At 38.1% G+C, this 72,089-nt stretch overlaps 2 protein-coding genes across 4 annotated transcripts in view; one reads left to right on the top strand and one right to left on the bottom strand.

Annotated features, from left to right (window-relative positions):
• Nucleotides 1-17,849: 17,849 nt before the first annotated feature.
• plpp3 (phospholipid phosphatase 3) lies at nucleotides 17,850-60,531 on the bottom strand. 2 transcript variants are annotated; one of them, XM_067384818.1, is made up of 6 exons: nucleotides 59,994-60,531; nucleotides 40,337-40,491; nucleotides 36,371-36,651; nucleotides 35,518-35,575; nucleotides 27,262-27,438; nucleotides 17,850-19,856 (listed from the first exon to the last, which is right to left on the bottom strand). In XM_067384818.1, exons 1-6 carry the CDS (start codon nucleotides 60,127-60,129, stop codon nucleotides 19,728-19,730), a joined length of 936 nt encoding a protein of 311 aa, XP_067240919.1. In that variant the 5' UTR covers nucleotides 60,130-60,531; the 3' UTR covers nucleotides 17,850-19,727. The 2 variants fall into 2 exon arrangements, with proteins under 2 accessions (XP_067240919.1, XP_067240918.1); XM_067384817.1 differs by lacking the exon at nucleotides 40,337-40,491 and adding an exon at nucleotides 39,779-39,936 and having other exon boundaries at nucleotides 59,994-60,529.
• Nucleotides 60,532-69,335: 8,804 nt separating this feature from the next.
• prkaa2 (protein kinase, AMP-activated, alpha 2 catalytic subunit) overlaps nucleotides 69,336-72,089 on the top strand; it is a 24,671-nt gene continuing 21,917 nt past the window's right edge. For both annotated transcript variants that reach the window (XM_067384814.1, XM_067384816.1), the window contains exon 1: nucleotides 69,336-69,526. In XM_067384814.1, coding sequence (XP_067240915.1) covers nucleotides 69,433-69,526 — 94 coding nt within the window. In that variant the 5' untranslated portion in view covers nucleotides 69,336-69,432. The remainder of the gene's footprint in view (nucleotides 69,527-72,089) is intronic.

The raw sequence follows: 72,089 nt of genomic DNA, 5'->3' as shown, positions 1-72,089 counted from the left end.
CTGTTATTAATTACTCACACTTGTGCCGTTCCACACCTGTAAGACCTTCGTTAATCTTCAGAACACAAATTAAGATATTTTTGTTGAAATCCGATTGCTCAGTGAGGCCTGCATAGGGAGCAATGACATTTCCTCTCTCAAGATCCATAAAAGTACTAAAAACATATTTAAATCTGTTCATGTGAGTACAGTGGTTCAATATTGAATCAGTGTATCGAATCTGTAGTTTGGAGTGCCAAAGTAACATGATTTGTGTTCCAAAGATTCATGAAGGTTTTACGGGTGTGACATGGCATGAGGGTAAGTAATAAATGACAGAATGTTCATTTTTGGGTGAACTAACCCTTTAACATCAACTTTTTTGCTCACTGGTCACAATTTTGACATTGATACCATGAGGAAAAACTGCCATATAGATATTTTTAATATTATCTCATAATTCAGCAGCAGGTACTGTATATTAGGCTGCTGTCACTTTAAGACCTGATGCACGGATCCATTATACTGTTACACATGCGTTTTCTTTCTCAACCATTTATGTTCACTTAAAACATAACTGACTGTGTTTACGTGAATACTCGCCAAGACCAGCATTTTGACATTATATTGTGTGTATTTGAGCACAATTAGCAGAGAAAAAGAACTGAAAGAACAATTTAGTACTTAGTAACTAGTAAAAATTACTTAGTATTTAGTAAAAAAATTATACACAATGCGCGCAATCCCATGGTGAAATTCAAGCCCTGTAACACCAACAATATTCATCCAGAGCAAATGAAATGAAAGGAGTGAGTGAGGTGAGGAGGGTTTGTGTGTCGACTCACTGTTGGAGAGCTGAGAGAGAGAGAGAAAGAGCAACTGGTATCGTGTATCTATTCTGAGGAAAATGAGTATTGGAAGCATTTTAGATATTTCAGTATCCTTATATACTGGAGAAAAAAAAAAATCTATCTTTGACAACACTAAATTGCACTTAGTTTATCATTTCAGATGCCTTTTTTAAAAGACTACAATTGAAAAATGTATTATATTGTTGATGGGGAAGTACAAGACAGACCCCTTTAATGACATACTGAATGTTAGCATTTAGCTAAGCTAACTGTCAAACATTTAGACATAAAAACTGTTCTGATTTGCACTTAATGCCATTTTGGAAAGTAAAGTGTCACAATCTTCATCCTCAGTAGTGCAAAGGCTTGAGAGTAATATCTCAAATGCATACACAAATATAAAATGCCTCTATTAATTGTGATGCACAATTTCTAAGATGTACCAATCTTACACAGTATTTAGGATGGATAAATATTGAATTGGGATTCGACTTGCACATTTGTGCACATCTGGTAACTGGCTGACATACCTCAGTGTTGAATATTGAACAACGCCAGATGACTCAGCAATTTTCATGACTTTGTGGCCATAGAAAATAGCATTTGCAGCACTCTGTAATGGACCTGCACTACAAATGAACACACACGCAAGCTTTTAAATAATCATCGGGAATGGTGGGATGGTTTTGGTCAAGTGGGACTACAGTTCCTGGAAATGGATCTGCCGTAACTGATCAGTTTCATCCAGTGTCTTATTTAAATTAAATTAACACCAGAATCAAAACTATTGTATCCAGCAAATCTTCCTTGCTGAAAATGTTTCAACAGAATATTTAGCTGTTCTACAGCTCTTTTCATTTAAAATGGCATGTGTTTGATTTATTTGTGTCTGAATCCATCCAGAACAATGAGATCAACTTTGGCCAGCTTGAGAGAGAGAAACAGAGAATAAACATCAGTAAAACTTCAGATTGATGGCTTCTCACTAAACCATTACATCAGCTGGATAATGTTGTAAAGCAACTGAGATACACATGAAACAAAACATGCACCGGTTCTGACAGTGTCATAACTAGACATCACAAGATAAAGTGATGAATGGATGGTTAAAGCTCTCAAATCATTTTTCCCTTAACTAGCCACAACCACAATGAGTGACAGAACAATCCTAACATGCTACAATCCTGATATCTTAAATATTTCCTTGTTCATTTTCTGAAGGAAAGGGGGGTCAGATGCAGTGAGAAACAAAACCTGATGCCAATGTGGGAGAATAAGCTTGTTTAATAGTAAATCATGGTTTTAGCTACATCTAAGAAACTAACTACAGATAAAAAGTGCACAGCACATTACGGATTCAGAGTTTAAACAATCATAAATCTGTGTGGCAACATCCATAGAGAAACATAAACATTGGGTTTAATGAATATGGTCTATATGCGGAAAGGCTCTACTGAATGTATGACACACCATACATTACCGGCACTCAAGGGCCTGGTTCCACAGACAGGCTTTAGATTAAACCAGGATTAGGCCTTAGTTCAATTAAGGCATTTAAGTAGCTTTTATAAAGGTATAAAAAAAATAAATACTGGTGTGCATCTTAAGAGGCACTGACATATTTTAAGATATTACAGTGCAAGTTGCTTTTTAGTTAAAACAGTTCAAACATGCATTTTAGTCTGGGACTAGGCTCGTTCCAAACCTGTAAGAGTTTTATTCATCTTCGGAACACAAATGAAGAAATTTTTAATGAAACTGAGCAATTTCTGTCCCTCCATTGACAACTTTGACGCTTATATTAAAAATGCATAGAGATCGTAAAAAGAACCTAAATGAATTAAGCAGTTTAATCCAAATTTTCTGAAGAGTGTTGATCACTTCATATGATGAACAGATTTAATTTAGGGTTTTATTCACATTAAAGCATTGATCAGCGAACATAAACAGAAGCTCATTCAAACCTGCGTGACGCGTGAGAACAAATCTCATTGGTTCTTGCAGAAGCTCAAACGTGCTGCGTAACACGAGAATGAACCTCATTGTAGGGCTGCACGATTAATCGCATGCTATTCTCACGCGCATTTCGTCAGTAAAGCCGGTTCCCTGATTGCCGCTAAATCGCCATCACCTGCTTTCAAATGAAGTGGCATTTAATAGACAGAGCCGTAGATCACTGAAAAGCCACACAATATCGCGTTCATATCGCAGATGAATCGCCTGCGATAATGAACGCGATATTGCGTGGCTTGTCTGTGAACTACGGCTCTGTCTAATAAAAGGCGCTCCGTTTAAAAACAGGTGATGGCGATTTAGCGGTAATCAGGGAACCAGCTTTACTGATGAAATGCGCGTGAGAATAGCATGTGATTAATCGTGCAGCCCTACCTCATTGGTTCCTGCGGAAGCTCAAACGTGCTGCGTAACACGAGAATGAACCTTATTGGTTCCTGCAGAAGCTCAAACGTGCTGCGTAACACGAGAATGAACCTCATTGGTTCCTGCAGAAGCTCAAACGTGCTGCGTAACACGAGAATGAACCTCATTGGTTCCTGCAGAAGCTCAAACGTGCTGCGTAACACGAGAATGAACCTCATTGGTTCCTGCAGAATCTCAAACGTGCTGCGTAACATGAGAATGAACCTCATTGGTTCCTGCAGAAGCTCAAACGTGCTGCGTAACACGAGAATGAACCTCATTGGTTCCTGCAGAAGCTCAAACGTGCTGCGTAACACGAGAATGAACCTCATTGGTTCCTGTGGAAGAACAAAAGTGTTGCGTAACATGAGAATGAACCTCATTGGTTCCTGCAGAAGCTCAAACGTGCTGCGTAACATGAGAATGAACCTCATTGGTTCCTGCAGAAGCTCAAACGTGCTGCGTAACACGAGAATGAACCTCATTGGTTCCTGCAGAAGCTCAAACGTGCTGCGTAACACGAGAATGAACCTCATTGGTTCCTGCGGAAGATCAAACGTGCTGCGTAACATGAGAATGAACCTCATTGGTTCCTGTGGAAGAACAAAAGTGTTGCGTAACACGAGAATGAACCTCATTGGTTCCTGCAGAAGCTCAAACATGCTGCGAAACACGAGAATGAACCTCATTGGTTCCTGCGGAAGCTCAAACGTGCTGCGTAACATGAGAATGAACCTCATTGGTTCCTGCGGAAGATCAAACGTGCTGCGTAACACGAGAATGAACCTCATTGGTTCCTGCAGAAGCTCAAACGTGCTGCGTAACACGAGAATGAACCTCATTGGTTCCTGCAGAAGCTCAAACGTGCTGCGAAACACGAGAATGAACCTCATTGGTTCCTGCGGAAGATCAAACGTGCTGCATAACATGAGAATGAACCTCATTGGTTCTTGCTGAAGCTCAAACATGCTGCTTAACACGAGAATGAACCTCATTGGTTCCTGCGGAAGCTCAAACATGATGCGTAACACGAGAATGAACCTCATTGGTTCTTGCAGAAGCTCAAACGTGCTGCGTAACACGAGAATGAACCTCATTGGTTCCTGCGTAAGAACAAAAGTGTTGCGTAACACAAAAATGAACCTCATTGGTTCCTGCGGAAGCAGTGTGTGCTGGGAATTATTATTGGCTGAACAAAGTAGTTTGATATTTATTAATGAACAATGAAATTTAAATTGGCTAAACAAAGTGCTAACTCAAATCTCAATTCTGCCTTGATTTGTTTTTCATTTTTTACAGGGAAAGACAGCATGATGATGAAAAAGGTGACTGACATATAAATCAGGGGAGTGAGTTTACAAGAGATAATGTGCAAGAGAGGCCAGAAGAGCAATGCTGCAGGTCTCAGAGCAAATGGGGAGTGACAGAGAATAACAGCAGATGAGGAAGGAGGGAAGAGCGTGAATGTGAGTGGCAGTATGGAGGAGTCCAGCTCCCCTGATGCCATCTGACCTTGTAATACCATCAACGTGTTCATATCACTTACTAACTCTGCTGTGTAGAAAATCTCTGCGTTAGCATAGACAGTTTCCATCGAAAGACAGTTACTCACCAATGTAATCACAAGTATATGTACTCATATGTCTCTTTCTAACATGCTCATACTGTGGAGTCCAAAAGCCCTCAATAAAAATCTGAGATTAATAATATATTAACTAAAATATTTTTAAAAGTACATTTAAATGACATGTAATTTAAACAAAGTGGCGGATGGATGGATGGATGGATGGATGGATGGATGGATGGATGGATGGATGGATGGATGGATGGATGGATGGATGGATGGATGGATGGATGGATGGATGGATGGATGGATGGATGGATGGATGGATGGATGGATGGATGGATGGATCCCAATAAAGTAATAAATTCATAAATAAATAAATGATCCAAGAGAAAGTGATAAATAAACAAATACATGATCTAATAGGGAAACTGTATTTAAAAATGTATTTATAAATGTATTTATTAGTTTACTAATTAGTTCATTTAAATGGTAGAAGGAAATATCAATAAGAATACAAATCAATAAAAAAGTTTTATAAAGACATGTAGTAAAATAAATGTATGACTAAATAACTATATTTTATATGGAAATGTAAAACATTTACCCCATTGGATTATTTATGCATTTATTTCTTTTATGAAGCACACCTAATTATTTATTTTATCAATCATTCACATTTACTAATTTATTTATTATTTTTGCAGATTTGCTCCTATACAAGGTACAAATTGGTTCATGCAAAACGTTAATCTGTAATAAAAAAATTAAAAAAAATTGTTAAATTAGAAAAATGCCAAATAGAGGTCTTAGATGTTTGCACCCCACATAACAAGAACATAAGAATTTATAGTTTAGATATCTGGCACACAATATGTATGACTTCACCTTGATGTAATTTTACTAGTGACAGCTAGATATGGCAGACCATTTGTCTCGGATGACAATAAAATATGTTGTTTTGGGGAAAACGCAAAAGACCGAGAAGGGAAGAGAAAACCTCCCTAATCGTCTGCCGTTGATGTGTTCCAGATCATTTCTGTCCAATTCTGACTACATGAGACAGGAGACAGGACACAGGTGTCCACCAGTGAGTAGTATGTTAGGTTGTGCACATTAAGCAAAGACTCATCCTTACACCATCATTACTCACAGATTCCAAACATGCTTCATCTCATTACTGGAAAGTGGGACATGTTCTGTCCCTGAGAGTAACAGACAGTACAGAGACGGATTTGGACCTCCACACAATTATCACTAATGCAGCATGAATGAGGACTCTGACCAGCTGGATAAAGGCCATTTCATTCCTCACAAGGAAGCAACATCTCCTGACTGACATTTTGCAACAAACAAAGCAGCTGAAGCTGAATATTTAAGAAATGATTTTTTTTAAAGCTGGCTAAAACAAACCATATGTGTTTGACTTCGTTTATACTAATGGCTTTCAAGGTTCAAAGTAGTTTACAGCTATAATAAACTGTCCAGTAATGAGACATTAGCTTATTTCAAGTTGGCAATGAGTATCATTACATCTTACATTTGCCGAGGAGGCCTCCATGTATGGATTTACTGACTGTTAGCATTAGCAACATCCAGAATTGTTGTTGTTTAGTTGAGCTTAGAATATTTCATAATATGAAATCCTGATGCTTACCTTGATTTTGCCATGTAGCATTTGCTCCTGGACTAATATCCTTGCTAAAGACATTCCCATCATCCACCCAGACTTTAGGCTTAGTTTGGGACTAGAGTTAGGCCTAAAGGAAAATGTTAGTGCTAACAGGTTGCTCTTTCAGAGCTTAGAAGATTTAAAGGGATAGTTCACCTCCCAAAAAAGTTTTTATTTCATTTATTTATTAAGTTACAGTATGTTTATTGTGAAATAAACATTAAAACTGTCGCATTGTATGATAAGAACCACACTGTGACATATAAAGTTACATTGTATAGCATAAAACCACAACTCAATCATGATAAAGTTGCAACTGGGAGGTATATAGTGACAATTATGGAAAATAAACATGTAGTTATGACCAAAAAAAAAAAAACAAATGCAATTTTGAGACATTACAAGGTCACAATTATAAAAAATAATGTCACCATATTTTACATATACAGACAATTGTGAGCTACAATAATTAAATTATGAAAAATAAAGTTACAATTATGAAAATTTCACAATTATGAGAAAAGGTAGCAAGTATGAAACAGTCACAGTTTTGAAAAAAAAAATAACACGATGAGAAATAAAATCTAAATTGTGAAAAATAAAGTAGCAATTTTCAGATATAAATTCATAATTAAGAGAAAAAAAGTAGAAATGAAGCAATTATGAAATACAAAGTTGCAATTGTGAAAAATGTATTTATGAGCTATAATACTGAAATTACGAATAAAGAATAAAGTTGCTACTATGACCAATAAAGTCACAATTATTAAAAAAATAAAGTTGCAATTTGGAGATATAAAGTCACAGTTATGGATATAAAGTCAGCCTGCTTCAACATACTTGCCTATAATTTTCAACGAACCTTAAACAACTTGGCTGCATCCAAAAGTTTAAAAATGCTGCCTCCGCAGGCAGGATATGGAGGTTGGAAGGCAACATAACACCAAATGCAATGCTCGTGACACATCTTGTCTACTGAGATACCTTCATTTAATCAGTTTTTAAAGGCAACTTAGGTGCTTCTCAATCTGAAGACAGCGTCCTAGTAAGGCTGCATATCACGGCCGCTGCATCATCAAGCTCCGTCAAAGGAAGTCTCAATTTAAATGCACCGTTGACACCGTTGTCAAGACGATCCCCATTCACACTGATCGTCAAAAAACGACTAAAAATGCTGTATTCTGCTGCCAGGCCAGTAGATGGCGATGCCACTTTGTAAAGAAACACTATAGACTGAACACATAATACGCATGTTCATGATGCCACTCTTTTCACAAATTCGTGGGTGTTTTTTTGTTTTGTTTAGTTTTTTTCTAAACGTGCATTTTGAAACTCGTTTTCAAAGGTTTGCATTTTCAGGCCGCCAAAATGCTGTTGTTGTGTAAATGAACGGCCAAAACGCATAAAAAGTTTGACATTTTTTTGTTGAAAACGGTGTTGTAAATGGCCCCTAAAGGCAGGAACACACCAAGCCGACGGTTGGCCGTCTGGCAGTTTTTGTTCATCGACTACATTTTCTCACTGTAACGAGGTCAGTAGATGTGGGAAGAAGGAGGCGGGAACCGGCGAACATTCAACGTAACTTTTAATTCAAAATAAACAAACAACAAAACGGAAGTAATGCCGGCAGACCCTCGCGGACGTCCTGGTCATCACATACCCCCATCGCCCCTCGCAGGCCGAAGGTTACTCCCGAGACTGCGCTCTACTCCCCCCCGGGGCCTGTCTCGGCGGCCGCAGCACCTGGGGGTAAGGACAGACGAGACAAGAGAAAGGAGACGGAAGCAAGGGGAGCGACAGAACGAGAGAGGGGAGAGAGGAAAAAAGAGGGGGAAAAAAAATTCTTGGTCCGGTTCCCAGACATACTGCCGCTCGGTCCTCAGCCTGCCAAGAGGCTCTTCCTCGCGGTGCCACATGCGATGGCACTGGATGCTTGGTGGACGGCCCGATCCTCGACCGCCTCCTGGCGGCCGGCGATGGCTCCTCCAGCTGAGGGCAGCCGGCAGCGAGTCCCCCGTCCCCTGCTCCTCCCCTTCATGGCGGACGGCAGCAGGCTCCGGCCCACGGCGAACGGCGGTGACTCCTCCGCTCCCTCCTGGACGGCAGCCACCCCACCTCATCCCAGGAGCACGGCATCCGGGTCTCTGTCCCACCTTTCACTAGGCTCCAATACCACCTCCTCGGGCAGCCTCTCGCGGTCTTCACTTCCGCGCTGCCCGAACTCTGCAGCATTGCGATCCCCCTCAGCAGCGAGGGCTCTCCGACAGCATGTCCCTCCTTCCTCCCGGGTTTCGGCACCAATGTAACGAGGTCAGTAGATGTGGGAAGAAAGAGGCGGGAACCGGCGAACATTCAATGTAACTTTTAATTCAAAATAAACAAACAACAAAACGGTAGTAGTGCCGGCAGACCCTCGCGGACGTCTGCCGGCCACACAAACATAATAAAACATAAAATAAAGTCCAGGCCTGGTCCTCTCTCGTCCTTCACTGTAGTCGCTCCTCCTTTTATGCTCCCGGAGCTCCTCCGTGAGGGACTCAAGGCTCATTAACACTCGCGCCACCGGCCTCGCGCCGTTCCCTCGCGGTTCTCGCCCGCCCTGCTCGTCACACTCACTGTGTTCCGCACCATCGGATGAAGTTGGTCCTCGTCTCCTTTTTTCGGCATCGGAGCTCGTCAGTCCGTCGGGCCATCTGATCATTCTGATTGGCTGTTCAGATACTGCCACCTGCTGGTTCAGATTGGTATTTCATCTCGCGCAGGCGCAGAACTGACGTGCTACTTGGCCGTCGGCTGTCTAGCGTCGGTTTGTTGTGTCAGGCCAACACACTGCTGACGTGAGCCAACCCCGCAGTCTGCTTTTGTCGCCACCAGTTCGTCGGTGTCGGCTTGGTGTGTTCCGGCCTTCAGTTATAACCTAAGCCTCAGAAGTCCCAGAGGTACCTTTGTGCGTAAATGCTGCCTGCAGCGAGGCAAGAAGTTAGCTGCCTAAGATTTCAGACACAGCCCTTGATTAACTGGTTCAAGTGTGTTCGATTCGGGTTGGAGCTCTGCAGAATGGTCGATCTTCAGGAGCAGGGTTTGCTACCCCGTTTCTAAGGTATAAAGTAGCAAATAATTTTTTGAAGACTTTTCTGATCACTATATTTGTGACAACCTATTTGTGTCTGGCTTTTCTCAGCACTGGCAGGATGGATGACTCCGCCCCCAAATGGGTGAAAGTGAATGAGAACTGTCAAAGCTTCAAAAAGAACATGGAGTGGTCCATACAATTCATGCACTATATTCCGAGTTCTCTGAAGGCAAATAACCTTTGTGTGACAAACAGACTGACATTTAAAACATTCTCTTCCATTTTGATCTATAATTTCTGCCTGCTTCCACTTTTCTGGCTTTAATCAAACACAGAAGGACTTCAGCAGAGAGGTTTCTACAGTTTCAGTCCTCAGGTATTTGTGACCGTCTTTCAGCGTGCTGTGTCCATCTGATGATCAGATAAACCCCAGACCCTAACAGATCAGACAGAGCAGGAAAACCCGCTTTTTCAGAGAAGCTTCAAAGCCTGCACTCCTCATGGAGCATGAGCCTCCAGTGCAGAACCATGGGAGACATGAACACACAACAACTGCAACTAATTGAACACAGTTTACATTTATTGGAGGAGAACTAACGTCATTGTTATGCCATTGGCAGTAATATCCAGAGAGTTATAGTCAATCTTGTCATCTCTAATGGTGTGCCGTAAACAGCGAGACCACTAAAAGCCAGTCGATCGATGACTGTCACCGAACTGAAGTCGTACCGTAAACCAGAGTTATACTTTGCTTATTCTATCATGTTGATTCAGCAATGACAATGTTTAAAAAACAGCTATTTAATGTGTTTTCCTGATCAATGTACCAATTATGTACCAACGTACCAAAAACATGCTTTCTATTCATTAAAATATCCTGAAAAAAAGATGTTTTCAACAAAAAATATTAAAGGGTTAGTTCACCCAAAAATGAAAATTCTGTCATTAATTACTCCCCCTCATGTCGTTCCACACCCGTAAGACCTTTGTTGATCTTCAGAACACAAATTAAGATATTTTTGATGAAATCCGATGGCTCAGTGAGGCCTGCATTGACAGCAAGATCATTAACACTTTCAAATGCCCAGAAAGCTACTAAAGACATGTTTAAAACAGTTCATGTGACTACACTGGTTCAACCTTAATGTTATGAAGCAATGAGAATACTTTTTGTGCGCAAAAAAAAAAACGACTTTATTCAACAATATCTAGTGATGGGCTATTTCAAAACACTGCTTCATGAAGCTTCGAAGCTTTTGTTTCGAATCAGTGATTCAGAGTGTCAATCAAACTGCCAAAGTCACACGAACCATTGAAATTTCATGTTTCAATCATGTGACTTTCATGCTCCAAACCACTGATTCGAAACAAAAAAAAGCTTCAAAGTTTCATGAAGCAGTGTTTTGAAATTGCCCATCACTGGATATTGTTGAATAAAGTAAAATATTTGGCTTTGCAATGGAGGCCTCACTGAGCCACTGGATTTTATCAAAAATATCTTAATTTGTGTTCTGAAGATGAAGGTATTACGGGTGTGGAACGACATGAGGGTGAGTAATTAATGACACAATTTTCCTTTTTGGCTGAACTAACCCTTTATATACAACTGTTTTTTTGTTTTTTTGTTTGTTTGTTTTTTTAACATTGATAATAATAAGAAATGTTTCTTGAGCAGTAAACCAGCACTAATGATTTCTCAAGGATCATGTGACACTGAAGACTGGAGTAATGATGCTGAAAATTCAGATTTGATCACAGGAATAATTACATTTTAAAATGTATTCAAATAGAAAATTGTTATTCTGAATTCTCTAATATTGCACAATATTTTGTTTTCTTTCATAAACTTCACTTCTTTCATGAGTGCTGAATTAATTTAATCTTTGTATCTTTCTCAGTTATAAATTGAATTAACCTGGGTGTTGATAGCTAATGTCGAATTTCAAAACTTTCTCACTAAACTTTGTCTGAATAAATGACCAAAAAACAAAGAAAAAAATGCTCCAATTATCCCAGCTCTTTTTATTTAGACTCCATTAAGACCTCCAGTATCTGCTTTTGCACAACGATCACCCTTCATTGTAGATGTTGTATGGCAAGTTTGAGTAATGTTTGGGAAATCGGCTCCACAAATCAAAACAAGGTTTTTCTTACGGACTGCATGATAACAGGATGTTTTCAAATACAGCAATTGAGTTGCACAGAACCATGCTGTTGCATGATGCACTTGAGTAGTGAAACACAAAGTTAACTGAACTCATTGATGACCCTGTCAGATTCAAAACATTTGGATTCAACTGGATTTAAACATATTCTACATTTAATTAGGCCTATATAAAAAATTACTAATACATATGCAAAGATTTCAGCAACTTGAGCATCTCATTAAAAAACATAAAAAAAGCAGAAGTGTGAATGACCTCTGCAACGACAAGTGCAAAATGCAACCAAACCCAGAACACCTTTACATTTGTCATATTCCCCTAGTTTCTCCTTGCCTAGTTCAAACAGGCTATGTTTACACTAGTCAGAAAAGAAAAGAAAAGCATCATGGGTGTTTTCAGGTCTAATGATAAACTGTATAAACCAAATTGAATGAAATCAAAACAAAACATGCTAACTTTAATTACAAAATAACTCTCGTCACATACAGTAAATGAGCAACATGATCCTCATTATCTGCAGATGTTTATTTTAAAAGTAAATCTGATAGAGATGCAGAAATTTCCCAGCAAAATTCCTAATATGACTAAATCTCTGTATGACAAAAATGAGAGCAGCCTAAAGTGGGCCAATCCTGTCTTTGACAATTAAGAGGATGTTCTTTGGATTGCTTTCTTATTATGTTTAAAGCCAACCGGAAATTCTGTGATATTGTTTTAATACTGTAAATCTGACAAAATTCAATTGAGCTGCAGGATAATCCCTTAGAAATCAGAGTTTGATTAATTCCTGTGAGACCCACCTACACATGTGCCTTCAAAAGAAGAGGGGGGGGGGGGGGGGTAAACATAAATGCTTCTGTGTGTGGATTAGTGTCTGGAAATGTTGCTACTATTCATAATGGATTTACCATGAAAATTGTGTTCTGAGTCAAACACCAATAACTCATTTCTTTCACCATAAATAACCCTTTCATCTTTTTTTGGAAGACTGGGACTTGTTGTCACACATTTTACTCCAGTGAATGTTTTTCAGGTTATATGTTTATTTTGAAAGTTTGCTAGCAGAGACACAAATCTTACAATCATGACTAGAAAAAATTAATTAATAAATAGAACTTTTTTTTGTAAGTGTTACTTACAACCATTATGTATAATGCATTATAAAAGTATTTTTATTGCCTTGTAATGTAAGTTACAATGCATTGTATGATCTGATGAATAATTGTAACCACATTTATAATACATTAAAATTAACACACTTTTAGAATGCATAATGCATTAAAACACATGACAATCAACCAATTTCAGATTCTGCAAATATTATAATCCATTTGAACTGGTTACAATTATTTATGACAAGATATAATGTCTAGTAAGGCTTGACACAACTGTTTCATTTGATGTGTTATTGAAATGTGTAAATGACATGGATGAGTCGACAAATACTTTTTTTTTTTTGCAGTTAAACGAGGATTAAACAGGGCCTTTTTCTGTAAATTTCATCATTAATATGTACACCCCCAATATTTGCATATGCCAGCTCAAGTTCAAGGCATTACACAAGGGCAGAACGTCTGGATGTGCACAGCTGAATCATCAGACTAGGTAAGCAAGCAAGGACAATAGAGAAAAATGGCAGATGGAGCAATAATAACTGACATGATCCATGATATCATGATATTTTTAGTGATATTTGTAAACTGTCTTTCTAAATGTTTTGTTAGCATGTTGCTAATGTACTGTTAAATGTGGTTAAAGTTACCATCGTTTATTACTGTATTCACGGAGACAAGAGCCGTTGCTATTCATTTTTAAACACTTGCAGTCTGTATAATTCATAAACACAACTTCATTCTTTATAAATCTCTCCAACAGTGTGTAATGTTAGCTTTAGCCACGGAGCACTATCAAACTCATCCAGAATCAAATGTAAACATCCAAATAAATACCATACTTATGCGATTAGATATGCTGGATAACAAACACTTTGTAAAGATCCATTCTGAGGGTTATATTAGCTGTGTGAACTTTGTTTATGCTGGTTAAGGCAGTTGAGAGCTCAGGGGCGGGGAGCGTGAGAATTTAAAGGGGCCGCAGCCTGAATCGGCTCATATTTAATTATGCCCCAAAATAGGCAGTTAAAAAAATTAATAATAATAAAAAAAATCTATGGGGTATTTTGAGCTGAAACTTCACAGACACATTCGGGGGACACCTTAAACTTATATTACATCTTTTGAAAACACGTTCTACGGCACCTTTAATTTTCTGCAGCTAAATGAGAATAAAACAGGTTTTGATTCTTAGTTGTCCTGTAAATTCCTCCTCTGCTCTGGAAGCCCAGTTAGGATATCTCTCAACCAGTGTATGCAAACAAATCAAAAACCTTGGAGTGATCTTTGACTCTTCACTATTTATTATTATTATTATTATTTTTTTTTTTTTGATAAACAAATCAGTGCTGTTATTAGAGGAAGCTTTTTTTATTTGAGATATAATGCAAAGTTGAAGCATCTTATTTCAAGTAAAGATTTAGAAGTTATTCCCGAATGGATTATTGTAACTCTTTATTCTGGTGTCCCTCAGTCTTCATTATCACGATTGCAAGTTGTTCAAAATGCAGCCATGAGACTTTCGACTGGGTCTAAAAAGAGAAACCATATCTCCTCTATTTTAGCATCCCTTCACTGACTTCCTGTTAAATTCAGAGTTGATTTTAAAATCAGGCATTTTCTGGCCATGCACCAAGGTATATTAGTGATCTTCTTGTGCCATGCTGTTCTGCAATTCCAGGTTTCAGTTTAAACGCCCATCTTGTCTGAATGTGTAGTTACTGTATACCATCACCTTTGACTTTTGCATTCAGCTTTGATTGACTCCCACCTCCCTTTCTCTCTCTTTCCTCTTTGTGATTATTCCTGTGCATTTCTAGGTTGGATTCAGGAATGTGCTCCATTTCCCTAAAGGAAGTGGAGAGCTGAGCCCAGCCCTGTTGCCCCTCCTCACGGTGGGCCGTAGAGTGAAAAGACCCTCAGAGCCTCTAGACGTCCTTCCTGCTGGGCCTGCCCTCAATACGGCCTGATTCTCATCCTTACCACAGCAGCTTCTGGCTGGACAGCTCCTCCACTGGTTACAGTGCTCTTCTTGTACCTGGAGTAATGTATAATGAGGCCGTACTGTATGTTGAGGGTCTCATAAACCTCCCTGCACAAACCAATAAAGTCATTAAACTCAAGCAGCGACAGCAGATGTAATTCGGGAGTTTATCTGCCCAGCATTGAGGCTGGTTTTATTACATAAGCATAGGTGTTTTTCTAAGCATGAATGTTGAGGGTGTTTTATTTCAGGTTGAAAATAACAGACTGATGTCAAGGTCAAAGGTGGTCATACACTAAGTGTACAGTTTGAAAATCCCCATTCACTTGGTGCAGGACAGTAGAGAAGGTAGCATGGGACAAATATAACATTGGAAAAATACAAACCTTCTTTTTATTTAGATAATACCGTAACATTCCATTAATACTCATAGATATTACTGAATATCACCTTTATATGGTATTAGGGTGAATACAGACAAAATGGGACTATGTCTGATTATTTGTCACTGGAGTTGATTTAAAATATGATTCCAAATGACTTAACCAGTCACACAATACCAGTTTACATAGCTAAAGGTCTACACTACACAATACAGAGGAAATAGAAAATATAAATACATACAGAAACTACAAAAAAGTATCTCATATTTCCTGCATTCACTCTTATTCATTTATCTGTCAGAAATCATGTTTAAATGAGCTCTTCATTCAATTTACTGGTTTAAGTTATTATGGCGGTTGATGCAGTCAGCATCTGCCTTATATTGAGGTTAATCTAGGTGAAAAGTTGCAACCTGATAGCCCATTTAAGAGGCAGGACTAGTTTTGGTGGCTTACTGTAGATGTCAGTGCAAAACCAGTGAAATAGCCCAGCCTTTTGCGACTTAGAAAAAAGAGCCTGTGCTGAGGCTCACGGCGGTAGGAGTAAAACAACTTTGCTCGTGTTCTTCAGTACTGGCATCAGTCCTGCCTACAGGCCTCCCCGGCTTCCTTCCCTCAGCCAAACATGACCACAGAACCAGGACTGCTCTCAATGCCATCGCCTCAATCCATCAGCGAAGACCTCAAAAGCCTGGCCCGAACCCAACCCACTGATGTAACGTGCCCACTGTTCAACGCACCAGCCTTTGGCGGCATTCATTTTCCCTTATTAAACTGTTCAATTTGATCGGTTAGTTGCATATTAGAGTAATTTGTAGAGATGTTTCAGCAATACGGTGATGTTTCAACTCTTAACATACTGCATAATGCCACCGTCAGGGAGCCTAACATTATGATCATGGCACCTCAACATACAGCCAAATATGAAGTCATAGTCTTAGTCCTAGGAAAACAAGAACGCCCAGCCCTGATTGAAACATGCTGAGGGCACTAAAATCTTATTATTTAATTCCAAGACAATTCATTTAGCTTCTTTTTCAAAACTTTTTATGGTGGGTACTTAAGTAACACACATAATATGCCACATAAAAATGTTCTCTTTTAAAGTAATGCGGTTTACTCATCGAACACTAGGACAATTTCACATTGGCGGTAACACACTGTACCCGAAATAATACCAAACACCCGTTAAGACCTCAGTAAGGCTTATTTATTCAGCAATGATGCATAAATTGATCAAAAATGACTTTACATTGCTCCAAAAATTTTCTTTTGAACTTTATATCCTGAAAAAAGTATCAAATAGTAGCAAAACTGTGCATTGATTATAAGAAATCTCTTCTTTCTTTAGCATTAAATCAGCATATTACAATGTCTGAAGGATCATGTGACACTGATGACTGGAGTAATGATTCTGAAAATTCAGCTTTTTAAAACATTAAAATAGAAATTACTTAAGTAACATAATGCCACATAAAAATGTTCTGTTTGAAATTAATGTGGTTTCTGCCACTGAATAAAAAGTAAAAAAGGTAATTGTGACTTTTCCCGTAATTGCAAGTTCTCGATTCTCACTTTTTTCTCAGAATTGCATGATGTAAACTTGCAATTGCAAGTTATAAAGTCAGAATTTGCGAGATATAAACTCGCAACTGTGAGACAAGTCAGAATTGTGAGATAAAAGTCAGAACTGTGAGAACTGAGTTTATATCTATTAAATATATTCTCACAATTGCAAGTTTATCACATTCTTACTCTTATATATGCTCTTCTTATACCTGGAGTAATGTATAATGAGGCCGTACTGTATGTTGAGGGTCTCATAAACCTCCCTGCACAAACCAATAAAGTCATTAAACTCAAGCAGCGACAGCAGATGTAATTCGGGAGTTTATCTGCCCAGCATTGAGGCTGGTTTTATTACATACGCATAGGTGTTTTTCTAAGCATGAATGTTGAGGGTGTTTTATTTCAGGTTGAAAATAACAGACTGATGTCAAGGTCAAAGGTGGTCATACACTAAGTGTACAGTTTGAAAATCCCCATTCACTTGGTGCAGGACAGTAGAGAAGGTAGCATGGGACTTTTTTTTTCTCACTTTTTTCTCAGAATTGCATGATGTAAACTTGCAATTGCAAGTTATAAAGTCAGAATTTGCGAGATATAAACTCGCAACTGTGAGACAAGTCAGAATTGTGAGATAAAAAGTCAGAATTGTGAGATAAAAAGTCAGAATTGAGAAATAAATTCGCAATTGTGAGAAAAAAGTCAGAACTGTGAGAATTGAGTTTATATCTCACAATTCTGACTTTTTTTCTCACAATTGCAAGTTTATCACATTCTTACTTTTTTCTCGCAATTCTGACTTTTCTCACAATTGCGAATTTATATCTTGCAATTCTGACTTTTTCTCTCACAATTCTTTTTTCCTCACAATTGCAAGTTTATTTCTCACAATTCTTACTTTTTTCTCACAATTGTGATAAAAAAATCTCACAATTCTGAGAAAAAAAATTGTGAAATAAAAAGTCGCAATTATCATTTAAATTGTTTTATTCCATGGCGGAAACAAACTTTTAAACTTAACTCATCGAGCATTAGGACAATTTCAATTTCACGCAATAAGAAACCAAACACTTTTTTTATTGTTTATAACGAGCTTTTATTTAAAAGCACATGTATTAGAGCTAAGTACATTTAGCAGAAAAAAAAAACAAAAAACATTTTGCTATTATTTCTTTTGTACAAAATGAGACAATACAAAAATACTAATAGTGAATTTGATACAATTGTATGTGTTTTATTCAACGCTTATTAAAAACGTACTATCACAAATCTACAATATTTTAGTTCCTAAATACAAAAATCTGTCAATCAATGCTCATAAAAGCAGCACTTTGTAAATAACACAGGTCATGACACATTGCTTTTTAAATTCATAGTGGATATATCTAAACACGTTCAGAAATAATATCTTACATAGTTAATTTTAGTGATCTATACATTATTTATATATTTCTGAGAAAGAAATAAAACGGTTTGTTGAAATGATAGGACGGACTATACAATGGGAGGGATGTGCAACACATTTGGAGCTTGAGTTGTGTTGTATGGATGTGTTCTCTGTAAAAGTCAGGCAGTACTGTACAGCTGTTAGTGGGGACAGTAGACATCTTCACGATAGGATCAAAGGCTAAGAAAAGGCATTTAGAAAAGAAAAAAAAGTCCACAGTTTTCTTAAGTTTCTTCACATGGCAACGGCCAACTGCACCAGGACTGGCTGCGGAAACATATGCGACACATATAAACACGCGCAAACGTGAGACGGAGCGTCCTGCTGAGGGACCCCACATCCCCTTAACCCCGTCGGGGTTTGGGGCAGTTTGACTCTTGCCAGGACAGGCAGAGGGCACAGGTGGCATTATGGGTAAAAACACACAACTAGAGTTGAGTGATTATGCAGTTGGAAGGGAAAGAGATCAAACCAGCCAGCGGAAGAGGCTCGTTCCCAGTTCCAAAAATAATAATAAAAAAAATGTGCCAGTGCAGTCGGTGGGAATCAATCCCAAAGACCGTGGTGGCGAGACACACCTCTACGCCATCCTCCCCAACGTCTAACCCCGCCCCCTGCGTTAGCTCTGACCAATCAGAAGACAGCGAGGCGGCACGGCTCAGCCACGCCCCCAGAGTTCGGGCATCGTGAAATCATTTACTAAAATAAAAATCTATTTGAAATCAGTCTTTATCTAAAAAAAACAAAACAAAACAAAAAAAATTCCCGTACCCACCCACCCACCCACCATTTAAAACCCGTTAAAATGCAGTTAGGCCACTGTTCGGGTAGCGAAGATCAGCATTGATGGGTGTTGATCTCGTGTACGGACCTTCATCAAGCTTCTCAAAGCTACACTTCTCAGATAGCGAGTGGTGACATTTAACAACGAACTTGGATATAGTGCTATAAGTTATTCTTCTTTATATTGTTAATATATCTGTGCTAATTACATCGCAGGTAAAACTAATCATTCCTATTAATAAGGAATTTGTTGTCCTATGCGGTTACTGAAAGGCCACAGAGACAATAGAAAGAGACGGTCGGAAAGAGAGAAGCGCTGGTCACGTGACCAGCCTCACATTCACTCTCTCCTTCCTTTCGTTGTCATTCATTTACGCATTCATAATATTTCTGTGTATTACTTTCGTCAATGGGCCGGTCTGCCCGAGCTGAATTCTTTCTCCGCAGCAAATCGCGCAATATTTTGAGGGAGAAATCACTTTTTTGTTAGCTTCGTGTCTGTTTTGCCTTTCGGATTGGGCTCTAGGATAGTGAGGTCTTTATAAATTCATAATAAGAGTCAATAGGATTGTCTCTGTCCTGTCCCTACATTCTACTGTCAGATGAGAGAGAGGAGGTGTCAGCTAGGCCGTAGCTCCTCTGTCACAGGTGGCTGTTCTGGTTTCTTCATGGGATGGGGGAGGGGGTGAGGGATGGGGAGACTTCAGACGGATCCTCCCGTTCCCCCCTCCTACACCATGTTGTGATGGTTGTTCCTCTCTATGATGTCAGAAGAAGGGAGGAGCTCTTTCTTGATTGGCGAGGGAGGTGGAGTGGCAGCCTTGGCTTTGGGTTTGAAGAGGTCCGATACATAAAAGGCCTAGAAGAAGAGAAAGAAAAAGAGAGTCAGACCATTTATTTGAGAAACAACCTATTTCCAGAAAACTAAGAATGCAAATCAAGTCACGTTATCCACAGAATATGATTGTAATACACCAAAAAGGGTATTATTGGATAATTGCCTCCTTTTAAAGGGGACCTATTATGCAAATTTCACTTTTATAAGGTTTTTGAACAGAGATGTGTGTCCGCAGTGTGTGAGAACAACCAGCCTATAATGGTAAAAATATCGTACACTCACATTTTCTTTTCGTAATTCCTATAAATCAACAGCAGCCTCTTCAAACTAGCTGATTCAGATAAATTTCATTTTCGAAGGAAATGTTCCGAAGTAAATCGGTAAAGTTTGTGCCAATCATTTTGCGCCGGACTGCTTCACAAACAAGGGTCTTTTCAACACTGGATTTTCACAAAGGTTGATTTTGAAATATAGAAGGTTGAACACCGCTACTGACAGTTTCTGACATTTTCAGTGCGTGAGATTGACCTGTTTTGTTGTTGCTGGTATGCCAGAGCATGCGCTCTTGAAGCTCCACCCTCTTTTTGAAAGCCGAGAGCACCAGCTCATTTGCATTTAAAGGGACACACACAAAAACGACACATTTTGCTCACCTCCAAAAAGTAGCAATTTTAACATGCTATAAAACATGATCTGTGGGGTATTTTGAGCTGAAACTTCACATACACAGAGAATTATTTTACATCTTGTAAAAAGGGGCATAATAGGTCCCTTTAAATTCACGAGTGTGAATTTGAGAAAACTGGGGAGTTTTCTTCCACTCTTGTCTATAAAACAGCATTTACCAAGTTTGATTAAGAAATAATATTTATATTACTATGGTTCACAAATTTTTTTCAAATACTGTTATGCTCATCAAGGCTGTGTTTGTTGCATTTATTTGATCGAAATAGAGTAAAAACAGTAATATTGTGAAATATTAGAATTTAAAAATAACTTTTCTACGTATATTTAAATAAATGTATTAAACACATTAAGAACATTTAAAGACATTTAAACTTTTTAAACATTTTTACACTTTAAAACAAGGCTTTTTTTTAATTACACACTCCTTTGAAATTTCATTTTTTTTTTTTTGCTTTATTTAAATCAATTTCTAATTGCAATTGTAGACCCCTTGTTACGAAACTCTATTAAAGTTCAAGAATTTAATTGGAATAAAAAAAAAAATATATATATATAATTTTAGTTCTGAAGGGCACACAATGTGTGTGTGTGTGTGTGTGTGTGTGTGTGTTTGGCTGGTTTAATTAGAAAATGGAAATCGATGATATCTGTAGCAATCGCCTTAAAATAGGGCATGAGTAATTGCAATATAGCGGCATTAAACTTCACAGTTACCCCTATTCAGGCACATATTTTGGAAGCATTGTTGCATGTTCCACTGGCCACAAATGAGCAATTTGGCTTTTGAAATGTCAGATGATATAAAGGCTGGCAATTCATCGCCTGTGACATACGGATATGTATGAAGTCACACACTGATAAGAGCGGTCAACGCCTTGAGTCAGTAGTAAAGATAAAGAAGAAACCCCTCAGTTCTTTTGTTTCAGTCTTCGACTGTGAGGGAGTGGGAAGTGAAGTCAGTATTAATGGTCTCACTTGGCGTGGGAAGAACTTTGTTGTCAAGGAGAGATGCCGACAACCTTCTCTTTACTTCCTAATGACATCACTGGCAAAACAGGAAACCGGGGAGGGGAAGAACGGAAGTGTGCCCTTGGCATTAGACAAGGCTTGCACCCAATGGATTTACAAAGAGCTGAAAATATACAAGTCTGAGTCACAGGCCTTTCAAGCCAAAGATGGGATGCTTTCACGGTAATGTAGGCATAGGAGAGGCCTACGGGATATTTAGCCGTCTACACACCATGAATGTTACTGAAGCATGCAGAACAGCTGAGCTGGACGGCAGCAGCATGGAATCACCGATTCCAGAAAGCCTGCCAATGCGTAAACACGCGCTATTTATGAGTGTGTGAAGAGTATGGGGCCAGTGTGTGACAGGAAAAGAGGTCAGTGTTTGGGGTAGCTAACAGCTAAATTGTCCTGACACGTTTCAGGAGCTGCCGTCAGCCGCAGAGGCGCACTGCCCTTGGGCGATGCCAAGGGGTAAAAAAAAGCACACATAGATTTGCACACAGAGTTAAAAAAAAAAAAAAAAAAAAGGATTTCCTATTTGGTTATGTGAGTGACAGGCCTGAGAAATATGCTGTGACTATCAACAGGTTAAGTGTGTGTGTGGAAAGAGATAGAAGTGAACAGCAAGCCTTAGAGAGGCCATCAGAGTTCTGGAATCATCTTTCCAGCAGCTGTTTCTTGCATATCCTCTCAGTGAAAGACACTATGCTCACATACAAAGAGAGCTTTATCCAAAGGTTACGGCGGATGAGTTCATCCTATAGGGCCTCCTGTGAGCGTCTTAGGACCATATGAATGAAAGCATGCCAGAAAGATCATGACATTTCCAGAGTGACCTTTACACTGCACTGGAATGACATCAGGAAACTGGATCTAGAACCTCTGCTTTTTTGCAATTATGAAGGATTTCAATATAAGAGGAAGTATGGCTGATATGGGCTTTTCAATGGCAAGTGCATATTTGTATATATAATGCAAAATGTATGCACTAAAATTTAATTTACAGAAAAAATATTCATGATTTATCACAATTTTTTTTTGTCAAAAACTTAATTTGGTAATAATTAATTTGGTTTGGATAACAATATTTTGAGTTTCTAATTAAACCACTTCATTGTATTAACTCAAAATTTTAATTTCAATGAACTCAAAATGTTATGGCAACCAGGTATCAATATATAACCAGGTATAATATATTCAATTTATAGTGTACAAATTTATGGTTTTGTAAGTAAATACTATGAACAATAAAAGAACATTCCCTGCGTGACATCACATATGATCAAATTTTATATAAATACTTTTTGTTTTTCTTTTTGTTTTAAAAATTGTAGCAATTAGAATGTGTGTGTGTTTTTTTTTTTAATATTGATATATTTCTCGAAATTCTCTAAAAATATTTAAAAACAATTTATGTGTTACACAAGACTGACACAAGGCTTCTGCCGATAGTCTCCAAATTAGATTGTATGTAATTATGTTATCACATTTGCCATCAGCATGGCATTCAGCGGTACTGTCCAACATGACTCAAGAGTCGTCTCTCACAATAGTCTGCTTTATGCACTGCAAGCTCTGACCTGTAATCACAGGCAGCCAATGAATCTGTGTCACGGGGTGAGTGCTTCCTGTGTCACAGCCCTCTGTCTGAAAGTGTTCTTCCACAGCAAACTTGCTCCATTGTGTTCAAATGCTCAGTCAGCACCAGGAAGCTGTTTTGCATGTTTATCTAAGCCTGTGTATGTGTGTTGACTTTATTGTGGTACCAATAACTGCATATAAAGGAAGAATTAAGATGCATCTAAAGGGTCTGTTACTGCAGCATATTATACACTTCTGTGCACATTCTTCTTACTATTACATTAGTCTAAATGTACATGCAATGGATTCTATTTTTTTCTTGATCCATAAACCATTAATTTACAATAATAAAACTCAGTAGTGATATAAGCAAGTAGTGCTGTCAAATCGATATGCAAGACTTAAAAAAGTGATTGTGTTTTTGTTTGTATGCCTTTAAGACATCTACTATATATGTAATGACTCTTGTTATGATTGGCAATATGTTAAAGAGCTCATGGCTGTGATGGCACACCCATTTTTGGACTGGGAAGAGTGCTTTGTCTTTTTTGACAAAAATCCAACAAGATTAAAATCTTGTTTTCTATGACACATTCTCTTTAAATTTTAACATGTGTGAAAACACTAGGGCGTCAAGTAGCCTAATGTACTATTTTAGTCCCCATCTCTGTATTATATTGTATTAAAGTGGTTTGACATCATCTACATGGCAAACTAACTGCTCCACCCCGGCACTCTAACAGACATTCTCCTAATCAGACAGGAAATGACACCAAACAATTTGTCACCATCCAACAATTGCCACAGAGTGAAGATCAACATAATGTAAACAATTATTTTGGATCCAGAGCTGTGAGGACTCACCAACTCTACCCAAACTAGTTTCAAACGAACCTCACTGAACGTCTGCTGCTTTTCACTGATGGCTTTATGGAATTAAACAGGTTCATAGATGTCTTGGGTGTGTACACATGTGTGTGGTCTTCCATTGGTTTGGGTGTGCCTTATCCCAAAAGTGCCAAACACACATGATTATGTGTGAGAGTGTGTTGCTTATGTTATGCATGTGTCTTAAATTGTAGTTTCAGGCACTGAGCCACATCTGCATAATAATTGAGGAGACCAAGTTGTGTTTTGGCTGCTCGCTCTCCGGCATAACATTAGTAAAGTTTAATAACACTGTTAAAATTTCCTTTCTTTCTACACACAACCACACTATTTTCGATTTGAGACGGCCTCCATTACCATGGCTACGAGAGTGCTGTGGTGGCCAATGGGAAAAAAGAGAAGTAGTAGTCAAGCTCAGGCCTGACATATGGGAGAGAGTGATAGGATATCGGGACAACCATCATGCCACTCAAGCCAAACCAGAAGCACTTAGCTATGGACTGTTATCGCAGGAGGACTTGGGAGTCCGGAATATTGAAGATGACCCTCTGTGCTCCTGAGGAACGGTGGGATACTGTTGGCCATGAACTATTGTGATGTGAGAACTCGAAGGGTGCTGTGGATATAGAGAAAGAGTGGGAAGAGGAAAAGGCTGTTTGAGCGCTGGCCTCCAGCTGTTTCCACCCTTGTCTAGTCCTGCAGGAAACACCTCTGCAACGGAGCCTCTGCAAGCAGCCAAACTCTCACACTCTCTCCATCCATGTCAGCAGCTTAGAAAGTTTGCAGTGTTTGATGACATGAACAAACAGCTCACGCCACTCTCCAACAGGAAGAACTGGAGGATGTGGCCACAGTCAAGAGTCCAAAAGACAAAGAAGGAAAAAGTGGTTTCTGAAGTCTGAATCTCAAGGGTTCTTTTAGTTAAGTATCAGACTTTTAAACATATGCCAGGCTGCCTGACTTCTGCAATTGTAATGGTAGTTAATCTTGCCAAAATTTCTGATACAAACCAGGCCTGAGTATAAGGAACTGGGATTTATAGGAGATTGAACGAAACTGATGGCCTAGCTAGCATTGTGCTGATTGAAGTTTCGGGTTTCCCTTGCATGATACATCGACAGACTGACATTAATTACTGTTCTGTGATCAGTTCACTGTGGGCATTACAGTCTAACAGCACCATGTGACTTGATCCTCTTTAATATGGACCATGCGGTAAGTCTGTAATCAGCTTTTGCAATATGGCCAAAACTAACCAAGACCTGTAACTTTCCACGGTTTCTTTGAAGCCAGCCAGTTGGACACCAACCCAGAGCACTTACAACTTTTAAACATCTTTAAACACAACCTCCTTGAGCAGTAATCAGCACCTACAGCCAAGCTTAGAAGAAATGTTTCACCTCCCAACCATGGACTTTCAGAGACTACTAGGTGAGAAGTTTGTAGCCTACGTAGCCTACGGTGCAAAACCAATGCGTGATGTATGGGGACATAACTTTGGCATGTTACCATGTGTCAGTTTCTTCTAAAGACATGTACCTTACTTTACCTCTATAGGCTGCATCTGAGCTTTGGTTATTAGAGATACTCTAATTGGGTTTCTAAAGTGTTCACAGATGGGGAGCAGAACAGATTCCAAATGTAGGCTCATTAAAAACCAAGTACATGGGCGCCTTGATCTGTATTGGAAGGGATCTCATTTCTGCTCTCTTTTATTTGTACTTATCTGCTATTCACATTGGGAAGAAACTTCTCTAAGTTTCAAAGATTATATCCTACACCTTGAACCTGAAGGGCTCAAAGACAATCAAGACCATCAGAAGCTGATGGTTTATTCAAGCAAAACAAGACTGTTTAACTATAAAGGTTCTTCTTAATGAAGTTATTAAAGTCCTGGCGAATGCCTAAAACTACTCTTGCCAATAAATAAAGACAAGAGCCAACTGAAAAGTGAACCACACAGGTTCAGAAAATTCAAAGACTGATGATTAAATGTGTTGGAGGTTCGTGATACCATTAGAATGATGTTTGGCCAACATCTGTGTACCATAAAAACTGTGCTCTGTCACAGCCAATTAAACTGAAGAAAGACACTCCTAGTGCATTCTGGGAATTGTATTGTGATGTATGAGAAACACAACTCAATATTTCAATTCCAACACTAACAATTTAGATATTTTTCTTTCAGTTGTAGTAATAATTAAGATGGGGTTGATATCTGGGGCAAGAGGTCTTGGTCTCTTGCCCAACCAACCCCCACCCCATCTTATGGGTCTCAAATATTTTCTCTGTCCCCTTTATGATAAAGATAACATCCTGTTTCTCAGAATAATTAATCAACATGGTTATTTCTCTTATAGAGAAAAGGTTTCCTCTCTATGAATGTTCAGTTCCCCAGGCTCAATTTTCCAAAACACAATCCAGTAAATCCAGCAAAGTAAAGCTTTGCTTACTGCAGGGAAAGTTTGGCACCAAACAAAAGTGACATGTGCCACAATTATGAAGTGTAAAATTCCTTTTTCCACAACCCTCCCCATCTCCTTTCATTTGAACGTTGGTAATGGTGCAATTGAGGCAATATGCTCTGCATTAGTAAGAAAAAGATTATGCTTTACTGTGATGGATGAGTAATTTTGTGGATGGGGGCGAAAAACAGAGAGGGTGGAGTCTGGAGAATGTTGTGGTCTAGTTCAAGATATTCCAGATCCCCTTCCGACCTCAAACTCTGGATGGTGTTCTGTCTTCACTTCACTCAAAAGACACCAGATGAAGCGTGTTCTTTATGGTTCTTTTGACAAAGTTATGTGATAAATCCGTCTCTAGTTGAGTTACAAACATACTAAAGAACTATCAAACTATATCGACATAAAATAAAAACATTTTCATGTTTCAAAGTGAAGTATGTAAACAGGAAAACATGCTATGATGTTAAACTTGTCGGGTTGATAATTGCCAGCACATTTACGAAAGTAAAGTTTAATTATTTCTGGTGTTAACGCTGTGTAAAATGTGCTTGTTTACCAATTTTAGAAAAAAGAATTCCAGATGTTTTGATGAAAACTAGATCAAGGCCAATGGTTATCAAATGTAATAAAAGTAGGAAATTCCCAGATACTTTCCCACCAATATTTATACTTTCCAACCAATAAAGACAAATTCTAGATTGACTCCACAACTGCCTCTTGTCTCCTTAAAGATACTAAACCTTATTTGGAAACCTGAAGTGGATCTAATGAATGAAATATAAAGATTTACTCACTATGCAGTAGGCCACCAGGGCTCCTTGGACAAAGCCAGCTAAGACATCAGTGGGGTGGTGCTTGTGATCAGAGACGCGTGATAAGCCGGTGTAGAAGGCCATCATCAGCAAGGTGAACTGGAGGAGGGGCCTCAGGAGACGGGCTCCTCGCCACGTGAAGCGAGACTGCAGGTAGAACTAAAGAAAAAGAGATGGAAAGCAATTTAAACAATGGCAACATTTGTAGAACTTGTGTTTAGATAACATAACAGCTAAAAAGGTAGAGAAATGAGAGAAAACCAAAGAAGGTGAAGAAAATGTATGCGAGGGGTGGAGCTGAGAATGGGAAAAGTTTAACTCCACTGAAAACAAAAAAGCAAAAAACAAAAAACAAAACAAACTAGGGATGTGGTCTCTCTTTTTCTAGTCACCTAAATCCAAGGACCCCTTATAGAGTTTGCTTTCTGAGAACAGGAAGACACATTAGGGTAAGAAAACAAATGAAGTGAGGGTTACAAAGACAAGGGGAGGATGGGGGTCAGGAGGACAAACTGTTGACGACGCTCCGGCAGCCCATCAGTCCTGAAACCCTTCAAACTGGGTCAGTCAAGGACCCTGTACTCATCACCCTCCCTAATCATCCATCATCACACGAGAAGGAAAACTTCCATTACGATCGAAACCACAGCAGACAACAGAAATCTCAAAACACAGCCTTACTCACAGACATTAACAGATACATGTAAACACACTTGCACACACTAGACGAGGACCCAAAACGATCTGTTAGACAAAACAAACAATAGCCATCTTGAGTTTTGAGCTTCCAAACGAAAGTGTGTACAAGGTCATGTCTGCTTTCCTGAACAGCTTTCTCCTCACTTCGAAGGCATTGTGTGCATACAAAGGAAGGAATCCCTCCCTGAGGATGTTTGGGAGTTGGAGTTTCCTTACTGAATGAAGTTCTCAGATGATGCTAGGATGGGTGTGCCTGAACAAGCAGACTAAACAGCTCATCTTCGCGAATTCACTTTTGATAAATGATTTGAGTTATTCACAGACACCAAAGGTGATGTTGTTTGGATGTCTGGTGTATTTAACTAGGCCGAAGATTACAAGCTCCAAATATGTAGGCAGTAAGACTGGAGATAAATAGAGGCATCTTCAATCATTTCAATTGATCTTATCTCGTAAAAACATCCCCTCGAACGGAAGGATGGTAGAACGATAAGCATCTGCGGGTGTTTATATATGGCTGTGCGTTTGTGCCTCAAATCGACTGGACAACATATGGCCTGCTGTCTCATTATTTCAATTTACATTGTGGCCCAAGGCAGGAAGTACTTAGAAATATGCTGAGAGAAAACTTTCAGTCATTTTGCTTGATTCAGCAATCATTTCTTTCTCTCACACTACTGTATATGAGCTGTTGGGTTAAATAGAAGAGCTAGATGTCGCAGATGAAATGGAGATATGTGCTTGATTATATGGCTAAAGTTCATCTGAGGCCAAAGACAAACAAATAAATTTATACTCATGTTAATTTTGGTCTGGTTTGGCCTCAATGTTGGCAGCAATGAGTGAATTTCTAACCAAGGAGCAATTTTAACCACAGACATTCATACACTTGGCATTCCTATCCCTAAAAAAGTTCCTGCAGAGAACTTACAAACAAGCATGTCAATAATGTCTTTGATCAGGCCATTTAAATGCAATGGAATGTTCTTCAACCGCAGATCTGTGGCTAACGGAGACAGAGGTCTGTCTGCCTATGTCTGTCAGAGACTAACTGACATGAAGTACAAAAAGTGAATCAATAAATTAGGATTGTTCAAATGAAGAACATCCATCTGCCTGAGTAATTCAAAATGAGAATTTTTATCAAAATGAGAATTACCCCATGATTTCCGCACCCTCAAGCCATCCTAGGTGTATAAGACTTTCTTCTTTCTGAGGAACACAATCGGAGTTATATTAATAAATATCCTGATGTGTCCAAGCTTTATAATGGCAGTGAACGGGGGCAACGAGTTTGAAACTCAAGAAAGTGCCTCCATCCATCATCAATGTACTCCAAACGGCTCATGGGGGGTTGAATCGATGTGTTTGTGTAGGAAAAATATCCATATTTAACAAGATATATATTAAAATATCCATCTTCTGCCAGACCGCCTTCCGTATTCAACTTAGGAAGAAAGTGTAATTCCTCTCGCAGCTCAAAACGCTTATGCTACGTCCTACGCCTTCCCAATTCAACTTATGAAAAAAGCATAACTAAGGCCTTTATTAACCCCCAGAGCCATGTGGAGTGCGTTTATGACTAATAATAGACTTAATAGACTTAAATAACTAATCCTTTAAGGTGTTTCTCACACATCAAAAATGACAAATTGAGAACATCATTTTCTGTTTATTGTTCGATTTATTTCTGAAGGCTACCAGGTTTTTTCATCATCTTCCAGGGTGTTTCATCTAAATGAACTTAACAAATGAAAGCTATAAATAGATAAAATAGCAGTTTGGTTCTCCAAAATTAAAGAATTGAGTGCCTTAGAGACAACATTGACATTATCATGCTCTCTTTCGCTCCAACAGCAAATGTTGCACAATGCAGCACAAAGTGTGGAATGTTATTGTCGTTTCACTTGAAAAAGTGGCCACAACACAAACAAGGCAACCAGGGCCTCTGGATGACATCCGCCACATGCTCATTTACACACACGAGGGGTGGAAAAGAATTCACGGTTACATATTTGTGTTCAACGGTTACATATCGTTCAAAAGTTTGGGGTCAATGAGAATGTTCAATATTTTTGAAAGAAGTGTCTCTTGTGATCACCAAGGTGATCAAAAATGCAGTATATTTTCACAAATATTGTGATCATAATTTTAAATAACTGTTTTCTATTTTAATGCATTGATAATGTAATTTATTCCTGTGATAGCAAAGCTGAATTTATACCAGCCATTACCTCAGTGTCACACGATCCTTCATAAATCATTCTAATATGCTGATTTGGTGCTCATTTCTTATTATCCAGCTCCTTTGTAAAGGAGCATATTAATACAAATATTACCAAATTATGCATTCAACTTTCCTCAATTTTTTTCCCAAATAATCATTCAACATAAAAAAACTAAATTAAATAATTAAAAAAAGCTTTACAGAGCATGTAAGTGCTTGAAAGCATCTGCGACTGTTATGTTTTCTTTGTATCAGCACTTGCGACATCCCTAATATAAATCTTTTCTACACTAAAACAGCAAAGAGAGAGTTCTGGTATATGTTGGACTGTGAGAGGTCATGGAGGGGTGACGTTTGACACACAGGGAGTCCTGCTGATGCTCATCTCTAAAGCTGTAAGCCAGCATGTCTGAGTTTGGAGATGTAGAGATGAGCTCTGTGACTTCTCCAAACTCTTAAAGTGTCTCTGTCCCTCAGGGCGAGAGCGGGGTCCTCTCCACACGTAGGCATCCAAGAGCTGATAAGAGCAGCAAAGCCTGAGGACCATCAGGGCTCAGATACAGTCCATCAAATCTGCTTCTTAGTGTCTTGCTATCAGAGCTCAGATAAGCCAAACGTGCCACAGACATTGCGATTAGAGACGATGGTGTGTATATGGCTCTCTCATCTCTGTGCTTTGTGAGGTGGTGGCAGCAGGAGTGGCAGACGGTGTGATCTTAGATTCCTCAGCGACATCCAAACCCAAAACACAAACACATACACACGCCCTGTGCCCACATGAGAAGTAACACAGCCTTGCGCTGATAACATGATCCGTCCTACTACAATCTCCATTCAGTCCCTTCCCTGCAGGCGATCTGGGTCTTACCATCAGATCTGATACAGAGATATCAAATGGGACAATAGAAAAGATCCTGGTGGGCTACTAAAGGATTAGTTCCCAAAAAATCTATACACATTCATGTTGTTCAAAAAAGGAGAGGAAGGAGTGCTTAAATTTGTTCATCATAAAGCGATCATCTTCAACACACTTGGATTTCAGTTTGTTGTAATTGCATGGAAAAGAGTGTGTTCACCTATTGACTTCTTCAGGTCAAGCAGCCACAAAACGGCATGTTCAGTCCGACTTGGGATGGGAAACATAAAAAGCTAGATGTGGTACAATAAATCATGCTAGCTTAACAAAAAAGGTGATTGTGAAAAAAAACTACACTTACTTTGAAATATTTTGATAAGAAAAGGCAGGTCTTTTTCATGCCACTGTGCATGGTTTTCTGGGTCATTCTAAAGTATATTTGCACAGTTCTGGTAGAAAACAGTCAAACTTCCCCACTGAAACCTTCTCTATCCTGACCTCAGGTCCAAAAATATTACAGCGAAGCCAACGCAGCTAATGACCACAACTTACTGAGAAACAAGCCTGAAACAGCAGGTACTGCATGTCAAACATCCTCTGTGTGGATTTGTGCTTGTTTCTACTCTTCCTGTCATCTTGCATCATTCATCGCCTGTTCAATGCTTGGTCACTATGGCAAACTTGAGATTCACGTGTCACCATGCGGTCTGAGAAGTGCAGTGACGCCACAGCCAAACCAGGACTCATGGACTTTGAGTGTGAAGGTCATAGAGAGGCTAGGAAATAACCAGCTTGCTGCCCACAAAATACCCACATGCATTTGCTCTCCAGAACAAACTGATATGCTGATCCAACTCAGTGAGCACATGAGGTTGACCAGCCACTCTGGTATTGAGCTGCATGGATATTGTGGTGCACTAATGGTGCTTTTCCACTGCATGGTACGGCTCGGTACGGCTCGCTTTGGTGTTTTTCCTCTGCATGGTACGGCTCACTTTTTTGCCGCTTTTTCACTGCACGGTACGGCTCGGTAAGGCTAGCTTAAATAGTACCACCTTGGTTGAGGTTCCAAGTCAGCCGTACCGATATTAAAATGTGACGTGAAAACACAGCAGATCACTGATTGGTCAGAGAGAACTGTCAATACCAGCTGGCAGTAGAGGCGTCACAACTATAACGATCAGTGTTTAATCCCACCCACTTTGAAGCAGTACTGCAGTGGAAAAGCAAACGGAGCCAAATCGAGCCGAGCTGTGCCGAGCAGAGTCGTACAATAACGTGCAATAAAACCCCATTCAACTGCATAACCATGTAGTACTAGCAGACACCTAAGAGGCAAAGCTCCACTCATTCAGTTTTAATCTCACTCACTGGCTTCTCTGCAGGATGATGCAGACTGCAGACAAAATTCTATAAGAAAGAAAAGTCTGTGCAATGTGTCCTGCACTACCTTGATCCCCCAGTAGTTGGCGTTAAAAACAGTTGCACTGCTTAATAAGTTTTATGCTAACTGTGATACAATGTTTTTTTAGGATTATTTGATGAATATAAAGTTTAAAAGAACAGAATTAACCTGAAATATAAATGTTTTGCAACATTATAAAATTACTTTACGGTCACTTATGATCAATTTAATGCATCCTTCCTAAACAAAAGTATATATTTAAAAACAAAGCAACAGACTTTTGAACATTAGTGCAAAATAATAATTTAACTAACTTAAACATCTCTGATTGGCTATTGTGTTTATGTGCTCAACAGATATGTCTGTGATTGGCTACAATGATCATGTTGTAAATAGACATCTCTGATGCTCTTCACAGAGTGCTTACACAGATACACATGGGAGCGTTTGAAAGTAGGCATCTATCAGCGGATCCAATCACAGACATATCTGTTGAGCATGTGAACACAATGGCCAATCACCGGTGTTTAAGGTAGTCAGAATCCACTCAACAGCACTCAAAATGCTACGGGTAAATGCTGGTATTGTCACATTTTTAAAATTTCAGTAACATCTTGGTACCGAACTTTTGACAACACTACTTAAAACTATGGGGAAAAAAATATGCAGACATAATGCAAATCTTGGTTACTATGTAATGATTATGGTACATAAGAAACATCAAAAAAAGTGAGATAAAGTTATTAAAATGAGTCACTGACGAAACAGGTGTGGGTTCTGCCTTGAGGTACTGTGCCATAATGATTCATTCGCCAATTTGGGGAGAACAAAGCTATGACCTGGGTTACGTTTGTGCAAATAAAAGGGGATCACAAGACTGGTGTGAGCTCTCATTATGACTTCAGCGTCTGACCCATGAAGCATGACAGCTAGACTGAGATAATTACAGAGAGCGAGGCCAGGAACGCTCCAGTCAATAAGACGGTATCGCTCGATTTGTCTAGTCAGAGAAAACCTTTTTTTTTTTTCACTCGTTTCTCTCGTTCTTCAGTTTTATTCAGCTCTGTAATTCTGCTTATCATGCTTTGTTCTTTGATATCTCAGAGCATTCTTGTCTTGTTTCTAACTCTGAAGGCCAAGAGCACAAGAGCAGATGGTAAAATAATCTTAGAGATTCACCCTGTAACATAATAGAGTGCAACAGTGCCTGCCCTTTTTTTCAGCGGCGCTGGTTCTGGATGGTTTTTTTTTGTTTGTTTGTTTTTTTTCACTTTTCCCATAGGGATTTTAAAATAGTCTTAGTTAAAGAATTATAAGCCATGAACCAAGCCAATCAACTATGAGGTGAATCACAACACTACAAACTTTGATTTGAAGCAAAAAAGTTATTGCAAATCGGACAAAAAGACAAAGGTACAAGACTGTGCACTGTGTGAAGAAATATAAAACTAATTATAGTTTACAAATATTGATTTTATTATTTATATATATTTATATAATATATATTTATTTATTTGTTGTAAATAGACAAAAAAAAAAAAAATATATATATATATATATATATATTTTAGTGGGCAGAGCTAACTAATGAGCTATTTTAGAGTATTGTGTTTTTCGACTCTGATTTTTCTGTATAGCATCATGGGTAATGTAGATTTTCACCAGGAATTCTGCTGTTAAACACAATTATTTTCAAAATAAGCTGAATTACTGCTGGCTGACAGCTTCAGCAGAAGCAAATACCATTGATTAATAACCTCACAGCTCACAGTAGGTCTGTCTTTAAAGGTTTATAAGTTATTGTTCAAAATCAATTTCCTTATGGAGGAAATAAGTTTTTACTTCTGGAACCCAAATGTTGCACTCTATAGTCTATTCACATATTCACAGTTTGACTAAACTTTGGCTGTGAGAAATCTGGCAAAGGTTTCTAATAACAACAATTTGCCCCTCAGAGACAAATCCAGGGTTTAAAATCAAGATGATAATTCAGACCTAAAATTGCCAAGTGACTACAAGACATGCTGAAAGTTTTCAGGAAGAAGGTTTTATGGAAGAACTCTGGAAATTCAGATATTTAGGATCCTGTTTTTTCTGGATACTTGCTTTTCGCCATGAATAATGATGTGGAACACTGCCTGACATCTCTCCTACCTTCTGGCTAATCGTGATAGTTTAAAATGCATCGGGTTTATGTGTAAAAACTGATTGCTTTAGTCACAAAACACTCAACAGTACCTGTCTGGGGTCTGGTTCTTAAGGTACTGTTTCCTCTTGTATAGGAAGCGTTCAGGTCAGTGTTTCGGGCTTCAGGCCCAGCTGTCAAAATCACACATTAATTTAATGGCTGTTTTGAGAGAATTAGAACGAACCCTGCATGAGTTTTAACAGACTTTAGGCCTCAACACACATATTCTCTATCACCCTCCTAATTCCATTTTTGCCTATTCTCAAATAATCTCTCAAAACACTGAGAATGAACATCTGGCCACCTCCATTAGCAGAGCGGCTCCACCTCCCACCATCTGAAAGAGTGAAAGGTGGAGGGGCCCATGGAGATGCTGATGATTAAGATGCAGGAAGAAAGGAGGAGATAATAGTGTGGGGCCTTGCGTGTGAAAGGGAGAAAGTTTGATGCCTTTGAAAGAGGCTTTACATACAGTGAGAGACTCTGGGAGGCTGAGTGAAATCTGGCTTTGTGTGTATGTAAAGCTATATTGGGGATTCTGCATAATTAGGACCAAAAAAGTGTGTGACCCATTCAAAAAGAGAATAAAAATAAAGCATAAGGAATGAGAGAGAAATAAAGGAAAACTTCAGAGAGAAAGGAAGTCTATACAGCTGCACAAATAAAAACAGGTGGAGTGTGTCCATCCGGGGGATGAACAAGGAAAATAAGAGTGACCCACATTTCAAAGTCACACAGAGGAGGGTGAGGGGCGATAGAGGGTCCCTGTTTCATACTAGACATAACAGTCATGAATGAACGGCTTTTTAGTAAATCAACAGAACTATGACAGAGTAAGAGCACCACACAGAGCATGTACTTACAGACAGGTACAGCATGGTATACATTGAAAATGAAGCATGTCCAGAAAAGAAGGATTTCCTATAAAGGGAGGGGGGAAAAAAAGAGCATTTAATCAAAATGCTCATTTTAATTTTAAAATAAATACATAAATGCATCACATTTATTTATTTGGTAAGTTTCCATCCATGAGTATATATTGCAAATAAAATTCTCTTATGCTTAGCAAGGCTGAATTTATTTGATCAAAAATACAGTAAATTAGTATTTTAAAACCATTTTCTATTTTAATATATTTTAAAACACAATTTATTCCTGTGAAGTAGGCTGTCAAATCGATTAATCACGATTAACCAGATCTAATATAAAAGTCTGTGTTTATGTGTATATATATATATATATATATATATATATATATATATATATATATATATATATATATATATATATATATATATATACATAAACACAAACTTTTATATTAGATCTGGTTAATCGCGATTAATCGATTTGATTAATCGATTTGACAGCACTACTGTGATGGCAAAGCCAAATTTTCAGCAGCCATTACTCCAGTCATCAGTGTCATAGAAATCATTGTAATATGCTGATTTGCTGCTTAAGAAACATTTAATATTATCAACGTTGAAAACAGCTTAATATTTTTTAGGAAACTGAGATCTTTTTTTTTTTTTTTTTTTTTTTTTTTTTTAAGGATTTATTCAAAAGAGCATTTTTTTTTAAAATAGAAATGTACAATATATGACATTTCTTGCTTTAGCAGAATTTTTCATCAAAAGCAAGGGAACAGTAATATTAAAAGTGCTATATAGTTGTAAGCCCATGTGCATCATGTGAGTGCTGAATATATCTCACCTGGCCTCTTGTACTTTGCTGGCATCTCCACGGCATACGTATTGAGTAATATATCCCAGAGAGCAGTTGATGCTAGAGTAGTCAGGCTGACAAACGTCTAGAAAGTGCGGCCTCATCCGGCCAACAGAGACCTTGGCGATGTCTGTGAATGATTGGCTGACGGCACAGCCGAAGATGAACACACCCACTTGTCTGTAAAGTGTGGAGACATATGGGTTTCCCACGAAAGATTTGGAGCCCTGGTTCAGGTAATGGATCCTGTAGCATTCGCCAATCACAATCTAGAGAACGGTTCATTTACAATGAAAAAAGAATTACTGACAGCTGAGATTAACACTACACATGGTTTCTGTTCCAAAACCTAGTGAAGAGACCATCACATGTATCCTTCATGAAAAGCCAATCCAATAATGGATTGTGTAAAGATCAGTGGAAAAAAATTACTCCAAGATGGTAGATGAGCAGAGATATCGATTATAAATATATTTTTATCAATACTCAAATCTATCAATAAAATTATTCAGTATAATTTAAAAAAACAACATTTGTGTGTTTATGTATTTTTATGCTTATTAGAGCATCAAAACTTTTAGCTTAGCAACATGCTAATGACAAACTCTATTAAAATCAACTGACAATGATTCGGGACAATTTTGTGATGCTCAGAGTTGCTGCCTATGTATAGTGTTGCAAATCGCTCACTTATCAGGTTCCATGATGGTTAGGATACCTATATAGGCACTAGAAAGTGAGGCGGTTCACTAGGTTTTGGAACAGAGCTATTAACATTATAAAATGATGGTGAATTTGTGAAGTCACACCGCAAACTAGTGTTGTCAAATGTACAGACTTTGGTACCAAGTCATTACTGTCATTTGAAAAATGTGACGATAGCAGCATTTTCCCCCTAGCATTTTGAGCGCTGTTGGAGCGTTTGAAAGCAGGCGTCTATCAGTGGATCAGTCTATCAGCAGATATATTAGATCCGCTGATAGACACCTGCTTTCAATTGTTCCCGTGTATCTGTATAAGCGCTCGGTGAAGTCAAATATGTCTATTTACAACGTTTTTGAAGCGTTGATCACTGTAGCCAATCACAGGCATATCTGTTGAGTGCATGAACACAATGGCCAATCAGAGGTGTTCCAGAATCCACTCAAAATGCTAGAGGGAAATGCTGGTATCCTCACATTTTTTTACATTTCAGTACCAACTTGGTACCAAAGTCGGTACTTTTGACAACACTACCACAAACATGTCACTGTATAATATCACAAGATTTCAGTGGTCAGGTCATGGGCATGCAGGGTGAGGTTAGAGGAACATGCAAGTGAGCTATCAGTTAGGAAAGCACATTTATCCCAAAAAGCAAGAAGAAATGAGTAAAAGAAAGGAGGGAACGACAAAACGAGTAACATGATTTATGACTGAGCATGGCCTGCCCATTGCTGGTGATATTTTAATGATATGGAACATATTATGTTTCTAAAGGTTATGGCTTTCATATGAGCAGTTAGAGCATGGGATTTTAAAACGGAGGTCTGCACCATTTGAAACCAGTAGGACATAAATTAGAGCAGAGAGGCGTGGGCTATGAAGTACATAAACCATGCCTTAATGAGATATTTACTATCTCTCTCTCTTGTTCCCTCTATTCTCTCTTCAAACCGTTGTGGAACGCTGTTGTGTTGGTAATGAAGAGTGGGGCTGCCTTCCCTGAGGCCTAACCAAACTAGGACTAGACACTGCTAATTAACTACAGCTGTGTGAAGGGTGCCAACAATATATATATATATATATATATATATAAATATATATAATGTGTGTGTGTGTGTGTGTCTGTGTGCACACAGTCCTTGTTTTAATCAGGAGAATTGCTGAGCATGGGAACATGTCTACTCCAGACAGCGAGGCACGCATGTCTCCATATGGGATCTCCATGGAGTCATGGTTTGGTTTTATGCCAGTGTTCAGGGGCTCGTACTTCAAGACCACTTTCCTCATCTCCACCACTTTATTCCACATGGGGCTTGTCTGGCATGTTGAATTTTAGTTTTGAGACAGTGTTTTGAAATTTCACAAGAGCTAAAAATAATTGTGTTATCTGGTTTGACATTGTATTCTTTCTTGTTCTTCGTCTAACATGTGTCCTGCAGGTGATTAGGTTCGTTTGTTAGAGGTTAACCCGTCGCCAGCTGTCACAAAAGCTGTGGATGTCTACTAATTCAACACCTCAGCAGCTGTAGGGTAGTTTATTCTCTTATCCAGATGGATCTACACTGAATTTTGTGAGGCTTTTAAGCAAGTTTTTCATTTTATTGAGCTTTATTTTACTCATTTTGTGGAGTTCAAATTAAATTCACTAAAGGATAGGGCCAAGAACATATCCTGCTCATTTTTCCAAGAAAAAATCTATAAATATGACAAAATAAGATAAATATAAATATTCTTTATTTATTTTTGCATTTTGATATTATTTTCATAACAATTTAGCATATTTCCAACCAAATCCTCATTACAATAGTAAACTTCAAGGTAAAATGTCTGGACGGGTTTACAGCAATAAAAATTTTCCTTTTCCATTATGCCAGTGACACTTTAGGAAAATGTATTTAAAAAACAAAAGTCATTTTTCAAAAATTTTAATTTATCAAAATTGTTATTGTCAGTCAAAATGTGAAAAAAATCATTTTTTCTAGACAATTTTATTAGGCAAAATATGTTTTTTAATATTTAAAAATATATTTAAAATGACTCAATTGTTTTGTAATTAAAATGGTAAATTTCTTATATAAATTGATGAACTTTTTAAACTCTTCCCTTGTGAAAAAGAAGTGCACTTAATTGTATTGAACAAAACAACATGTAGTGTACTTCAAATCTTAAAAGTATATTTTAAAAAAAAACAAACAAAAAACTAAATTTTTCCATAATAAGCACTTTTTTTTTTTTAAGGTATGCTAAAGTGTATTTCTTTTTCATAAGGGATGTATTATTGCTTTTAAACATTGTTAACAGTATTTTCGCATTGCTGTTTTTGAGAATTACTTTTCTAAGAAAAAAGTCAAACACAAAAAGAGCAATGCATCACAAAACATGCAGACAAAAGAAGACGGAACAGAAAAAAAAAAAAAAAAAGAGAGAACGAGACAGAAAGAGAGATAGAGATAGCCCTGACCATGATGAATCCCTTGATGTTGAGTTATTCAAATATTTTAAATGAGTAGATGGGATGGGGTGGACTGGTTAATGGATTTAAAGAGGATTATGGGTAGGATTATTTGGTATAAAGTCACCGTTTATTTCTACAGTTATTCTACTTATCTAGTAGGGGATGAGGGATGTAGATGGGAAGTTTATATGAATCAGTGGTAGATTTATATGAATATATATAAGAGAATAACTTACAGAGAGGATGGCAATTAGTATGCCAGCGGCACAGAGCACGGCATCGCTTATGGTGTCCCCGTTTTTATACGGGTACTGGATGGACTGGTCACTGCAGTAAAACCCGCGATGGTACGGCTTGATTGTGCTAGTTTCAATTATCAGGAAAGGCAGGCCAGCTACAGCGAAACACACACATACACACACACACACACACACACACACACACATAGAGAGAGAGAGAGACAGAAGGGGGGAGAGAGAGAAAGAGAGAGAGGTTTAAGGTCAGTCACAGAAAGACACACGCAGGTAGCGGCACAGCACAGCACAGCACACGGCAACCAAGGATTATGGGAAATACCAGGCAGGGGAGGGGGGTCTGACATGGTAGCTCAGTTTCTGAGAGAGTGAACGGCTACATATAGTTAATGCCTATGATTGGTACAATGCACTAGCAGTTTCTGCTACATAACAGCTATAAACTATAATGATTCTCTCAAAAGACTTGATTTCCCATGCAGTCGCCCCACTCGCCTGGCCCCATGTCCCCTGTCTGAGGCCCCTCTGTGGGGCACTTACGCTGGCAATGGGCAGAAGGAGGCCCACGGCTGTCAGCACAGAAGACGGCACAGTGCTGCTTTTATAGGCGTAGCGGATACTGTCGTCCGCGCAGTAGAACCCACGTTGGTACGGCTGCACTGTCGATTTATGCAACACCATCGAGGGCAGCATGACTACGCAAAAAACACACACAGACCCCATAGGGCGTGTCATGATACACACTTACCTGAGAGGGCAGGGATGTTTCACATTACTCATGAAGCGTAATATATAGTAAAAAATACACTGCAAAATCAGTATTATTATTATTTTTTTAATGTGGTCGTTTTGTTTTTTTTGTAAATTGGCGATTTTCTTTTCTTATTTTAAAGCATATTAAAATATAAAAGAATGATTCAAAAAATGCCAGTGGAGTTGGACAAATAAACTTAAGATATATTCTTTGAAAACGGGTCCGAAAACTAAATATTGCTTCTCAAGTAAACTGATCTTGTTTTAAAGATTTTTAGATATTTTTATTGTAAAAATTCAAAAAAAAAAAAAAAAAAAAATACTGATTGCAGTGTAAAAAGCATGAAAATTAAGTGCAAAAAGCCTTAAAACTGAGCAGCATTATATGTTAATGGAACAGGATGACTAAAAAACTGATGAAATGAATTGTTACCAACAGACAAACTAGGAAGTTCTTCTAGCCTTTATCTAATCTTCTAAACAAAGCATTAGCTTAAAGTGCTGCTACTACAAGAGCCGTGTACACAAAATCTCACAGAGCACACATAATGTACTGTGTATCCAATACACATTGTCTTAAAGTGACAGATTGCGTGTTTGCTAATTAAGTAATTTACGCGAAGCAGCACAATAGCGAAAGAAGCTTCCCTTCCCTTTTGCTCGGGTTCAGTGCTATTGTCAGTGCAAAGTAGCTTACAGCTAAAGACAATACAGCCAAATGGCATTAAGCAGAGCTTTTATGCAAACAATACTGTAGGTAGATCTTCAGAGAACTAATTAAGCACAGATAAGACCTTATAATCAACACCAAACCCATCAAAGTCTAGCATTCCATGTTTCTTTGGTTTTATAGTTTTATTGAGGGATTCAAACTCATTTGTAAAGGGTACTGTTGGGTTTTAACAAGAACAACTGTGATAGGTGCATTTTCAGTGAGACCTTTGTGTGATTTGTTGAAGTCATTTTCCAAACCTGAGCTGTCTTGCTTCCTACATTTACATTTACATCCTTACAATCATGAAACCGGATTGAAACAATCTACATAGGTGACATCTCTACACAAATAATGTTTGATGTTAGCTAAAAACAATACTTTAATAAATCGCAAATACACAAATAATGTGCACTATACGCTTACCCTAGAGTATCTATAAAAACCAAAGTATAATTTGTGCTTAAGGATTTATCTTAAACAAGCTGTCTTAGGAGGTAGCATGATGTTGTTACCTATTTGGAACAGCTTGCATTGGGAATGAGACTATGAGGCTTTCTAGGTAGACGAATCTCTAGGGTATGGAAGAGAGATAGTATGTTGACATTGTTTAGACAGATTATGTGGATTTTTCAGGTTCACTTGTGGTTCTAATAAAACATTTTCATAACAGTTTGCCTTTTTGCTTTACAAGATAACTATAATGGAGACACTTTTTGTGGTTAAAGCAAAAGCCTGAAGACTTATGCTGAGGAAGGTTTTCCTTGGTATAGAAATGGACAACAAATTACATGCACATTAGTTTGCATCTAAACCAGTCTATTTTTTTCTTTAAGGAAAGGGATAGATGCCAGGCTGGGACCTCAGCCCGAAATGGCCAACTCATTTAAATGTCACACGTCCTGCAAAACACACGTCAGCTGTCATCAACTAGCCAACGGCGGGAAAAATAAATACATATTTTCAAATCAAAGCAAACTAAACATCAGACTCAAAGTTGTGGTGGGAGCTTTGAAAAGTTCCCCTTGAAGGATTGTAAAATGTGTGAATAGCAAGAAAAACAAAGCTTAGCTTACGCCGACCACCCAAATTTCTGGAATGGTGTTTGGAGCGAAAGGGAGAAGGGGGCGTATGGGTTTTTTGTGGTTGGAGAGAGACGAGACTGCAGCCGTGGTGACTGATTCTTTCTAACACACACATACACATATATATAATAAACCAAACCTTTAATATGTAAGATCATACCAGCACTGGGAATGAGCACGTTTTGAAAAACAATGTTCCTCGATCTACCCTCAGGGCCTCTTTGTTTTTCTTTGACAGAAAAACCACTTATTCCTCAACCTTCAAAAACTTCTACAACGTCTTAACGTTCAAAGGAACATCATGTTGTGGTTTTTAGACATAAGTTTGTGTACAACATAAGCTTATTTACATGCGGTCAGACATCTCTGTCTTTAATCTATTTATCCTTTCAGATGAATTAGCATTAACGGAATTAAAGGTCGTAGACACTTTTTACACCTGCAAAAATAAAGGACTTTGGGAGTTTGTAGGGTTTTCTCACAGGTGCTTGAGTTGGGGATGGTAAAAGAAACTTGCTTAGCCAATTTGATCCAGGGGTTTGAGACTGGGTGGAGAAAATCTGTGAACCTAGGGTACACACACAGACATGTGCGCACATTCCTCCTTGAAACTGCTTGTGATGTTTTCAGATCTGCTCTGACCACAAGGTCAAATACACTTAGAATGTCTGGAAAAAGCCAAGTCCTGGTGATCATATTTCATCATATGGGCATGCATGTTCACATACGGACGACGCGTGCTGTATCTATTTCTGTCAGGGTGTGTGTGTATGTCTGCATAAGTTTACTACAGTGTCTCCTAAAAAAAAATGGATGAGAAAATAATCGATATTACAAAAATAAAACAATGCAAATATTACAAAATGTAACATTAAAAAGTGTAAAAGTCATTTGTTTTTATAAAGTATTGAGAATGAAAGGGGGAAAGTGACGTGAGGAGGCAATGCCTCCATCGCGCTATGATTGGATATGATCGGTTGGTAATTGATTGGATATGACTGGTTCGTGTGATAAATCCCGCCTCGTTTTCGTGCACTTTCTCGAATCGCTTGAATGAACACAACGATTGCGTTAATGGGAAGACTAATTAAAAAGTAAGTAAACAACTCAACTTTTAGTGATATGTTAGTGAAAAGCCTTCTGTCTGTGCCCAATGATGTTGGCTGAGAGCCTGTGTCATGCCAGCACACCGTTGTTCTACCGCCCATGTCATCACCATGAGAGAGGCCTGGTATGCTGAAACTCTCCTCACTCTTTTCTTGCTCTTTCTCACTCTTCAGCAATAAAGGATTTCTGATCATCCAGCTAACATGTTCTGAAGTGCTTCAAACAAAACTGAAGATTTTCACAGGTTTAATGCCACAAACTTGATAAACTGAGGCTTGGACTATATGTAATACAGAATGTTTTATCTACTGTAACTCTCTTTACTTCAACCTCCTGGTACAACAGTAACTATGAGAGACTGAAAGAAAGAGGGAAGGGAGGAAACCACTAGTCTGTGGTCTGTGCGTAGTTAATTAAATAGAAATAAATTCAGTCTGATTCACAATGGACCCACGGCCACAGTTAAAGAGTGGTGAGTGGTGACCTACAGACACAAAGAGGGAGCTGTCTAAGTTAAACAGCTCTTATCGTATCCTTGTGTCAAGGAAGCCAAGTGAAAAACATTAAAAGCTTAACTTACGCCAAACAGACTCATGTTTCTTATCAAGATGTATTTACTTAATGTCGAATCTCACCAAATTTCAATTGTGAAAGTCAATGTGCAAATTATACAATGACTTTTGCGGTTGTCAGGGTGCCACTGTTGTTCAGACTATATTATAAACTTATTGTTCATCTCTATGGGTTTGTCAGTGTTATATCAGTTATTATTATTATTATTATCATTATATATTTGACCATTTTAACATATTACTTTCATTATTACTTTCATATATTAAACAAAAGTACAATTAGGGGGTACAGATTCCCCCTCCTGATCAGAGAGTTTGTCATGTGATGGTTAAAGTGTTTCAATTCAAAGTGGCTCTTCGCCACTGGGTTCAGTGTGTATGAACTCTCCATTCAGTCTCAGAGTTAATGATCAATATGTGCTTAATAAAAAACAATGAGTCCAAAATCTATTGGGACCTCGAGCACCATGCGTACACCAGACACACTGAAAAACATTTATGAGTGGGTGGCAGAGTGGTGCATTGTGAGAGAAATTTTCTATTTGCGTTATCAGATGTGGGCATGCAGCCTTTCTGCTCTCAGAAGGGGAACAGCTAGACGCCAGTCAGTTGGCCACAGCAGCTCATAGGCCAGACTGGAAATCATTTGTAGAAATCAATGTTTATATAAGAAATGGGATGATTCTTATTAGAGACAATTGACTATTGGTGGCTGGTTATACAGTCATAAAGCCTGGAGGAAAAACATGTTTGTGTGTCTGCTGCAAGATTACATTGATATCTTATGTTCACTTGCGAAAATGTGTGAGCGATTGTGGAATAATGCTTATAGCTTTGATTGACTTTGATTGCTCATTTTTTTCAACTGGGTCATGGCCACCAGAAAAAGTCACTGGAAGTAATGCAGTCTGACAGAACCACACTGCAAAGCCAAAGTTATTTGTTAAACAACTTATCAAAGGCGAAGAGAGTAATTTCTGTGTCACTAACGAAAATTCAAAATTTTGATTCCCCCATATGCCACTGGTTATGTCAAAAAGAAATTCACACCCCAATCTACCACCACTGTTGCTGTGTCAGGCTCGTCGGTATGTTTAAACAAACTATTTTATGATTTTTAATTTTTTTTTTAAAATGTATTTGATATAACTAGACTTCTACCTATAAGGTATCTGTTTGTGGAACCATTTGCACTTAAACAAAACTGCAAGAGGAAAATATCTGAAAAGTTTGACCTTTCTTTCAAAGCTTCTAAAAGCTTCTCGCTCTAAAGGAAGTAGTGGTAATGACTGCATGATGGGGAGAAAGTGAACTGCATTGTGAAGCAGAAGCCGTGAATGACAATTAAAGGCCGATCTGTCATTGTTGGGACAGAGATGCATTGATGAATAGGAAGAAAGCTTTGTGAAGAAATGCGTATGCAGGAAAGGCCTTCTCCCGACAGGGGCAGTATGCCCTTGAACAATAAGTGCACTGAGAGATACAAACTCTGAAGTGTCAAAACTTTCTTTTGAATGGATCGTGCAAAAACACAAACACAATAAAACCCATATACACATTTAAAAAAGTTAGATCAGCAGTAAGACCGAGGTAACACTGCTATAGCGTGACTGTGCATAAGTAATGGAGGCATGAGGTAAGCTAACACAAAGTACAAATTTAAAAATGTGGTGGAAAAAATACACACAGAGATTCTCTGAAATAGAGGCCACAGTTACCACAACATATACTAGCCAAGTCTCTTCATAACGTGAGCCCCTGTCTGAGTCATGCGTATCTTCCTGTAGCCAGTGTGCAAAGATACCACATAACAATTGTCACGAATCAAAGACAGGATGCTAAGGGAAAGGCCTAGTCATATAATGTAAGATAAGCAAAGGTGTTTAACATGTTCTTTAGGAAAGTCTGTATGAGCTTCTCTGTTAAAATGCTCATTGACCCATTGAGTCAGACAACACCAGGCTTCTATTACATAATTTCCTACATTAATTAAATGAAGGAAATGGTTTTAGATAGATTGTGCAAAGGAAGCCGTTCCATGAATGCCAACTTCTGGTGATTTACATCACTCATAGGTAGCGTGCCAGAACTAAGGTGCCAATGCTTGGTTGGTTAGCATGGCTAGCATCATTAGCCAACTCAACTGCCTTTGAGATTAACGGGAATGCTAACAGATATATTTCTCCAGGTATTATAGACTTCCTTGGTCAGAACTTTGTTCTGTTGTTCAGCACTTGAGGTTGTTTTGTAACACTTGGCTGGAGAACATGTTGGTCAATGCACCCTTGAACATGCAACCTGAGTCCTAATTAGACACAATGAGTATGGGGTGAACTCGATTCATAACAAACCTGATATGAGGAAAGACCTTTCCAACGTTTTCAAGCTACAATGTCAACAATCAGGACTACACCTTGAGGAAACAATGCACACATGACAGTGTGCAAGAATAGAATCATTTTAGATACAAGCACGCCCTCTGAGGCCAATAAGAAGTGACGTGAGGGTTTGTTTAGTTCTCAGCTCAATTGATGGCTTTATCATTGGTGATCTGCAAAGGGCTTGTGTCCAGGGCCTTCATACAATGTGAAAGCCTGTGGAGGATGCAGAGTGAGAGAGAATGGGCATGTTCCCTGTGGGAATCAGTTGAGAATGAGTGGCTCACTGCCAGCTCTCATGAGACTCTCACTGGCTGAAAGACTGAAGCCGAACACAAAAGAGAAAGCCACCCCTGCTGGGAACAAGGGAAATGTAAGAGGAGGGCTTTATTAATTACTGGGAGAAAGGTAAAGAGAGAGGGAGATGGGGCAAGAGGAAGTGAGGGTGGCCATTGAAATCTAATGCAATGCCACAACATGAAGCATACTGTATATTTAGAACTGTGTGTGTGTGTGTGTGTGTGTGAATGTGTGGACCAAGGTCTATAACACCCGGAGAAAGCTATATCAGCAGTTGCTCAGCTAGCTCAGGACCCTCTGGAAGTCGTTGATTTGAAATTTGCCAATTTCTGCTCATGGATGCTCAGTTCTGGATGCAATTATTTATGAGCCAATCACCTGAACTGTAAATGCCATGTAATGAATCACTCTGGAGCAGCAGAAAAATTGTGTCATGACAATTCGGATGTGATGCTTTATTACACTACAAGAAAGTGCACAGGCCCAAACTTTTCAAAGGTGACCTTCCTGTCCTAAATGGCACCCTTAGCCTTTGCGGTGCTCCGTCTACACTTGAAAAATTGTGCATCGACGCACAAAGCAAGAAACACTCTATTGCCTTGTGGACGTTATGGCATTCCAAGAAATGCAAGTCCGCAACACTGATCAAGTGTGTCATTTGGGATAGGGCCTTAGTATAACTTGGTTTGTATTTAGTACATACTAAAACCATGCTAACATGTCAGACCTTGACCCTACTGGTGAGGACATGCCATTTATAAAATGTTCTGCACTTGCTCACTGGAATGAGAACGCCCTGTGAGGGATTCTTTAGAAGTCAGAGGTGCATTTCAAACCTGATTGACATTTCCGAAACACACACAGATCCATTCTGGCTCCCAGACACATATAACACAAAACCCACCCAGACTAAACACTAAAACACACACATAAGTACACAAAGAAAGATTAACGTTCTCGGTCACCTTTGACCCATGAACCCTGACCTCTGGAATGTGTGGTCTCAGTAGCACCCTGCATGTTGGCCTCTCTTTTGCCCCCACTGCGGTACAGAAGCACTGACCCGGACACTAAAACTATACCCATTAACCCATCCCTTATAGATATTCATGTCAGAAAGAGACTATTTTTGATAAACAGAACAACACAGTCCAGTATGGATCAATGTGGTTCAACCCAGATCTACTAACCCTTATTTCCATCTGACCTATCTGGTTAACTCATCGATACTAATAATATCTGTGTCTACCCACCAGGCCACTTTTTTGTGCATTATGTATGTTGTTGTATCCAAAATGCTAGCCGCATAGTAACAACTTGTAGCTAAGTTATATCAAGTGCGATTTTGGACCAATGAGATTTCCCCTTGGCCAGAGGTACTCTGTGCAACATGACAAAACAAGAAACTAGAAGAAAAACCAACATGTGAATGTTTATTTGGTTTATGACAGAGACTTCACTGTGTTTTCCATTACTGTATGTGAGAGTGACCACTGCTGTCACAGTGTTCTCTGCTCTCTGACACACCAGTGTCGCTCCGTTAGCTTTGTCTATGCAAGCTGCTGAGGTCAGCAAAGCTGTGCTCATTGGCAATCCTACCTTTCTCACTCTCTCAATACATTAGATAGGCTCTGGGCCAGGGCCCCAGTTCAAAACATGTGCTTACGCACAGCAATTTTTACTCACGGAAATCGACGCCAGGGTCATGCCTTTTCACACGGGCATCTGAGTGGGCAGCCTTCTGGGGGCCTGATAGCACTGTATGCAAAACATTAGGGCTGCATCTGAAATTGCATACTTCCCTACTATATAGTAGGCGAAAAACAGTATGTGACAAAAGAAGTGTGTCCGCTTTCAAAGTACTCAAAAGAGTAGTGAAAAGGTACTACTACTTCCGGCAAGATTCTGAAGTGTGAATATGATGGACAGTATCAGGAGAGGATTTGTGAATGTCAGTTAAGCGTCATAACTGACGCTGGTAGGTCCTTATTCAAAATAAGTACCTACTCAAGAGAATATGGGATTTTGGATGCAGCCTAGAGCTGTCTGAAATCACCCCTCTACCCTAACATAGTGCACAATTTTGAGGGGGCAGCCATTTGTAGTGATGTCCAAAATCATAGTGGGCATTATCAAATGCACTCATTCAATCCCATAATGCACCGCAATAACGAGCGTACAACAAATGTACACTCAACGGCTAGGGAATACTCACTGTGAGGGTCACGCCGCATGAATTCCTGTCTCAGCGGAAGATGGTGTCCACAACCATCCTGGCCCACTCGGGTATCCAAATTCACTCTAGTGGACTACGTTCAAGTGGACTACATTACACTCTTCCAAAAGGGGGTTTCTGCAGCGATGCAATAGAAAAAAAAACATTTGTGGTTCCCCCCAGAATCTTTCAGTGATCAGTTTCTAAAAGAACCATGTTTTCTAAATTTAAAGAACAAAGTTGTAATGTAAAGAATAACCTTTTTCCCCACTATAAAGAACCTTTGGTGCAGTGGAAAGGTTCCATGCATTTTAAAGTTTCTTCATACCATTAACGTCAATAAATAACTGTTATTTTTAAGAGTGTACTGAATTAAAGTAGGAAATGGTGAATGAGTGTATAGGGGAAGATTTCGAATTCAACACAGGACTGTTTCAATACGCATACTTGTATACAGTTAAAAATTATGTGCCAGCTTCAACCTTGCATTCTTCTGCACTTTTCATTGACTGAAAACCTAAAAAGATAAATTTGTCATACAAGGGGCTGTGGTTAACATAGCAGAAAAAGAAAATACACTAAAAAAAGTAGGCTACTGTATATCATCCAGGCCCCTTTTGCTTACTACTTTCAACATACTGATTTGGGATGCAGTAATTCTTATCTTGCATACTATTTAGGATGAACTGCAATGATACAAAAGCCCTCCAAGTTCCAAACATGTCAAAAGTGTTTACTAGAGGAGAATTATTAACAGAGCTTCAAGTCTAAGTGTCTGTGTGTTTAACAAACATTCCTGAATGAGATGTTTATTAAAATTATAACTGTATAAACATTATCGCCCATCAAGAGTAAAATCACAGTGGATGGGGGCGTAATGGAAACGTGTCAAAGCTGCTCTGTTATTTAACCTTTTTGATCTCTTCCCCACCCACAAACAGCCCCTTGAGGACACGGCAAACAATATATTTCAATACATAACAGAATACATGAGCACACATAAATTGAATTCACAGTGATTTCTTCTAAGAAAATAAGTGTTTCTTCGTTTATTTAATTCATGTAATAAATAGGCCTAGCATGTCAAAATAAAAGTCTGGAGATACCACTAAATCAAGAAGCAAAGAGCCCTAAAAAAGTTGCTGTGCCAAGTGTGCTGCGTTCTTTGGTAGGTCTGTTTACTTTGCCTTTAGGTGCACAACTGCTGGCCAGTTTCCTTAGGTCAAAGGTCAAACCCAGCCTTTTTCTTCTCACAGTAGAGTGCAATTCAACAAATGAACACCAACTAGCTTTCTGCCTCTTTTCCGAGTGGCATTTCTTTACCGAGGCCAATAAAAATGTAATAAACCCCTGTAGCTCAGGAGAAGAGGCTTCTTAGGACCGAAGGAGTATTCCTTTTCTCTCCATCAATCCTTTCATCCCCTCCGCCCACTTCACAGACCCTGGTTAACCTAGGCCACCACAGCCTGCCGTGAGCATCTTCATTGAGGTAGAGCCTAGGAACTGCTCCCATCTCCCACCCTGCCCTAGAGCTCAATGGAAAGACCCGCCACGGACTTAACACTACAACCAAAGTATCTGAAAATAGCAATCTACACTCTACCAGAGTGTGAGAGCTGCATTTAGGCTTTTGGTGTGGTTTGTAAGAGCATAAGATCATTGAAACGTCACTGTCTAAATGTGTTTATTATTGTGTAGTCTATGGGTGAATATATATTGACGTGTTTGTGTAAGCTACACATCTAATTGAGGGCGTTTACTTCTGCAGTGAGACAGTAACAATAACAGTGAGGGTGTAAACGATCACAGCATTGTTTTGCTCCAACTCCACCCACCAGGAAACATCCCAGAGTGAAAGAAAGACAAAACGGCTCTATAAACGTACAGATACACTAATGCAGTGCAACATGAAATATACACCCCAGTTTCACAGACAAGGCTTAAGATAGTCCAAGACTAAATGCATGTTTGAGAAATATGCCATTGTTTTGTCTCAAGACGCACACCAGTAATGTTTTTTTCTAAGGCACGTTTTTAAAAGACACTTAAATGTCCTAATCCTGGCTTAATACAAGCCCTGTCTGTGAAACCAGGCCCAAGCGTTTTACTTGCAGAGAAAGGAAACTATGGGGTGAAGAAGGGAATGGGATTGGGAAATGTTGCGAGCCAGACTCAAGCTAATATTTCCCATACGAGTTCCACAGCTGAATGCCCTAACTACAATGCCACAGCTCCAACATTACTAAATTAACTAATTTAAACAGCATTCAACACAACTGCATTGAAATAAATAAATAAATAATATACTGGTAGTGTTGTCCCGATACCAAGTTGGTACTGAAATTTTAAAAATGTGACACTTTGAGAGGATTCGTAAACACCTCTGATTGGCCGTTGTGTTGACACGCTCAACATGTCTGTGATTGGCTACAATGATCAACGAACGGGAGCATTTGAAAGCACACGGAAGTGTTTGAATGTGAAAGTGTTTTGAAAGTGGGAGCAGGAGCGTTTAAAAGCAGGTGTCTATCAGAGGACCGATAGGCCAATCACAGACATATCTGATGAGCATCAACACAATGGTTAATCATAAGTGTTTACGAATCCACTCAACAGCACTCAAAACATAACATTTTTAAAATTTCAGTACTGACTTGGTACTTTTGACAATACAGGTGTTCCTCAAAAACTGAAAGTTGCACAAGATAATTACATATAGAAATTGAGTTTTGGATGTATTAGCAAGTTTTTGATTTAATTTAGTCATTTTGTTTCATGCTCTTGTCATTTTTTACTAGTTTATCAAACATTACTGCTTTGCGTTAATGTTTATTTTTTATTTCAGTTTTATTCAGGTTTAATAATGTTAGCACTTCAACGTAAACTTTTCATTTCAGTTAGAAACTCCAGTTAGAAAGTTTTTCATCTATTATTTTATTTAAATTAACGAAAACTATTTTTAATAGTTTTAGTTGACAATAACACTGCTCTATATAAATGCATTGACACTTGAGCCATTTGCTGAAACAGCACAATGCATTTTCATTTTTTTATGCAATATTATTTTTAATTAATATGCAAAGATTTAACTTCAATCCCTCCTAGCCCCACCCTTCTCACCCTAGCTTATTCTTAAGAAAATTCCTTCTCTAAAGCCACATTTGAGCTATATTGAATATCATTTGTTTGAGTATTATCCATCACATTAGAATATTAGCTTTGGTGACACAGATCTCATTAGCATTCGAATGCACGCAGGGTGACAGCCCTTTAGGGGCCAGCTAGGCTTTACACTCAGGAATGCCAAGCACCCTGGACTTAATCCATATGACCCAGAAAAAGTGAAAGAGTGCTTGTCGTGTGAGGGTGGCTGTGAGGTCACCCTTGGCCTTTCGGTGCTAGATTAAATGCCCACACTGGATTTGAAGAAATCCCATTCCACAAAACACATGCACACTCTCCAGAAAAATTCCTGCAAACACCCTGGAATTACAATCAAGCTGAGCGAACTGCGGATGATTGTTCCAGCTGATGCATCCCACAGACTCGTACACACACACAATGCCTTATTTGCTGAAACAATAGCTTACAGGATACAATATAGACTAGTGAAAGGAAATAGACTACAATTAACACTGAGAATAAATAAACAAATCATTTGTGTGTTTACCTCGTAGAGAGCCCTACAAACCAGCAGGGGTTCCTCATACTTGACTCTATACCCCTGAAGATCTTATGCTATTGTTTCGAGCGCAAACAAAGAGCCGTAAACTGGCAGAGATATGCGGCGGATGATCACAGAGATCACTCGGAGGAATTTAGTGACCATAATGAAACCGAAGAGTGTGTTATCATGAGTACACACTCCAAGAGACCCTCTGGATGTGATAAAGTTCTAGCTGACAATCTACACATACACACACACACACACACACACACACACACACACACATACACACACATACACACACACACACACACACACAGAGAGAAAGAGTCTAAACAGTCAGCTGATGGTCAGTCATGCTCATGTCTGCCTGTCTAATTGATACCTACGCCAACCCACTTCGTCGCATAAACTCTTCAAGCATATAATTAAATCACATGGCAGCGACCTCAAAAACCAGCCTCTCTTACACACACACACACACACACACACATATACTTAGACATACACAAACACCCTAGCAGTTTCTTGAACAAATAGTCAAACTCGTTGTACTGCACATGTGCACTTAGACATACACAAATACTGAGAGTGGGCACTATGTTTTGACAGCGTCATTACTAGCGGTGAAGCCGAGGCAAGGCGAGGCAGTCTGTGACTCCATCTGAGGCCCAGATGACTCTACTGTACTCCAAGAGCACTCATATGGAAACCATTCCTACATCACACTGTAACCCTCCAGCCTTAATGCTGACTATTACAAAATACAGCTCCCTCAGGAGCCAAGAGACTCCTAACATCACTTTCCAAAGATCTGTGGCAGCTTCTCATTCAGAGGAATGACTTCTGAAATCCTGTTTTATGTTTCAACAAACCCAGCCTGGTTTTTAGTTAATGGCAGAGTAGGTGTTATTTTATCATCTAATATGTCACCTCATTATGTAACATGCAGTTTTTACTATTTCTTTTGTCATTTCTTGATATAAAGTGGCTGGAAAAACCCACAGAGGACTGAGGAAGGTTGTCTGAAATAAGTCTCACTAAATGTCGACTTTCTAACCAGCTCTAATGTCACAGATTTATGCTTCAGGTTATCATTGGAAAAAGCTAGATTTTCTTGGTAAAACTTTATAATAACTTTCCTTTTACTGAATTTGAACTTCGTTTTGAAATCGCGATGACCAGTTTGCATATTTGGACATGCTGATGTATTCTCCCTGTGTTGTTGTTGGTTTATAAATGATTTACCTTACAAATCTGATGAAATGGCTGATTAAACTGCATGGCATATATTTATTGAATTGCAGCTTTTGTGAATTCACAATAGCACTATGGTTTTTAAATGGTTTTAATGCATCATGCAACCTTAATAATGTTGCATAATAATAATGCAGTTCCATGGATTCATGTCCATGGAATGTGCCACTTCTGGTATTTTGCCGGTTACTCGCCGTGGATAAATTGTAATGGAGGGTTGCTTAAAATCAAGTACTCAAATTTAATCGAGGAATTATGACAGCCCTAAAAACTTCTATAAAATCTTTTTTTGATATATCTGTCCACAGTTCAGTGTAACCAAAGTATCCGAAGAAATGTGTAAAGCTGAGTGGCCATTCCTAGAGGACTAAATAGAGTTGCTGAAAAGAAGTGCAAAACACATGTAAACTATATAAACGGGATGGGGAAACGTTGCAATAGCAGAAGTTAATGGAGCACTGCTGCAGGAAGACTCCATCACTCCATCTGACTGACAGCTACGGCAGGTCAAAGTCTTTCCTGAATGCCATGTGGCAGCTTTAGACGGTCTCCTGCAATTACACCCTGTGAATGGGAGAAAGAGGGAGGGTTTGGGGCTCAGGGAAACGATGTAGGAAAAAAAACTGGGGGGGATTACATTTCACAGCACAGCTGGCCACACCTAGGGCAAAGAGTCAGAGTGAGGGAGGGAAAACAGGAGAGCGGCCTAGCGAGACTACCTTTTCCTCTTCCCTCCCTTTCCTGAGTTTGCTCCTGCATAACGCCGACCAAAAATTATACCAGATGTCACTTCAAGAGTGGAAGCCGCCCTTGGACTGCGATGAAGAATTTGAGAAATTCTGGAAAATATTTATAGAGGTGGACCAGACCTTCTCAGCTTTAGAGGTGGAGGTTAATGTAGTCAGACCTAAATGAGAGAGACTCCCAAAGGGTTCTCTGGCACTCCATAACTCTACCATCGGCCTCCTGGAATGTCACGGATAAAGGAGAAGTTAAAAGCAGCTAAAAGCGACCAGAAATCATGAGACCGAAACCTTTTCCTTCACTTTGATCTCCTCGCTAGGTTAAATGAGTGAGGGCCAAGTCGTTCACACATTGTTTTAATTCAGGGTAAGCGTTGACGGTGGTGATATCTTGTACTATTTAAGTTGATTTCTCATTTCCATTCCAACAAGTAAACAAGAAATCTCTTTTAGAATTTATGCCTCCCCAGAGAGGTACCAGGAAGCAGCTTGGTTAGACCTTTCAGACCGGCAAACTGGATTAAATGTCACTGGTAAGTCAAGTATGCTTTGCATCTGTGGGGTATGAACAATGAACACATCAACAAGCATTGATACTAATCGCTAACTGAGCAGAAAGCATCATATGTGTTGTGTATTAGGATGAATCTCACTAAGCCTGTTAAAAAGAGCATGTCCAAAAAAAAAAAAATCAATTTTGCACGACAACTATGTTAATTTCCATTCCAGTTGCTATTATGATAATAAAATAAAATAAAAATTACATCTAATATCGTCTAAAAGTAAAAATGTAAAATTAATATAAAAATATTTTTTTTGTAAAAGTATTTTTACAATTTAATATATAATATATAATTGCAATAATACTAATATATATATTTAATATAATATATTTAATATTATATAATTAATATTATTTGATGTATATATTATAACAATATAAATGAAATAAAAGCATAAACTAAAAGAATAAACAATATATTAAATTGTAATAATACTAATAAAGACACATTATTTAATATATTATATATAAAAGTAAAAGTTATATATTAACTTATATATTACATTATTTGCATATATATATATATATATATATATATATATATATATATATATATATATATATATATAGTAAATAATAAATGTACAAATGTATAAATGTTAAACAATATATGCTATTTTACTTTTATTTAATATATATAATATATTAAATAATGTGTATATATTTATAAAAATGTATTTCTTTTTTTTTGTTTATACTTTTATAAGTTTAGTTTATACTCTTATTATTATAAGTTTTTTTTTTTTTGGTTTGGGGGTGAGTTAAAACCTGAATATGTTCTTCATAAGATTCAAGTTAACAGCCATTTATACAAGCAGACCACTGACATCTCGAACAGTAAAGTCAGTGCGGATGAGAGAAAGAGTCTGGGTGGGTGGGTGTTTGTGTCTGTATGTAAACTATTTCAGCTATCAGTGGCATGGGCAGGAATGTGTGCGACCCACCACCCCAGACACCCTCGGGGGGGAGTGACAGTCAGAGACACGCCTCCTTTGCGTTACTATAACTACTGTATGCTAATGAGCTGAGCTGCAGCCTCTCTGCTTCATCTCAACAGGAGGTAACGCTAAACACACAATCCGTCTGGCTGCTTTCTTAAGCTTCATTTAGATTCATAACGCATCAGATGCACTGCAGATACAATGCCCACAGTGATAAACTACTAATGAGCTGGAACAAAAGCATCAGTCTCAGTGTGGATGTACTGCATGTGCAAACACCAACGGTTGAAGTGGATTCAAATGCAATAAAACAGACAAGCGAGTGCCAAGGAGGTTATCTGATGCGGGAGACTTTGAGAGTGCGGGAGAGAAATCCAGGGAAAGGGAAAGACGGAGATAACGCACTAATCTACAAATCTCCACAACAGATGGAACTTGAAGTGCCTGATCACTTGATGGGCTGCAGCTTCGGTGCTAACAAAGCCCATTCACTAAGAGACATTCTTCAGCCATCCTTTTCAAATGAGTCTCCTCTCTTTCACATAAACCCCCTCCCAAGATCACCAAAAACAGGCCAAGCCCACTATCTTAAACATGACAAAGAACATGTTTGTTTATGTCTTCCTTTTGAAGCACGGCGTCATCTTACGTTAAACTTTTTTAGTGAATTTGTTAGATAAGTTTATGCGTCTACACTCCAAAAAAAAAATGCTGGGTTAAAAACAACCCAAGCTGGGTTGAAAATGGGCAAATCCAATAATTTGGTTGTTTTAACCCAGCGGTTGGGTTAAATGTTTGCTAAACGTACTGGGAAGTTTTATTTAACCCAACTATTGTTTAAAAGTCACTATATGGCTGGCTTAAAATGAAGCCAAAATAGGTTGGAAATTAAAAATCAGACACAATTACTAGAGGCAACAATAATAATGAAAATGTGAACATTTATTAATAAGAAATTTAATTAATGTTTAATGTATTAACCTGTTATTAACTTATTAACCTGTTAGCGTTCCACTGCGCGGTACACAATGGTTCAAAAACAGTAAGCAATTTACTTTGGGTATGCCTTTTTTCAGGAATGCTAAGGGGTTAATAAATGTTCATTTATTAAACATATGAATAAATGTTAATTTCCAACAATTTTGGGTTCATTTAAAGCAAGCAATTTTTAAAACTTCCCAGCAGGTTGGGCAAACATTTAACCCAACTGCTTGGTTTGTCCATTTTAACCCAGCATTTTCAATGGTTCAAGATCAGCATGCAATTTACTTTGGGTATGCCTTTTTTTTTTAAGTGTTTTAGGCAATTTTTACAGGAATGCTAAGGGGTTAATAAATGTTAATTTATTAAACATATTAATAAGTGTTAATATACAACAATTTTGGGTTCATTTTAAGCAAGCAATACAGTTTAAACAATATATGAGTCAAATAAAACTACATTTAACCCAACCAATCAATTGCTGAGTTTGTCCATTTTTAACCCAACTTGGGTTGTTTTTAACCCAGCATTATTTAGAGTGTATATAAGACAACATGTGTCATTATGGATGCATTTAAAAGAGACCGTAAAACACGCACAGAAAGAGCTGAGGCTTCATTTTCATTATGATACGGCGACGAAAGGAAGTTATTAGTCACCAAACTAGCTGTAAACTTCTAATTTAGGACCCCCGTTCAAAGCGACGCTTGGATCAGTGATATTCCTCCTCTCCCGCCTCCACCTGCTCTAACGTGTCTCCTCTTTTCAAAGCGCAACAACCGTCTTGGATGCTGTGGAAGGTTCACAGGCGTTTTAAAACCACAGACTCTAATTGCTTACAAAAGCCTTGCCCTGGTCCTCTAAAGCGACATGTTTAAGCCATTCTACTCCGCATTCCTGGGAACAAAAGCAACGGGACTCATTCTGCCCCTAAAAGCAGGAGAGAAAGTTGATATGATGCCGTGGCTGGAGTTAAATGAGGCATATGCCAGCTGGCGGGGGGTTGGAGGGTCTCTTCTAGAAGAATGTGTAAAGATGAGGGCTGAAGTTTGTTAATCCTTCCATTCTGAAGGAGGAGGGTTCGAACTGACAGGCTTTGAGGAAAGATGAGAACCCGACGCCGAGATGGTTTCCAGGCATCTGAAGCAAACGATACAAACCGGGCAGTTGGTTTTCACCTAGCGACTAAATACTGACTTACTGTAGAGGTATTTCAGGTACAATCCTTCTGGAGTTATCGAGGGGTTAAGTGTATCGCTCGAGGACACAATTGTGTTCGCCCATTGAGGGTCTGAACCTACAACCTTTAGGTTACAAGTGCACATCTTTAACCACTATAGGCAACACTTTCATCAAGCACCCAATGTCACGCTGAGCTGGTGAAAGCTGTGAATGACAGCGCATCGAAAACTCACATGCAACTCTTTAAAGCCTGATTTATGAAATAGTCCCAAAAATGATGAGTATCATATTTGATACATCAAGCTTTGATGTCCCATATTGTATGATATGGGAGAATATAGCTCAATATTCAGAGGCTTGAACTGAGAGAAAATAATCAAATTGGTGCAGTTGCTGATATTTTCATGGCCAAAAAGTAAGATGAAATTCTTGGGGGTTAAATAATGCAATGCAATATAATGATGACTGAAAGATATACAAATAAAAGTTCCTCAAAAGCCTGATGTATCACATTTTAGCCTGATTTTTCTAAAAAAAAAAAATAAAAAAAAAATCAAGTAAACCCAAGTTGATTCAATCCAGTATGTGTTCATCTTTAAATATTACTAATGCTATATAAAGTGAAAACACATGCAAAAAGACATGTGGGACCTGAAAGTGTACATTTTTACAACTGCACTTTTAATTGTTAAAGAAAAGTATGAACAACAGAAGGCATGTAGTGGATTGTGTACATCAAGTTTTGGTCATGTTGATAATTTAGAGCCCTCTGTGCATCCAATATGATACATTAAGCTTTATAGGGTTAAAGAAAATATGTGTCTGAGAGCAATTTACAGATATCACAGTGTATCCTCTGTAAGGCAAGTATGTCACGGTCAATTGACTGTACTGAACTTCCAATCTAAATAAACTCTGTCATAATAAACTCGTCAGATCCAAATCAACTACACATGGCCGTGAAGGTCTGCCTAAAAATCCTGTTGCATCATAACTATAAAAAGCTGTGAACGGAAAGTCATGTTTACAGAACTGTTTTGACTACAGATGATTCTGCTACATGTAAATGATCGGTTAACCATAATAAGCATGTTCATATGCCACTTCAAAAGATGTCAATAGGACCCACAATAACTCCATCCTTCATCTGATGAGTGAGAAAGGTTTCATTAAAGCAATCCAAATAAAGTTTCTTACACAACCGACGGAGAAAACACAAGTGGTTTTATATCACCACAGTGCCAACTTTGCCCATCCTACAGGCTCTGATAAGAGCTTGTAACGGTTAATCTTCTGTTTACTAAGATAACAATGCAAATTCTGACTTTTTTTTTGCATTGTTATCTCAATAAACAGTAATTCATTTCATTCAGATCACATACTTCCCTATAGCTTATACTACAGTTGGCAACATTTATTCAACCTGGTGCTTAATGCTATACAAAACATATTGTAATACTTAGGCATTTATATAAGTGTACACACAATTGTTTGCCATTATTTAATTTCTGTCATTTTTCTGTAACTTTTAGCTTAATATTTTGATTTCAATAGCCTTTTTGTACATTTTTGATAAAGTTTAAGATGACTAATAAACAACTAACATATATATATATATATATATATATATATATATATATATATATATATATATATATATATATATATTAATTATAATATGATTTTAGACATAATGCATGTTTTTTTCCCACTATTACAAACTTTTTGTGTTGGACACTCACCCAAGACAAGGCAGAAGATGTCTAGTGCTATTAAAAGTTTCCTCTTGCTGTTGTCTACGCCGTTGTTATTTAACGTGGATGTTCCTCCGTTTCTTGTTTCGGGTGCCATCGCTTTCTCATACATATAGTTTTGCATTTGCAAGAGTTCCTCCAGTCGTTTCTTCCTCCCAAAAATCCCAGAGATTCACTGTAGCGGCTCGTTTCAGTTGTCTTGTCAGCAAGAACGTGTCGTATAAAGTCTGAGGGAGTTAAGGTCCCGGCTCAAGTGGGAAGACGTCCTGAAAAGTTAATGAAAACAATGAGTTGTCCGTGCAATCAAGTCCATTCAACTTTGTCCAGTGAAAGCGCAGCGTTACGGAGCAGCACCTCTCTGAATGATGAGTCGTGTTGGGTCGGTTAGTGAGCTGTTATCTAGTTCTACGCTACTTGAAGGTTTGAACTGAGAGCGGCGTTTTAAAACTAGGAGATCAACTCCTGTTTATGAATCCTCCTTTGGTCTCCACCTCCTTCCCTTCACTAGGCGCTCAGCCCCCTTCTCCTGTCCTGAGCCGCTGAATGAAGCCCGCGGCCCTTCGACACACATGCGCTCGCTCACACACAGAGAGAGAGATACACTGCCTCTAGCGGCCAATGCTGGAAGTTGTCATTTATCTCATTTAACTACATGTAAGAAACATTAAGAGGGTTAAAGGGTTAGTTCACCCATCATTAATTACAGTGGTTCAATATTAATATTATAAAGCGACGAGAATATTTTTGGTGCGCCAGAACAAAACAAAATAACGACGTATATAGTGATGGCCGATTTCAAAACACACCTTCAGGAAGATTCGGAGCGTTATGAATCAACGTGTTGAATCAGCAGTTCGGAGTATCAAAGTCACGTGATTTCTTCAGTTTGGCGGTTTGACACGCGATCCGAATCATGATTCGACACAGAAGATTCATAACACTCCGAAGCTTCCTGAAGCAGTGTTTTGAAATCGGCCATCACTAAATAATAGTCATTATTTTGTTTTTTTGGCGCACCAAAAATATTCTCGTCGCTTTATAATATTAATACTGAACCACTGTACTCACATGAACTGGTTTAAATATGTTTTTAGTACCTTAATGGATCTTGAGAGAGGAAATGTCATTGCTCCCTGCCTCGCAGAGCCATCGGATTTCAACAAAAATATCTTAATTTGTGAAGATCAACAAAGGTCTTGTGTTTGTAAAAAGGCACGAGGGTGAGTAATACATGACAGAATTTTCATTTTTGGGTGAACTAACCCTTTAAATTACATTATAAAATTGAGGAGATACCTCCTTCCATATGTAAAGCACTTTGAGTACCCAGAAAAGCGCTATTTTGGAAAATTAAAAATATATATATATTGTTATTTGAACTTTTGAATGGATTTAATAATGGATACATTTGTTTTGTGACCAATTTTAAGATTGTGTCAGTTTCATATTTTGTGTGTCCTAAATTGATGGGTTTTTAGTTTATTAACATTTCTCTTTGTTTTTCAGTGATCTAAAACACTAAGAACTCTAAATGAAATCTAAAGAACAGGGAAATACTGCAAAAGAACTAGTCGTTAAAAATGGATGCTTGGTAGAAGTTCATCTTTTTGTAGGACAATGATCCCACCCACAAAGGTTAAATTAACATCTGACTAGCTCCAGAACAAAGAGGTATCTGACCTACAATGACTCTGTCAGAGATCTGACCTCAATTCAATAGAGGATCTGAGACACTTGAAGAAAATTGCGGCGCACAAGAATCATTTGACTAACATGCAGGGAACATGAAAACATAAAATTTAAAATAAGTAAAGAAAAAACAAACACCTCTTGCAATTCTTTTGCTACAGAAAAATGTGGCTCATAAAATATTAAAACAGAGAACCACACCCTACTTTTTAAGAATTTATGTAGATATATTATAATAGTGTAATATATTTATTTTCTAATATATGTCTGATCCAATAATAGCCTAAGGGTTTATTTTTTATTTTTTTTTACAATATAAAACAAATCAAGTCTTGGCCTGGATAGGGGTGATGATAAACTAAAGGCAACTGTAATGTCCCTCCAACACAGCAGTGATGAAGCACTGCCATCTAGAGGTGAAGAACATGCAACACATTTGAAGTTTACTATATATGAATTAATTCACATATTGCAGTTAAAGTAAAATCTCGGGTCAAATGATACAAATACAACAGTTAGTAATGACCTCTTAATTCATATCTGAAATAAACTGTTTGCAGTTGTGTACAGCTGGTTGACTTTACACTAGCAGTGGTTTTCAATGTATCATTTTGGTGGTTTTGTATGTGTACACACCTGATTTAAATCATCAACTCATTAAGAGAGAGCTCCATGAACTGAAATGAGTGTGTCAGATAAGAGAGACATAAAAAATGTGCAAAGCAGTGGGTCCACATGGACCAGGATTGAAAACTGTTGTACTAGATCCATCCATAAAAATCACTATGCAAGTTACTTGTGAGGTAAATTGGGAGGCAATGATTTCCTTTATATCACTTTAATTCTGCAGTATATTCTGGTGATTTTGACTGCATGATGCACATTTACTAATACATAAATAGGCCTATTTACTAAATTTGAGTGCAGTTATTTACTATTAATTATTAAAACACTATTAAGTATTATTATTATTATTTAAAAAAAAACTCAGAATTAAGACAGACTTTGATTTTGCCTGATTTTATAAATGTTTTATAAATATATTTCTTTTATGACAACTCTCGGACATGAATTACCCGTAGCAGATCTATACAGGTGGAGCTGGGGAAGGCGGAGGCTTTCTGAAAGCACGCTGAAAATTATGACAGTAAATGCTGACCAAGTATTTGAAGGTTGATCAGCGAGCTCATTGGCTGCTGATACAGCAGGAACCAATCAGCTGTGCCCTATTGAGAATGACATGATTGCAACAAGATTGAGTTTAAAGGTGCCCTCGAATGAAAAACTGAATTTATCTTGGCATATTTAAATAACAAGAGTTCAGTACATGGAAAAGACATACAGTGAGCCTCAAACTCCATTGTTTCCTCCTTCTTAGATAAATCTCATTTGTTTAAAGACTTCTGGAAAACACTCGGATCTCAACATAACACCGACTGTTACGTAACAGTCGGGGTCATTAATATGTACGCCCCCAATATTTGCATAATGCCAGCCCATTCGACGCATTAGACAAGGAAAGGCAGTATTAACGGCTGGATCTGTGCACAGACAAGGTACGCAAGCAAGAACAACAGCGAAAAATGGCAGATGGAGCAATAATAACTGACATGATCCATGATATCATGATATTTTTAGTGATATTTGTAAATTGTCTTTCTAAATGTTTTGTTAGCATGTTGCTAATGTACTGTTAAATGTGGTTAAAGTTACCATCGTTTCTTACTGTATTCACGGAGACGAGAGTCGTTGCTATTTTCATTTTTAAACACGTGCAGTCTGTATAATGCATAAACACAACTTCATTCTTTATAAATCTCTCCAACAGTGTAGAATTAGCCGTTAGCCACAGAGCATAGCCTCAAACTCACACAAAATCAAACGTAACCATCTAAATAAATACTTTACTCACATAATTTGAAGCATGCATACAGCATGCATGACGAACATCTTGTAAAGATCCATTTGAGGGTTATATTAGCTGTGTGAACTGTGTTTATGCGATGTATATATAGTCGAGAGCTCGTGGGGCAGAGGAAACGCATCTCTTAAAGGGGCCGTGCTGAAAAAATCAGTGCATAGTTAATGATGCCCCAAAATAGGCAGCTAAAAAAAGTAATAAAAAAAAATCTATGGGGTATTTTGAGCTGAAACTTCACAGACACATTCAGGGGACACCTAGGACTTTTATTACATCTTGTAAAAAAACAGTCTAGGGCACCTTTAAGGCACAATATGTAAATTTTCACCAATGCATATTGATATTGGTAAAGTTTAAAATATGTATTTTTTTGATTCACTAACGAGCTAGTTATCTATAAGGCAAAGCTAAAAACAGGTTGCATGATACACGTTTTTCCATTACCATCATTTACACTGTGATGAAGATGAATTTCGTGTAAGATTCATAACATATACGTTGTTCTACAGATAAACAGAGTAACATACACTCAAATATCAACTCACAACTGCATTGCAGACACAAAATAATAACACACACATACAACAAAGTTTGTACGACACACACAGATACAAGATAAAGACATCAGTAAACATAGGTAGAGAATATAAAAACAAAACAAAGGCGAAAAAAAAAACGTGCAGGTAAACTTACAGGTGAACATGGTAAAAGAGTTAGACAGAGGGTAAATATAGTTCTAAGAAAAGTTCCTAGATGCGGAGTAACGTTAGGCCTACTATCTGTTAAACATGTATTTAGTTATCTAAAGCAAAATTATGCACAATTCAACACTATAGCTATCATCTTGAGCAAGGCCTATAGATTATTTATCGTCTCTACTACGGCTCGCTAAGTAATGTTATGTTAGCTATATCACGCAGCTACGTGTGCTAATGACACATGCTTCATGAAAAAATAAACAAAAAAATATGTATGATCAAAATACAAAAACAAAGATTTACCTGTCCAGCAGAAATAAAGCCATCAAGGAGTCACTTTTCAGCCCCTTGAGTTCCCTCAGTTGAGAGGGAGTAAAATCTTTGCGTGGCAGGGGGAGCTGCCACTGGACCTGCCGCGGTTATGCGCGCCTGCCTCGGGACCTGCCACGGTTATGCGCGCCTAGGGTTGTAACGATATACCGGTATGATTATATATCACGGTATGAACACGTACGATTATCATATCGTGTACATTTGCTTATTTCCGGTATTGTAAAAAAAATAATAATAATAAGACGCAGAATTTCACTTGCGCATAGACAACAACTTTCCACTTCACTACACTCTAAACTTGCTCCACACATACAGCAGACAATATCAGAGACAGAAGTTGCTACCTCTAATCTCTATGCCCCGTTGAAAAATAAGTTACAATTTGCATTATGGGAATACTTTAGATATAGAAAAACAAACGCGGGGCTGTCCTCGAGTGTATATCCAAAAACAATGCAGGCGCAAAGTAGGCCTAAGTTACCTGCAAAAGGAGGAAACGCATCGAACATGTTCACCTATATTCGAGAACACCATCGGTGTAGATACAGGTATGTTCCGTTTATAACTTAGGTCGTATGATGTGATGGAGAGGGAATCCCGGAATCCAGTCATGAAAATGGAATGTACAGTATAACGCAGCAATATCAGGTAAAAACGCGCGATTTGTTGGACTGATGAATAAAACGTACTATAAATCAAATGGCCTAGGCGGGCTCTGTGAATATTAAAGCGCAAAAAGACGGCTGTATAAATATATCTGTTTGTTTTGCTTGTCTGCCTGTGTGAATGAGCTGCGCTGTTTCCTGTACTACATACTAAAGTATGCGCGACGCTCTTATTGTTTTTTCAGTGTTTGAAGTCTCGTCATCCGAGGACATGAACACAAACATATCCAAGGTTGCTCTGCGCTTAATGAGCATTTCATCATTTTATTTGAGAAAAACCATTGTCAAATACACTGAAACTCAAAGCTCTGCACTACATCCCGTCAAAATAAAAGACCGCTTTTTAACCCGAAGTTTTTAACTCGAAACTGAAATTTATTATAATTGTTAAATAGAATGTACTTCTCAAAATAATAATAAAAAAGTTAATTTCCTTTACACCATTTTTGATAATATTTGTATTAAAAAATAAAAGCCAGAAGAATGAAGTCAAAGCAGACTTTCTGAATTTTAATTATTAATAAAAGATCTTCTAATCCATAATCATTTATTAAATGTATTTGATTGTTTTTGATTATTGAAATCTGAATAAAGAAAACAAACATTTTAATTAATTTATTGGTCATTTTAATTGATGGTATAAATAATAATTGATTGTTTAATACCGTATACTGTGATACCGTGAAACCGTGATATTTACTCAGACGGTTATCATACCGTGGAAATCTCATACCGTTACAACCCTATGCGCGCCTGCCTCGGGACCTTCCGTGGATATATGCGCCTGCCTCGGGACCTTCCGTGGTTATATGTGCCTGCCTCGGGACCTTCCGTGGTTATATGCGCCTGCCTCGGGACCTGCCACTGTTATATGATGCATATATGATAAATGCCGATTGATGCATGCGTGCAAACTGTGCACAATCCTGCTCTCAGTTCTCGCCATCGCTGGAAAGCCACGCCGATATTAACTCGCGTTTTATTTCTTTGTTTATCCAAAGACTTTTTGTTCATTGCCTTTTCGTGTACTGTTACTGTCTTCCTTTTTTTGCCTGGTTTGCTACTAACTGCATAGGCCGGTACTGTGAATTTTGCTTGCTGTTTCTCTGCCATTGTTTTGGTATTCCTAGGATCCATGCCTCTTGAATTCCCCAAATCAAACGTGCGCGCAAGTGGGCAGGTCATGTGTGTCAAAAGGGTGGTTGCCATGGTTACGAGAGAGTGACAGTCGCCTATGTAAGCCAATCCTATGTTTCGTCCCGGATGGAAATAATGAGCTGTGTTTAATACAGATTAAACGGTCTAGAGTCACTCGATTTTTATACTCTTTTTATCAGAGTTCTTACATTTTAATTATGCATGGATATATATAGAAAGTTTAAACAAATTTGGAACAAAATTTTTTGCCTACCCTGCCTTTAACTCAAAACTGCGAAAGGCCTTTAAATGGTCCCTCAGTCTAGTTCTGTAGGCTACACAATCATGGGGAAGACAGTCTGTGTGTAATGAATGAATATAATATACAAGTTTCACTTTTTGAATGGAATTAGTGAAATAAATCAACTTTTTGAATGGAATTAGTGAAATAAATCAACTTTTTGATGATATTCTAATTATATGACCAGCACCTGTATATGGGGTAAGGCAGCACTGTTTATCATATTGATACATTTGTATGTTGAAAGTTGTTATAGTGCTACTTTGTATTCACTCTGCGGCTACTATGAGACACTTGTTGCACACTGCAGTAAGCTAGATCGATATTAGTCATGGTAAAACATGGTATTCGCGGTAAATCTAGTGATGGGCAGATCGAGGCTTCGTGAAACACTGAAACAGTTGAAGCAAATGTGCCGTAATGATTCGAGGCTTGGAGACAATCTTGACACCCGTCTCCACGGTAAATACAAAAAAAAATACATTAAAAATACACTTTAACAAATGTATTGCAAAAGTTTTATTGAAAGTAAAATCAATCAAATGGAATTAACTAATCATCTAATAAGATTAAATATAGAGTGTCTGTATAATATGTGTTCTTTTATCAATTTTAAAGGCTTGTTTCTTTGTTCCATGGCTCAAGCTAAACAGGCCAATAAGAGATTAATAACTACCATTATTAATTTTAATTATTCTAATGTATAATTAAAACATCTACAAATGTATAAAACTGATCGGAGATCAGGTAAAACCATAGGGTAAAACCCTAGACACTTGTTCAGTAGTTCTCAGTGAATCTGCATGATTCATGGGCTCACTTTATCATCGCCCTCTATCGGTGAACCATTGAAATTTCGAACTGTTTCGAAACAGTGATGACGTAACGAAGCCTCGTTTACTAAAATCACGTGACTTTAGCAGTTTGATACACGCTCCGAATCACTGATTCGAAACAAAAGATTCATGAAGCTTCGGAGCATCATGAAGCAGTGTTTTGAAATCGGCCATCACTAGGTAAATCAAGGAAACAATATTTAAACCATAAGACTGGAAGTCGAGGGTAACGTGGGTATGATGTCAATGAGAGGCGATGCACAGACACAGTCCGTGTCCTGGTTAAAATTGCTTATTTCATTGAAAATTCTTGGAAACATTTGGGATAATGTAAGTACTCAAAACACATAACATTGTTCTAGTAGTTTTTGGATATTTTAATATTGGGCCTTTAAGGATCTTAATGACAGAACTTTGTATTTTTTTTTTCTTTTTCTTTTTCTTTTTAATGAACTCTTGAATTCTGTCAGGACAGTGTCACATTTCCTTAAAGGTGCAATATGTAATATATTTGCAGTAAAATATCCAAAAACCACTATACAGTGTTATATATTTTGTTCACTTGAGTACTTACAATATACCAAATGTTTACAACTATTTGTAAATTATGAGAAAATTGCAATTCTAACCAAGGCTCTGGGACGTGTGAGGAGTCGCCTGTCAATTGCGTTATACCCGTGTTACCCTCTGTTTCCGGTTTTATTTTGTAGAAACCATGGAAACACCAAAGACGCTTTAATATATTACATGTTTTAATAGACAAGGGAACAACTGTTTGGTTACGTTTATAGACAGAAAACTAATTGTTGTTATATAGCTCAACACGTTTAGTCTTATTGTTTAAATCTAATTTTCTTGTTTTTTTTTCTTTTTTTGTGTGAGTACCATGCTTTACCATGCCTCAGAGAAAAACACTATTTTGTCAAGTAGCTAACATAGCATAATCAGATGCAGCTTTATTTTCAGTAACAGTAATACAGAATTCTCTCCATCAAACAATACGTTTTAAAATTAATTGCATGCCATTTATCAACACAAGCCATCCAGCATTTAATATGATATTCTAAAAATCTTACTGCAGTGTGTCTCAAACAAGCAGCAGCCGCTTAGCGAACGCACAGAGTAACGTTATAATATAATTTTCAACACACTCAAATGTATCTAATATGATAAACAGAGCTGTGTTACCTCATACTCTTGACCAGAAAAGCGGAAGCAGCGCTGGCGACTGTGACATAATAAAAGTTCCGCTGCTCGTGAGGCATGTGTTGCGCAATAGCAGAAATCTTACATAATGTACCTTTAAATTTATTTTTTCCTAGTTTTATTATTATTATTAATAAAATCATTTACTTGGGGTGAATTCAGGTTGATTGGGACAATTTATGAGATGACTGGGAAAAAGTGTCTCAATCGACCTGAATTCACCTGAAGAATATGGTGATGTTATTGATAATGAGCAAAATGTAATGTCAATATGTAGCCTAAAATAAAAAGAAACTCAAACGAAATGGTAGGCAACATACACTCTAGTTATCATATTTGAATAATAATTGCCAAAGTGGAAATGCTGCTATATTTAAAATGAATGTAGGAAAAGTTGTGTGGTGTGTCATGCTCAGTAATCAGACTGAGGGGAATAGACTACTTGTTTACGCCCCGACCGCCCCTTTACCCCCCTTTTAAAGCCTTATCAGCTGATCCGAGAGCTGCCTGTTTGTGTACAGTTACAGTTTCTCCTGAAGCTGAATTCAGATCAGCACTCAAAGGGGTTTAGTAAAGCTCTGTCTACCTCATGTGCTCAATCCCGCCTCCTGTAAGGCAGCCCGAGGACCTCACATAGTAAGATGGCTGAAAAACAGAAACACGAAGGCAGGGTAAAGATAGGACACTACATCCTCGGAGACACGCTGGGAGTCGGAACATTTGGAAAAGTGAAGAGTTAAGTCTATTCATTTACTATACGTGTTCTGTTGTTGCATGGAATGGAAGTACGAACGTATGTTTTCGGGGTTGTTAGTGCTGAACTTGCCGGCGGGCGATGTGCGCAATTTACGTAGCATAAACTGCGTAGTAAAAATCTCCTCTAACGTCCTCCAGACGCAGAAAGTGCGTATGCTGTAAGTGAATACGGCGCAGAGCTGGGAATTCTTTCAGCACCACAGTAGACGGTGCACTTGCAATCATGTTTGAGTAAATGTTTAGTATGACAACATTTGGGTAACTATCTGATATTTCGGCATCATTTACGGTTCACATACTTACGTCTTCTCAATATTTGGTATTTTGCAAATTTTAATGCACTGTCATCCTCCCTGCAGCGATCATGCATTGAACTGCGCTCTTTAACATGTTATTTGCATACATTCCAAGCTCCCAAATCTTTAATACGTTTGTCTCAAAAGTATATTTTGATGATTAATGTAAAAGTAGCACTGGAACAAATGTCGTAGTTCGTATATTTTACCTGCAGTACTGCTTTGACCTTGCAGTCATTTTCTATTCTAAGCGCGTGTGGGAATGCCGCTCATTTTGGGAATGACCTTTCGCACGGGTAAAGCCCTATGGTATAGCCTTGTGTTTAGGCTTTGCTTTGCATTATTGAAGTAAAACCTTATTCCACGGCGTGTGTTGCATTAAAAGAAATGCTCTTATTATTATTGTCTCTAGTCTACAATCGTTATAAACTATGTTTATTTATTTTTATTGATACCTAGACAGCATTTTTGCCTAAACAAGCATTTTCCATTCATCTCAATGGCCCTTGCTCTGCTGGGTGTCCAACACGATTCAGCCCCCCTTTACCATAGAGTGTAACAGTAACCGCCCACTTTTCCAGGGGTTCCAGAAGTATTTTTCCCATCTATTTTCCCAAAGGGACCTTTAAAAAGTCTTGGTTTAAGCCATGAACCAAAACCAACCAGCTACAGGGTGATTCACAACATAACAAACTTTGATTTGTAGCAAAAAAAAGTATTTAAAAATCAGGCAAAAAGACAAAGGAACAAAACAGTACATAACAGCTTTAAGGTCACCATGAAATTTAAATGAACAATTCTTTTTTTATGGAATATTAGAGTATTTATAGCAACTCATCATGTAATAATGGCACATAATGTAATAAGTATTACATTATTGTAATACAATGTTCATAATGTAATCATTTTCTCAAATTTAATAAAATCTTAAGCTCATAATATAATAAAAATTTTGACATTATGAGACATTTATTACATTATGAACCCACCAAAAAACATGTCATATTTACATAACTGTAATAGCTTTTAAAACATAAAAAAGCACATTTTATTTTATTACAATAATAATGTAATACTTATTATGTTCAGTTTTAACATTGTGCTATTATTACATTATGAATTGCTAAATGAGTTTTCTATGCTCATCATTCTTAGTATTTTTAATTCATGTTATTTTTAATTCAAATTCATGGCCCACTGTGAATGACATAAATTACAGTTGTGCTCAAAGGTTTACATACCGTTTGCAGAATCTGTGGAGCACTTCTAACTAGAAGTGGTGTAAAGTATTTGAGTAAATGTAATTAGTTACAGTACTTAAGCATCTTTTTGGCTACTTTGTAGGTTTACTAATTATTGAAGCTATTAGCAACTTTTACTCTCTACTTGACTATTTTTGAATACATTTGTGATGAGTAATGCAAATAACATTTTGCGTGGCACTAACTTTTTCTGCAGCAGTTTATTTCTGCTACAAAAGAAGCGATAATGCCATCTAAAGGGCATTGAAGGTAGCATGTCTTGTGTGTTCTGCCCTTGTCAATAAGGCTATACTTTTACATGAATGCGAGTGCATTAGATGAGGACATGGCTTAAGTCAGCGCATTCAGTGCAAGCAGGCTTTGACTATTTAATTTTACTTAAAATTATTTTATTTATCCATTTTATTGAAGAGAACTTTTTTAACGATATTGGTGTACTTATGCCCTTTATGAGCGCTTGAGCTTAACTGAGACGTCAGTATTTGTAGATGTTTAAGAGGCTGTTGTGTCAACCTTGATTTATTGAAATATTAAGGTATTCATTTTATTATTATTATTATTATTTTAGAAAATAAACGCAATTGCTTTCCTCAAAAATCACCTGTTTCTTGTTTTTCACTGGCATGTGTCTCAGGTGTTCAGGACTAGTGGGTCTTTGAGTCTACATTCCGTATGAGTAAAATACTGTTAAAATCAGATACTCTAAGAATTTTACTCAAGTTATATTGGAATTGGTGATTTGCAACTTGTAATGGAGTCATTTTCGCTGTAAGGTATCTCTACTTTTACTTATGGTTTTTGGGTACTCTTTACACCTCTACTAACCAGTTACCCTACTAGCTTTACCTCTACCTCAGTGGTGTCCAATCCTGCACATGGAGGGCCAATATCCGGCAAACTTTAGCTCCAACCTGCCCAAACACTTGTCTGGAAGTTTCCAGTAATCCTGAAGATCTTGATTAGCTGGTTCAAGTGTGTTTAATT

The sequence above is a fragment of the Chanodichthys erythropterus genome, chromosome 4 (assembly GCF_024489055.1).
Source record: "Chanodichthys erythropterus isolate Z2021 chromosome 4, ASM2448905v1, whole genome shotgun sequence".
Taxonomy (NCBI): domain Eukaryota; kingdom Metazoa; phylum Chordata; class Actinopteri; order Cypriniformes; family Xenocyprididae; genus Chanodichthys; species Chanodichthys erythropterus.
Note: the sequence above shows the minus strand (reverse complement) of the source record. Positions and strands in the feature narration are given on the sequence as shown.

Excerpts from the sequence above, each read along its gene's own strand:
- plpp3 (XM_067384817.1), bottom strand. The coding sequence starts at position 60,129 with ATGCAAAACTATATGTATGAGAAAGCGATGGCACCCGAAACAAGAAAC. Across the intron at positions 35,576-36,370 it reads AGCAAAGTACAAGAGGCCAG|GAAATCCTTCTTTTCTGGAC; the intron begins GTGAGATATATT and ends CTCCCTTTATAG. Across the intron at positions 19,857-27,261 it reads CCCTGGTGGCCTACTGCATA|GCCTTTTATGTATCGGACCT; the intron begins GTGAGTAAATCT and ends CTCTTCTTCTAG.